Source organism: Aquarana catesbeiana, linkage group LG03, assembly GCF_042186555.1.
Source record: "Aquarana catesbeiana isolate 2022-GZ linkage group LG03, ASM4218655v1, whole genome shotgun sequence".
Lineage (NCBI taxonomy): Eukaryota > Metazoa > Chordata > Amphibia > Anura > Ranidae > Aquarana > Aquarana catesbeiana.
Genome location: NC_133326.1, coordinates 395877854 through 395949942, shown reverse-complemented (window position 1 = coordinate 395949942; position 72089 = coordinate 395877854).

Below are 72089 nucleotides of genomic sequence, written 5' to 3'. Positions count from 1 at the left end.
TTCCCAATTTCCCACAATCCATTCCTGAATAGCTTGTCAGTGCCATTTTGAGAGCAGAGGGAGCACTATATTTTTCAGGAGTTATGTTTATTTTGTTTTACAAGAACCTTATTGGGAATTGGGATGGCGAACGGTTCAGCCCGAGCATAAGTTTGGGCCGAACTTTGGTTTGGATGTTCTGCGAACACATAAGAATATGCGGTGTTCGGGGAAAATTCGAAACACCGTTAAAGTCTATAGAACACTAACATGAATAATCAAAAGTGCTCATTTTAAAGGCTTATATGCAAGTTATTGTCATAAAAAGTGCTTGGGGACCTGGGTCCTGCCCCAGGGAACATGTATCAATGCAAAAAATGTTTTTAAAATGGTCATTTTTTCAAGAGCAGTGATTTTTTTAATACTTAAAGTGAAACAATAAAAATGAAATATTCCTTTAAATATCGTGCCTGGGGGGTGTCTATTGTATGTCTGTAAAGTGGCGCATTTTTCCAGTGTTTAGAACAGTACCACAGCAAAATGACATTTCTAAAGGAAAAATTGTCATTTAAAACTCTTCGTGGTTGTAATGAATTGTCGGGTCTCGGCAATATAGATAAAACTCATTGAAAAAAAGAGCATGGGATCTCCCCAGTCCATTACTAGGCCCTTTGGGTCTGGTATGAATATTAAGGGGAACCCCGAACCAAAATTAAAAAAAAATTGCGTGTAGGTCCCCCTAAAATCCATACCAGGCCTTTTGGGTCTAATATGGAAATTGAGGGGAACCCTGCACCAATTTTTTTTTTAAATGGCATAGGGGTCCCCCAAAATCAATACCAGACCCTTCAGGCAAAAAAAAAATTGCGTGGCGGTCCCCCTAAAATCCATAACAGGCCTTTTGGGTCTGATATGGAAATTAAGGGGAATCCTGTATTATTTTTTTTTAAATGGCGTAGGGGTCCCCCCCAAAATCCATACCAGACCCTTCAGGTCTGGTATGGATTTTAAGGGGAACCCTGTGCCATTTAAAAAAAAAATGTATGTTTACATAACCGGGTGGCCTCGCCCCCCTCTGACGCCCCAGGAAAGCCATGGGGAAGTCCCCGTGCATCAGAGAGGGCGGGGTCACCAAGGTACATCACCGTGTGGCCCTGCCCTCAGTTATATAAGAACTGTCACCTGCGAGGACACGTCAGACAGCGGGAGCCTCCCATGGAGGCGGATCGGTGGCGTTTTTTTTTAATTTTTCGTTCCATCAGCGGAGTGATAGAAGAAGATGAATGGACTTTGTGGGACATTTTTATTTTTTAATAAAGGACTTGTCTCAAGCTGTGTCTTTTTTTTAACATTTTGACACTTTTTTTGTGAAATGGTATGGGTACAATGTACCCATTACCATTTCACATGGGGGACAGGATCTAGGGGTCCCCTTGTTAAAGGGGCTTCCAGATTCCGATAAGCCCCCCACCTGCAAACCCCCACAACCACCAGGCAAGAGTTGTGGGGATGAGGCCCTTGTCCCCATCAACATTTTGGTGCAGGGTTCCCCTTAAAATCCATACCAGACCTGAAGGGTCTGATATGGATTTTGGGGGGACCCATAGACCATTTTTTAAAAAAAATTTGGTGCGGGGTTCCCCTTAATTTCCATATCAGACCCGAAGGGTCTGGTATGGATTTTAGGAGGACTCCCACGCAATTTTTTTTTACATTTTGGTTCAGGGTTCCCCTTAATATTCATACCAGACCCAAATGGCCTGGTAATGGACTGGGGGGATCCCATGCTCTTTTTTTTAATGAGTTTTATCTATATTGCCAAGACCCAACAATTCTTTACAACCGCAAGCAGTTTTAAATGACAATTTTCTCAAGTCATCTTTCAGGACGGCACACCTAAGAGATGAGAGGCTCCTCCCCACAGGAAACATAATCAATCAACAGCTGTTTTAAGTCCACACCCTTCCCCCTGATCCTCAGTTTTTGATTGTGTTTCTCCCTACACGGCGAAACTGTTTGTTTTTTTCCAAATGACCGAAGCCTGGGGCTGGTGGCCTCCCCCTGGGAGCCGGACCAAAAGTCTGGGAAGCCTCTGGGTCTGGTGGGATATATTTATCCTTCCCGGGGGGTTCCCCTATCCTTTCCTCAGGGGGGGGCAGCAGAAACTGGGTAAGCCCCCCTGAGAGCTGAAGGCCCCTGGGTACAGTGGTGTCCCCAGAACTTCAGGGGCCTTTATCCTGTCTCCCCCCCCTTACCTCTCCGGATGTCCATTCAGACGAGGGTGCTGGCCGTCAGTTCTTTCCAGGGGGATCGTATCCCCTGACTCCTGGGTCCCTGGTAGCTCGCGTGGGCTGCTGGGGAGGGCACCGCCTGAACGACCCGCGTTCTTACCCAGAAGGGAAGGCTGAGAGTCAGCAGGAGCAGGCGCCCACATCCTCCTTTCGAGGAGGCACCAGTTTACTATGGTGAATGTCTGCCTAAACCACCTCAGATGGGAATGAGGAACATACGGCATTGCCCCCCCCCCATGTGTATATACTGACTGGACAGTGCAGGACACAGCCTAACCTTGCAGCTCCCTAAAGGGACAGCAGTTGTGGGGGGGGGGCACTTTGACGGCTATCCTCCTTGCATGTGGACCATAAGGATGGAAAAGCAAGCCTGGTGGCTGTGGCAAAAGGGGAAGACGACAACGGTGAGTCAAAAATCCCCAATCCCAGCCAGATGGTTTCTGGGCATTTGAGATAATCTCCCCTGGGGTCTGGATTCAAATAGCCCAGAAGCTTTTGCTAAAGACACCAGCCACAGCTCCCTCCTACATCAGAGATGCTGTATGGTGGACAAGTGGTGCAGAGGAGCGAGTGTGCCTAAACCACCTCAGATGGGAAAGAGGTAGGTAAGGCATTTTTTCCCCTTCCATCTGTATTTACTGAGTGGTGCAGTGCAGGACCTGGGGTCTCCATAACAAAATAGCCCAGAAGCTACTGCTAAAAACCACCAGCCACAGCTTCCTCTTATAGCAGAGACACTGTGGTTATCACAACAGTAGGTTGCCAGCCTCTCCCTACATACCCGGTTGTGGTACATTAGTAGGGGTGAATACAGCAAAGATGGTGACCTGGTAGAACAAAGAGTTCCTTACTGGCCAGGTATACCACTGAACAAGTTATTAATGGTGCAATGGTTGAAGGATTCAGGAGTAAGCTCCCTTGCTCAGCAGGTGCACTAGGTATCTGGCCCTATTAGCCCAGCTGCTAGGAATCTGCTTAAAGTTGCTCCAAGATGCTTAAAAGCTGACCTAACTTTCAACAATGTGGCAGGGACCAAGCTTCTGTGTGGCACAGTAGGGGTTCCCTTGTGACAGATCCTCCTTTTGGGGGTTGCTTGCTATGGGTAACTTTTCATAAGCTCCAACCTCCCACTCCACTCTTACATTGTGGTTATATTTTAATGCAGGGGGTAAGAAAAACCTTTTTGTTGGTTTGGGCAACAGTCCACTCAGTGACAGATCTAAAAGCGATTTACCATAAATCGTTTTTCCTATATCCTTTGATTAAGGATTTTCTGTGCAAACATATGCAAGCGCTATATGATTGCTTCTTTAAGGGCTGCAGGTGGCTATTTACCTCCAGGCTAAATTGGTAACCACCTTTTTAGAGGTCATATATTGTCTCTAGGGCTGGGCTCATTGAGACTTTAGTTACTGATCAGCCCCACCCGTGTATGAGCTGGCTAGTGTTTACTCAATCTACGGAGGTAAGGTAGGGCAACAGCTACTATAGTAAGGTGTCCAACCATTTTAGGATTGGTTCCTTCATTGGTGGTGAAGGATTAGTATCTACAGCCCAGGCTATGCCTATGAAATAATTTGCCCCTGTTTGGTTATTTCATAAAAGGATACACCATGACTCCTTTTTGGCTGCTCACCAGTAGACCTCAGTAGTGAAGGTTTGTCCTTGCTGGGGTGTTTGGCACAACTAAAGTACACATTGAGATTTGTGTCCTCTCTGCTGAAGCTTGTTGGGTGTCCTTTATATCCTAAAGGTACTGCTTTGTTTGGCTACAGATCAGAAAATACAACAGGTAAGGTGGTCTGTACTTTCTGGTTTTGTGCTGCACGCCAGAAAAGCACATCATTGAGTCTGGTTATGACATTTCTGCTCATAATTGTTATATTGCTGCACATCAGACCTACACAAGATTGGGGTCTGTCTGTGGGGTTTTTGTGTCCTGTATTACTGCCTTATTGGTTGCTTATCAGAACGGCAGCAGGAAAGATTGATGGCGGGGTAGTACATATACTGCCTTTGGTAATCGGTACAGCACCACAAGGTGGCGTCGTGCTGATTCAGACAGGGCTATTAACGGCAATGGCTGCCGATTTTAGGCATGCGATTTTTGACATGTTGAGTCGCATGCCAAATCACTTCAATATGGATGTGCTATCTCTATTCAGAACTGTGATATTATTGCACATCAGATATATATAAGATTGAGGTCTGTCTGTGGGTCCTGTATTACTGCCTTATTGGTTGTTTATCGGAAAGGCAGCAGTGATGATGGATGGTCCTGATTTTGTTGGAAAATACAAAATTGAACCTGTGCCAGGGGTAGTACACATACTGCCATTGGTAATCAGTGCAGCACCACAAAGTGGCCAGTGCTGATTCAGACAGTGCTATTAACGGCAATGGCTGCCAATTTTAGGCATGCGATTTGACATGTTGAGTCACATGCCAAATCGCTTGAATATGGATGTGCTATCTCTATTCAAGATTGTTGTTGCACATCAGACACATACAAGATTGAAGGTTGTCTGTCCTTTATGTCTTTCATTTACTGCCTTATTGGCTGCATATCAGAAAGGACACAACAGTGAAGGGTGTTTGTCTTTTTCTGATTTGTTTTTGCTGCTCAGCAGGGAGACACATTGAGGGTGATGACATCTCTGCTCAGTATTGGTATATGCTACACATCAGACATACACAAAGATTGAACATTGTTTGTGTCCTGTATGTCCTATATTTACTGCCTTATCGTCCGTATATCAGAAAGGCACAGCAGTAAGTGGTGTTTCTCATTGCTCTTCCTTGCTGTTTCTTAGGTATACACAGTAGGGGGTTGTTGGCTGCACTCTTCCAGGGAGCCACAGCATGGGGACCCCTTGTTTGTTTGACCTGAAAACTGCTTTTCCTGTGACCTGTGTAATCTTGAGGTCTGTGATTCCGTAAGCAGGGACTGCTGGAGACGCTGCGACCTGGAGTCGCACAGTCATGAATGGTACCCTTTGGAAGCCATAGTATATGACTTCTCATGCATCTTGCAGTCCCAAGTGGCAGGTTGGGTCGCACGGGTGTGGGAACCCTAAGCTTATCTGTCCCTTCTGGTTCAGGTTTTGCAATGCAGCAGGAATACTCATTGTGGAGTTATTGCCTTATTTTGCAGTAGACCAGAAAGATCGCAGCTGTAAAGGCTGTCTGTTGTTTCTTTGTTTTTATATTGCTGCACAGCAGAAGTACTCAACATTGAAGCTTGTTGGTGCTTTCTGTTTCATATTGCCTTACCTTATGGGACTTCAGAAAAACACAATGCTGTAGGTTGCTTGTGTTCTTTCTCTGTTGGTTCTATGTAGCTGCACTACAGAACTGCATAACAGGAAGGATTGTCTTATAACTGTACTTGGTGGTTCGTCATAAATACGCAACATAGAAGTTTGGGTCTTTCTGTCTTCTCTTTATAGCCTTGTTTTGCTGTACATCAGTAAAACACCACTGTAAAAGGGGGTTCCCGTCCTTTCTGTATTTACCAGTTATGACCTAGCTAGCTGCACTTCAGAAATGCGCAGCATTTAAGGTGTGTTTGTGTCTTAATGCTTACATATTGGCCGCACATCAGAAAACCAGACTGTGAGGTTCAGATTTGGGTCTCTTCCCATATTTGATATTTTGGTTTAGCTAGTCACACTCAGATACACAACATTGTTGTCTATGCTTATGTCCTTTCTGTCTAAATCTATTGTGCTATGTCCACAATCTATGATTTTTTTATTTTTTTTATTTGTGATATTAATAATACATGTATCACCTTTTTGTATTTCAGCCTTCTCTTCTGTGGAAGGGCCAGGAGTTCTGGTTGCAGATGTCGCATGTCAGAAAGCCTCGACCCCTTACATTCAGGGATGCCAGAGCCATTTCCTAGGGTTAAAGCCCAGTAGAGTTATGGGTCACTGGAGGAAGGCGATAATGAATCGCCCTGTTTAATAAGAACTTAGGAAGTTCGGTTCAGAGGAGTTTATGGCCTGAAGATGAAGTATAAACATGTATACCCGACCAAATAGCTTACAGCTCGGTGCATGGCCTTCATTTTGCCCTTCTAGCAAAACTAGATGTAGTGTTCTTCTCCTGCTATAGATGTTAATCTCCTGAGTAGGCTCTCAGGCGTAAGTAAAACTATATATTGGGCATGCCTTAAACCCAGGGATTAAGTTTTTGTTAATCTATTTCCCTTAAGTAGGTTTCCCTTCAGTCTTTGCTGACGTAAAGATAAAAATGAACAAAAAGGGGTTGTCTGTCAGGGGCCCCCCTTTTTTGGCAGTTTTATTTCCCTGGACAGGGTTGTGTTAAGACAGGCCCCCTTATGAATCAATGTAGTGTCCTTGTCTTACAACACAGGTCTCCGATTAATCTTTTTAGTGGTTCTAAACAACACCTATGGGCAGACTAGGCCATTGTTGGTAGATGTGTGACAGGCAACATTGATAACCTACAAGTTTAACATGTTTTCTGATTCCATCTTTAAGAGCCCACTCCACCTAGATCCTGCATCTGAAACAGAGAAGGCAGGGACACCGGTGGAGTAGACCAGCAGATCAGCCGCATGATCCAGCTAAGATACCTTCATCAAGCATATGGAGTAAAGGTAAAGCTTACTGCAGAACCGAGGTTCGCCAAGAGGGTCTTGCAGTGGTCCCACCCTAAGGTAGGCCTGAGGTACTTGATTATCCTCTCAGGTGTGCCTTCCTGGAAGATGACTTGAGAAAAGTACTAGTTACTTACCGGTAACTGTCTTTCTGGGAAATCTTCCAGGACGGCAGGCCTACTTCCCACCCGTTGGAGGAGGGAAAATTTTAGAACACTAGAAGGTGAGTACCTATGAGGAATGATTTCCCTTGTGAACCAGGTTCAGGAGTTACTTCTCTACAAACTGAGGATCAGGGGGAAGGGTGTGGACTTAAAACAGCTGTTGATTGATTGTGTTTCCTGTGGGGAGGAGCCTCTCATCTCTCAGGTGTGCCGTCCTGGAAGATTTCCCAGAAACACAGTTACCGGTAAGTAACTAGTACTTTTTCCTTTCCTTTTCCTATGTCATTTTACTGTGGTACTGTTCTAAACATGGGAAAAATGTGCCACTTTACAGGCATACTATAGACACCCCCCAGGCATGATATTTAAAGGAATATTTCATATTTATTGTTTCACTTTAAGCATTAAAAAAATAACTGCTCCCGAAAAAATGGCCATTTAAAAAAAAATGTTTGCATTGATACATGTCCCCTGGGGCAGGACCCGGGTCCCCAAACACTTTTTATGACAATAACTTGCATATAAGCCTTTAAAATGAGCACTTTTGATTATTCATGTTCATGTCACATAGACTTTAACGGTGTTTGTGTGTTCTGCCAAATTTTTTGCCTGTTCGGCATGTTCTGGTGTGAACCGAACAGGGGGGTGTTCGGACCATCCCTAATTCGGAATATAAAGTAACATACAATAACTTGCAATTACAATGACATAATAGAATGTTCTAGGGAGACAAGCCCCTAGGTAAAGGAATATGAGGAAAACATACAAGGTATAGAAACATGAGAGCACATCATCTAAGGTAGTAAACATGAATGATCACCAATCATCCTTGATTAATATAAAATAAAGGTGAGAGTTGGGTTACAGATTCAATAACCAGTTAACCACTTGCCGACCGCCTAACGCAGATATACTGTGGCAGAATGGCACAGGCAGGCAAAATCACGTACCTGGTACGTGATTGCTTGCCGCGGGCGGGGGGTCAGATCGGACCCCCCCCGGTACCCCGAGGCAGTCGGCTTCTGACTGGGAGCGTTCAGAGATGAGGGGGAGGCCATCCATTCATGGCCTCCCCCTCACGATCGCTCCCAGCCAATGAGATTCTTCCCCTGCCTCTGTATAGTACACAGAGGCAGAGGAAGTGATGTCATCTCTCCTCGGCTCTGTATTTTCCATTCCGGAGCCGAGGAGAGAAGACATCTGAGTTATGGTAAAACACACACACAGTAGAACATGCCAGGCATACTTTTACACCCCCCTTTACCCCCGACCCCCCCCCCCCGATCAACCCCTAATCACCCCTCCCCCCTGTCACACTGACACCAAGCAGTTTTTTTTTTTCTGATTACTGCATTGGTGTCAGTTTGTGACAGTTAGTGTGGTAGGGCAGTTAGTGTTAGGCCCCCTTTAGGTCTAGGGTACCCCCCTAACCCCCCCTAATAAAGTTTTAACCCCTTGATCACCCCCCGTTGCCAATGTCGCTAAGCAATCATTTTTCTGATCTCTGTATTAGTGTCACTGGTGACGCTAGTTAGGGAGGTAAATATTTAGGTTTGCCGTCAGCGTTTCATAGTGACAGGGACCCCATATACTACCGAAAAAATGTTTTAACCCCTTGATTGCCCCTTAGTTAACCCTTTCACCAGTGATCACCATATAACTGTTACGGGTGACGCTGGTTAGTTCGTTTATTTTTTATAGTGTCAGGGCACCCACCATTTATTACCTAATAAAGGTTTAGCCCCCTGATCGCATGGCGGTGATATGCGTTGCCCCAGGCAGCGTCAGATTAGTGCCAGTACCGCTAACACCCATGCACACACCATACGCCTCCCTTAGTGGTATAGTATCTGAACGGATCAATATCTGATCCGATCAGATCTACACTAGCATCCCCAGCAGTTTTGGGTTCCCAAAAACGCAGTGTTAGCGGGATCAGCCCAGATACCTGCTAGCACCTGCGTTTTGCCCCTCGGCCCAGCCCAGCCCACCCAAGTGCAGTATCGATCGATCACTGTCACTTACAAAACACTAAACGCATAACTGCAGCGTTCGCAGAGTCAGGCCTGATCCCTGCGATCGCTAACAGTTTTTTCGGTAGCATTTTGGTGAACTGGCAAGCACCAGCCCAGGCAGCGTCAGGTTAGTGCCAGTAGCGCTAACACCAACGCACGCACCGTACACCTCCCTTAGTGGTATAGTATCTGAACGGATCAATATCTGATCAGATCTGTACTAGCGTCCCCAGCAGTTTAGGGTTCCCAAAAACGCAGTGTTAGCAGGATCAGCCCAGATACCTGCTAGCACCTGTGTTTTGCCCCTCCGCCCGGCCCAGCCCAGCCCAGTCCACCCAAGTGTAGTATCGATCGATCACGGACACTTACAAAACACTAAACGCATAACTGCAGCATTCGCAGAGTCAGGCTTGATCCCTGCGATCGCTAAAAGTTTTTTTTGGTAGCGTTTTGGTGAACTGCCAAGCGCCAGCGGCCTAGTACACCCCGGTCGTAGTCAAACCAGCACTGCAGTAACACTTGGTGACATGGTGAGTCCCATAAGTGCAGTTCAAGCTGGTGAGGTGGCAAGCACAAGTAGTGTCTCGCTGCCACCAAGAAGAAGACAAACACAGGACCGTCGTGCCCATAATGCCCTTCCTGCTGCATTCGCCAATCCTAATTGGGAACCCACCACTTCTGCAGCACCCGTACTTCCCCCCATTCACATCCCCAACCAAATGCAGTCAGCTGCATGAGAGGCATTTTCTTTATGACCTCCCGAGTACCCCTACCCAACGAACCCCCCCAAAAAAGATGTGTCTACAGCAAGCGCTGATATAGGCATGACACCCGCTATTATTGTCCCTCCTATCCTGACAATCCTGGTCTTTGCATTGGTGAATGTTTTGAATGCTACCATTCACTAGTTGAGTATTAGCGTAGGGTACAGCATTGCACAGACTAGGCACACTTTCACAGAGTCTCCCAAGATGCCATCGCATTTTGAGAGACCCGAACCTGGAACCGGTTACAGTTATAAAAGTTACAGTTACAAAAAAAGTGTAAATAAATAAATAAAATAATAGTTGTTTTATTGTTCTCTCTCTCTCTAGTCTCTCTCTATTGTTCTGGTCTTTTTTACTGTATTCTATTCTGCAATGTTTTATTGTTATTATATTTTATCATGTTTGCTTTTCAGGTATGCAAATTTTTATACTTTACTGTTTACTGTGCTTTATTGTTGACCATTTTTTTGTCTTCAGGTACGCAATTCACGACTTTGAGTGGTTATACCAGAATGATGCCTGCAGGTTTAGGTATCATCTTGGTATCATTCTTTTCAGCCAGCGGTCGGCTTTCATGTAAAAGCAATCCTAGCAGCTTTTTCTCTGGCTCTCCTGTCTCAACAGGGAACCTGAGAATGCAGCCGGTGACCATAGAGCTGATCAGAGACCAGAGTGGCTCCAAACATCTCTATAGCCTAAGAAACCGGAAGCTACGAGCATTTTATGACTTAGATTTCGCCGGATGTAAACAGCGCAATTGGGAAAGCATTTTATCACACCAATCTTGGTGTGGTCAGATGCTTTGAGGGCAGAGGAGAGATCTAGGGTCTAATAGACCCCAATTTTTTCAAAAAAGAGTACCTGTCACTACCTATTGCTATCATAGGGGATATTTACATTCCCTGAGATAACAATAAAAATGATTTAAAAAAAAAAAAAAAATGAAAGGAATAGTTTAAAAATAAGATTAAAAAAAGCAAAAAATAATAAAGAAAAAAAAAAGCACCCCTGTCCCCCCCTGCTCTCGCGCTAAGGCGAACACAAGCGTCGGTCTGGAGTCAAATGTAAACAGCAATTGTACCATGCATGTGAGGTATCACCACGAAGGTCAGATCGAGGGCAGTAATTTTAGCAGTAGACCTCCTCTGTAAATCTAAAGTGGTAACCTGTAAAGGCTTTTAAAGGCTTTTAAAAATGTATTTATTTTGCACGTTTGTGCGCAATTTTAAAGCATGTCATGTTTGGTATCCATGTACTCGGCCTAAAATCATCTTTTTTATTTCATCAAACATTTGGGCAGTATAGTGTGTTTTTAGTGCATTAAAATTTGAAAAAATGTGTGTGTTTTTTTTTTTTTTTTCCCCCAAAAATGCGTTTGAAAAATCGCTGCGCAAATACTGTGTGAAAAAAAAAATGAAACACCCATTTTAATCTGTAGGGCATTTGCTTTAAAAAAAATATAATGTTTGGGGGTTCAAACTAATTTTCTTGCAAAAAAAATGTTTTCATGTAAACAAAGTGTCAGAAAGGGCTTTGTCTTCAAGTGATTAGAAGAGTGGGTAAAGTGTGACATAAGCTTCTAAATGTTGTGCATAAAATGCCAGGACAGTTCAAACCCCCCCCCCAAATGACCCCATTTTGGAAAGTAGACACCCCAAGCTATTTGCTGAGAGGCATGTCGAGTCCATGGAATATTTTATATTGTGACACAAGTTGCAGGAAAGAGACAATTTTTTTTTTTTTTTTGCACAAAGTTGTTACTAAATGATATATTGCTCAAACGTGCCATGGGAATATGTGAAATTACACCCCAAAATACATCCTGTTGCTTCTCCTGAGTACGGGGATACCACATGTGTGAGACTTTTTGGGAGCCTAGCCTCGTACGGGACCCAGAAAACCAAGCACCGCCTTCAAGCTTTCTAAGGGCGTAAATTTTTGATTTCACTCTTCACTGCCTATCACAGTTTCGGAGGCCATGGAATGCCCAGGTGGCACAAAACCCCCCCCAAATGACCCCATTTTGGAAAGTAGACACCCCAAGCTATTTGCTGAGGGGTATAGTGAGTATTTTGCAGACCTCACTTTTTGTCACAAAGTTTTGAAAAAAGAAAAAAAATGTTTTCTTGTCTGTCTTCATTTTCAAAAACAAATGAGAGCTGCAAAATACTCACCATGCCTCTCAGCAAATAGCTTGGGATGTCTACTTTCTAAAATGGGGTCATTTGGGGGGTTTGTGCCACCTGGGCATTCCATGGCCTCCGAAACTGTGATAAGCAGTGAAGAGTGAAATCAAAAATTTATGCACTTAGAAAGCCTGAAGGCGGTGCTTGGTTTTCGGGGCCCCGTACGCGGCTAGGCTCCCAAAAAGACCCACACATGTGGTATCCCCATACTCAGAAGCAGCTAAATGTATTTTGGGGTGCAATTCCACATATGCCCGTGGCCTGTGTGAGCAATATATCATTTAGTGACAACTTTGTGCAAAAAAAAAAATTGTCACTTTCCCGCAACTTGTGCCAAAATATAAAATATTCCATGGACTCAACATGCCTCAAAGCAAATAGCTTGGGGTGTCTACTTTCCAAAATGGGGTCAAATGGGGGGGGGGGTTGTGCGAGGAGTAAAATAAAAAATGTACGCCCTTAGAAATCCTGAAGGCGGTGATTGGTTTTTGGGGGCCCCGTACGCGGCTAGGCTCCCAAAAAGTCCCACACATGTGGTATCCCCGTACTCAGGAGAAGCAGCTGAATATATTTTGGGGTGCAATTCCACACAAGCCCATGGCCTGTGTGAGCAATATATCATTTAGTGACAACTTTTTGTAATTTTTTTTTTTTTTTTTGTCATTATTCAATCACTTGGGACAAAAAAATTAATATTCAAAGGGCTCAACATGCCTCTCAGCAATTTCCTTGGGGTGTCTACTTTCCAAAATGGTGTCATTTGGGGGGGTTTGTACCGCCCTGCCATTTTAGCACCTCAAGAAATGACATGGGCAGTCATAAACTAAAAGCCGAATACATTTTGGCCTAAATGTATGACAAAAATTGAGTTTATTGGATTTTTTTTTATAACAAAAAGTAGAAAATATCATTTTTTTTCAAAATTTTCGGTCTTTTTCTGTTTATAGCGCAAAAAATAAAAACCGCAGAGGTGATCAAATACCATCAAAAGAAAGCTCTATTTGTGGGAAGAAAAGTATGCAAATTTTGTTTGGGTACAGCATTGCATGACCGCGCAATTAGCAGTTAAAGCGACGCAGTGCCAAATTGTAAAAAGTGCTCTGGTCAGGAAGGGGGTAAATCCTTCCGGGGCTGAAGTGGTTAAACATACCACATGGGGTTGATATGAGACACATTCAAACATTTTTAATGTGAAAATGGCTTAACGTAGCTTAACGTGTAATAAAGTGCCTAAACCTCAATCAATTGCCCTGAAACTTTGCACAGCTTAATTATATGGAGTGAAGAGGGAGAAGGGGGATTGTTGCAGTTGTTACAGATAATAATGGAAACCATTTATTTAAAAAGTGTAATTTTAATGAGAACTGAGAACTAGAAAAGCTACAATTTCTGGGGAAAATTGTGTGAAGTGTTCTTGCCTCCACCAGTAGTCTACAACTGGAGTGGGCGGAGTAACTGGGAGGAGTGGCTTGAGTAACTGTGGAAAGGTTGGACTGGGCAGAGTAACTTTATTGAGTGGGCAGAGTAACTGTGCAGAGTGTTTGGAGTGAGTAAAGATAGTAAACATTACACTAACCAATTGATTGATCAAGTTTAAAAAGTGCACATGACAAGCTTGATAGAGTGAGAAATGCATTGCAACTTTTATATATTTATATAGCACATTTAATTGTAACGTTGTTGCCCAAAGTGCTTCACAGTTACATTAAAACCTACATTTATAAAAACATTAGCAGCGTTATCAAGCCTAGCAGATAAAGGTATGACCACATGCATTTGGGGGGGTTTCAGCATCTTGACGTAGAATGTAGGTGAAGGTGTGCTATCTGATGATAATCAGTGTTTACAACCACTGTTTCCTGGCAACGCTCATGCCCTGTTTATGCTTCACAACCACTGCTCAAAACACAATACACAGGATCATGATAGCTGTAATAACTGTGCAGTACTTCAAATGGTCGTATTTTAAAAACTGTACATTCTACAGTGAAGAGCTTTATATTGTGAGAGTCACAAGACCCAGACCTAGATTTTAATGCATAGTATGTCTCTGAAATATTAAAAATGAAGGCACGGTCACAGTTTAAATATTGCCCTTCAAATTTTAAGTGGCTAGAGTGGAGTTTCAATGAATGTCAATGGACGGCGTGAGTTGCAAACAAATGGTCATATTGTGAAAACTATCAGGACTATTGCTTAGCTGTGGACATGTTTAGTGGCAGTAGGAATAGCTGAACATTTTGATATAAGATTTGTGTAGGTGGGCTTGAAAATGAGGGAGTGGTGGCAGTTGAGAAATCATGTCCTGATTTTTTTCAGCTTTTGTCACCTCCCACTCTAGTTTATTTCGCCATTCATTCCTATGGGACCTATTTCGCCAGAAAAAACTATGATATTTCGTGAACCATTCGGCGAAACGTTCCACGAAGTAATAGCACACCAATCGGGAACAATCCGCACTTTTCGGTATATTACTGTCTATGTAGTGTAAAAGCTGTGGGAGGAGTTAGGGTGGTAAATTTGGCTATAATATATATGTGAGATAACAGTAATGGGTCGTACACACGGTCGGACTTTTCGGCTACAAAAGTCCGACAGCCCGTCCGACAAACTTTCGACGGACTTTTGGCGGACTTGCGGCGGACTTTCTAACGAACGGACTTGCCCACATATGATCACACAAGTCCGACGGATTCGTACGTGATGATGTACACCGGACTAAAATAAGGAAGTTGATAGCCAATAGCTGCCCTAGCGTGGGTTTTTGTCCGTCGGACTAGCATACAGACGAGCGGATTTCTGGGTCCGGCGGAGTTACGACATAAAGATTTGAAGCATGTTCCAAATCTAAAGTCCGTCAGATTTGCGACTGGAAAAGTCCTCTGAAAGTCCGGGGAAGCCCACACACGATCGGATTGTCCACCGGATTTGGTCCGTCGGCGTTGCTATGCAAGAACACTTAATAAAATTAAAACAAAACAGGGCCACTTTGTTCACAAATAATCAACATTTCATAGTGAGGGTGGTCATTTGGTGAGTATCCAGCTCTAACAGAGGTTTCATTTTCGTATATTTTTCGTATATTGGGTTAGTATACAAAAATGAAACCTCTGTTAGAGCTAAATACTCGCCAAATGACCACCCTCACTATGAAATGTTGATTATTTGTGAACAAAGTGGCCCTGTTTTGTTTTAACTTTATTCTCATTAAAATTATTTTCTTTTTAAAATAAATGGTTTCCATTATTATCTGTAAGCACCGCAACAATCCCCCTCCTCCCTCTTTGCTCCATATAATTACCTATTTGGGATGAGGTGCCAATTACTTGGGTGTTCTACCTTTAGCCGGACATACTTAACATTTGCACAGCTTAAGTTTTTAACTTTCCAAACCTATCCTAGAAGCTTTATGTATTTCGGTGTTCCACAAGGCAAACTAGGGACATTAAGCTTATTTTTTGGGGAGCTTAATGTGGCTTAACATACAAAAAAGACCTTAAATGTTAACCAATTTCCCCTAAACTTCACACAATAGACTCCTTCCATGCCAACATATTCTGAAAAAGTCAGCTCATTTGGTAAATCACACCAAGTTATTCACATTAAGCTATATTTTACAATGCTAAAACATTTAATGTGAACAGCTTAATGTAAAAAGAGCTTAATATACCATAATGTGCCTAAACCTCAATCAATTGTCTTGAAACTTTGCACAGCTTAAGATCTCAACTTAAAATCTGTAAGGTGAACTTACACTGGACCCCCTCTCCATCCCCCCCCGGTCCCGCTAACCTGGAGTCCCGCGATCACACGCTGTAACACATCAGGTCGCTGCTTTACCAGTCCAGGGATTTGAAATACCCACAGCTTTCTCTCCTCTTCTCCAGTGGTGACAAGATGGGCTAGGCAGGTCCTGATTGGTCGGCGCCATCCATGTGATGGTGCCAACCAATTAGAATGCCTCCTATACGTACATTTACGAAGTATGTTTAGGAGATCAAGCCACAGGGATTTAAAAAATCCCTGTGGCTAAATCTCGTAAACGTACCTCATACGTGACCAGTGAAGAGGCGACCCGATGTGTCAAAGCGGGTGACTGCGGGTCTCCAGGTCAGCTGGATCCGAGGGGGTTGGGGAGGGGGTCCAGTGTAAGTTCACCTTACAGATTTTCTGTAAAGGTGAACTTACCCTTTAAGCTATTCCAATTAAATGTTTCAGGACTACAATAAAATAGTTACAAGTGAATAGGGATGAGCTTCGTGTTCAAGTCGAATCCATGTTCGACTCGAACATCATCTTTTCGATCGTTCGCCGAATTGCGAATGATATGGGCTGTTTGCGCCAAATTCGTGTGGCGCGTCACAGTCCATAATTCACTGTGGCATCGCAGTGCATTGCTGGCTGATGATTGGCCAAGCATGCACTATAACCCGCATGCTTGGCCAATCACAGCGCCGTCTGTAGAGAGCTGTAATTGGCCAAAGCCAGGGTGGCTTTGGCCAATTATGGCTCGGGGTTTAGTACACACCCCACACTATATAAGGCCGCCTGCACGGCGGCCCTGTGTAGTGTGTTCCGGTGTTAAGAGAGAGAGAGACAGTGTCATTTGATTTAAGTTAGGCAGGACAGTCAGTCATTTAGCTGCACTTACAGTGTATATATGTGTGTGTGTGTGTGTGTGTGTGTGTGTGTGTGTGTGTGTGTGTGTGTGTGTGTGTATATATATAATATACACTGTATTCAATTTAGCTAGATCCGTTCCTGTTATCTTCCTACTGACAGGCAGGCTTGTGTTGTTACAGTATTTACAGCTACCTGAAGAACATTGCTGGTGTTCGTCTGATCCTATTAGTACCACAGTCGGGCAGCTAGACTATTTACAGTTAGTGTAGTGCGTCCCCCTCACAGTGTTCAGCTAAAGCTACAAGTTAGTTTAGTCTGACCTCTGCACAGTGTTCAGCTAAAGCTACAAGTTACTGTAGTGCGACCTCTGCACAGTGTTCAGTTAAAGCTACAAGTTTAGTGCGTCCTCCTCAGTGTTCAGCTAAAGCTACAAGTTAGTGTAGTGTGACCTCTGCACAGTGTTCAGCTAAAGCTACAAGTTAGTGTAGTGCATCCTCCTCACAGTGTTCAGCTAAAGCTACAAGTTAGTGTAGTGCGTCCTCTGCACAGTGTTTAGCTAAAGCTACCTGTAGAAGATTGGTGGTGTTCTCATACTACAGGCAGGCAGTTGATTTCTCTAGCTAGAAAAAAAATATATATATATATATATATATATATATGTCTCTGTCTCTGTCTCTGTCTCGTTAGGAAGGTTAGCCTCTGTTCCAGCTTGGCTGACGTTGTGTGTGCTTCCGTGCTGACCGGTGGGTGTCGCTGTTACCACTAGTCAGTGTTGGAAAGGCAACGTGTAAAAGTGTATAGATGCTCCTCTGTCTCTGAGGCAAGCTCGGTGGAGGTGGTCCTCCGAGTTGCATTCTGGGAAGAGGGTATTTATGGGACAGACACCATGTTCTAGGGCTTTTTCTTACAGCCACCTGCTGGCCCTCCTGGCCAACAGGTATGCGGTAAGGAGCTACCTCGTGGTCCTCGATCAGGAGGCCCACGATGCTACGGTGCAGGGGTGGGTCCAGAGGCTTGTCTGGGGCCTACCACCACGGCCGAGGAATGGTCCTGAGCTGTCGGTCCTGTGTGACGAAGCTGGGCAGCCAAGGATATCCCAGGGGAGGACCCATCTTGGAGAGATCACGCAGCGTGCTGGTCTATAGAGGGCCCTGGTGACTCGGCTGGAGGACGTATCCAAAAGAAGTAACTATACAGCATAGTGTTGCCGGTTCGGCTTAAAGGTTCAAGCACTGTGACTGACTTTCACTGCAGAAAATCTGATACATCCTGTGGCAGAGGATAGTACGGATTTACCACCCCCTCAAATGAGTCTGTGGCAGAGACTTTGATTCGTGCTGCGTGCTGGCTGGTAGACCAGTGAGAGAGGCCTATCCCCACGAGCAAAGAGTGTGTCCCTCAAGGGGAGCACATTCCACCTAATTATCTGAATTCTACCAGGACATTTGTCGCTAAGATTCTATAAGAAGATATTTGAGTTTCTCCTGAAAGTTTCCTTTTCTGCCTCTTTCCTGCTACTTCCTAAAGTTTGTTTGTTCAATAAAGCATTGAAAACGTACTCCAGTGTTGGTGCGTGTGTCGTCCAGTAGTAAACTCAACGGAACCCCTAGACCCGGTGCCGGTAAAACAAGGGAAACAAGGTGAAGGTAACAGACCCGCTTAAACTAGCACCTCCACCGAGAGTTAGTGCTACATGTGGGGGCATCGTCCGGGATTTGTTGACCGGCAATTGTTGCAACCCAGTGGAGTGTTTTACCGGGAGTTTACAGAGAGAGCTGGACTTTGAGAAAAAAAATCTTTTCAGGAAGAGGAAAGGTTAAACTGCGGGACTTTGCTTTTTAGCGCGTAGATGCTGGGTGCCAGAAGAGGCCCAGGAGCTACGTGACTGAAAGAACAAGTGGGAGGAGTTACCCTACTTGCTACCACGTTGGACGCGTGTAGTGTGCTTGGTGCCAGAGGAGAAGAGAGGCCTCGTGACCGTGCTGAAGGATCAGAGTGTGGCCATGTCTTTTCCGGCGTTGCAATCGCTTGTGGGACCCAGAGTGTTCCCTGCAAGCACCGTGATGAATACCGTGCAATCGGGAACTCTGCTCATGGATACTGGAGTTTGAATGAAACCACAGGGGAGGTTTGTCCTGTATACATCTGGAGATGTTGAGGGACTGGGCATGACCTGCCATCAATGTGGAGGATTGGCCGTACATCTTCATCCATTCGAACAATGTCCGCAGTGTGGAGAGTACTTGTTTGTGGTGGAGCCATCTACTATGCCACCCCGTGCCTTTCGGATGGATTGGGTGACGGGTATCACTACAGTGGAAGCTGCTACCACTGCAGAGAGAGAGCGACGGGCTGCTACTTTGCCTGTTGCTACTGAAAATGTTTCAGAGAGAGACACTGTTGCTGCCGTCTCATCAGGAGACATTACTTTGATTTCTGAGTCCACTACGCCTGTTCCTGTGGTGCCTAATCAGAAGAAGGTGGGCTATGTGAAGGCTTCTCGCGGCCATGGTCGAGGCTTACCCCAGAGCTTACCTGAGCCGGAGCTACCAGAGTCTATGCCTGGGACGGGTAAGCCACTGTTGGGGACTGTAAATAAATATTTGCCAGTGGAAGAATTAAGGGGCTCGGAAATAGAATCCATGTCGGATCTTTCCGGGGATGATGACTTGTTGGAGACCATGTCGCAAGAGCTATTGTGGTCACAAGGCGAGGATGTTGCCTCCACAATGACTCTTCCTGAATTGACTGCCATGAGTTCTGGGAAGACGTCACCCTGTGGGGAGACGCACAGTGCCGTTGCTGGGACTTTGTCAAAACTTACTGATTCGCTACAGACACCGGCTGGGTCTATGGTGAAAAAGTCATTAGATTCCTGTGTACTGCCTGGTGTGGGGAGAGACAGACCTTTGCCAAAACTTGCTCGCTTGCAAAGGATGTTAAACAAGCGTGTGGCCGCAGAGTATGGTTTGGAGTTCCCCTATGTGCCCCAGGATGTCATGCGGGAGATTGAAGCTAATCGGGGGCTTTGGTATAGTGACGCTATTTGGGACTACTTGTCTGTGCCTAAGCCCTTTAGAAAGACTGGATGTTCTGTCCGGATGGATGAACGTTTCAATGGATGCTTTGTTCATTGGAACTATGGTCAGCATATCTATGCTGATAAAGTGGTAATCTGCAGACCGGGAAAGGACAATGCTGTGTACTTTATTACCACTGTAGATAAAGAAGGAAAATATGTGACTTTACTAGATCATCGGTTTTACTGGTAATTATGGACACTATCACGTTGAAGTTACCTAGTTAGATAGCGACAGGGTAAAGAGATCTGCGTGGTCAAGATCTACAGATCCTGTTCTGTGTTTAAATCCAAGGACTTCTGTTTGCTAGCCGGATAGGGAAAAAAAAGGGTTCTTACCCAGGGATGGACTCCTAAAGTATATTTTTAAATAATAGGAAGAGAGTCTCATTTTAAATGAGGCTTTGCTCCTGGTGTTGCGCTGTGTGTGTGTGTGTGTGTGTGTGTGTGTGTATATGTATATGTGTGTTTAAATATGTTTCTTTTTTAGGGATCATCAGATCATATGTATCAATTTTATATTGTGGTTTTGTTCGCGGCTGTGAACATAATGTTTTATAAGATATAAATCTCATAATGCCTTTATACTGTCCTTTTTTCTCTCTCTCTTTGCCTATCCAAAGTTATGAGAAACTCAAATGCTACTCTCAGGCTTGAGAGTTACTGTTACTGTGTTGAGACAGACATTGGGGACAACGTCTATTATAGTGGGGGGAGTATGTAGCGCTGGTAGATTTACAATCTACCGCAGGTTAAGTAAATTTAGTAAATTGTGCGTTAGGAAGTTTGGCTGACGTTGTGTGCGCTTCCGTGCTGACCGGTGAGTGTGGCTGTTACCATTAGTTAGTGTTGGAAAGGCAACGTGTAAAAGTGTATAGATGCTCCTCTGTCTCTGAGGCAAGCTCAGTGGAGGTGGTCCTCCGAGTTGCACTCTGGGAAAAGGGTATTTATGGGACAGATGCTATGTTCTAGGGTTTTTTCTTACAGCCATCTGCTGGCCCTCCTGGCCGACAGGTATGCGTTAAGGAGCTACCTCGTCGTCCTCCGATCGGGAGGCCCACAATGCTACGGCACAGGGGTGGGTCCAGAGGCTTGGCTGGGGCCTACCACTGCGTCCGAGCAATGGTCCTGAGCTGTCGGTACTGTGTGATGAAGCTGGGCAGCCGAGGAGATCCCAGGGGAGGACCCGTCTTGGAGAGATCACGCAGCGTGCTGGTCTATAGAGGGGCCTGGTGACCCGGCTGGAGGACGTATCCAAAAGAAGTAACTATACAGCATAGTGTTGCCGGTTCAGCTTAAAGGTTCAAGCACTGTGACTGACTTTCACTGCAGAAAATCTGTGATACATCCTGTGGCAGAGGATAGTACGGATTTACCCCCCCTCAAATGAGTCTGTGGCAGAGACTTTGATTCGTGCTGCGTGCTGGCTGCTAGACCGGTGAGAGAGGCCTATCCAAACGAGCAAAGAGAGTGTCCCACAAGGGGAGCGCATTCCACCTAATTATCTGAATTCTACCAGGACATTTGTCGCTAAGATTCTATAAGAAGATATTTGAGTTTCTCCTGAAAGTTTCCTTTTCTGCCTCTTTCCTGTTACTTCCTAAAGTTTGTTTGTTCAATTAAGCATTGAAAATGTACTCCAGTGTTGGTGCGTGTGTCGTCCAGAATTAAACTCAACGGAACCCCTAGACCCGGTGGCGGTAAAACAAGGGAGGCAAGGTGAAGGTAACAGACCCGCTTAAATTAGCAGCTCCACCGAGAGTTAGTGATAGATAGAGATAGATAGATAGATAGATAGATATTCTATATCCCAGCTTAGTGCAGCTACATCTCACTGCAGGCCATTAGTATGTCTGGAAGGCCAACAAGGAGAGGCAGACAGTCATAAGCCAATAAAAGAGGGCAAGCAGGCTCTGTGTCTAGAGGCAACCGTGCTGGTCATGGGGACGGTGCATCCTCATCAGCACGTGGCCATGGGACACGCTTGGCCTTTTTTTCGGCAGCTGGCCATGTTGAGCCGCAACATGCGGAAGACTTGGTCGAGTGGATGACCAAGCCGTCCTCATCCTCCTCATCCTCTCTCACCCATGCTCAGGGTAATTTGTCTGGCAAAGCAGCTGCCAACACGGCCTCTTCCCTCGGCTCAATGGCATCAGTGACTCCTTCCCTAGCCCCACCATGTCCTCCTGAGGAGTCCCTCGAACTGTTTGACCACAGTGTTGGGTACATGCTCCAGGAGGATGCCCAGCATTTAGAAGGCTCTGATGATGATACTGAGCTAGATGAAGGCAGTAACGTGAGCACGGACAGAGGGGGTGCCCAAGAAGGACAGCAATCTGACAGTCATGCTCCCCCTGCTGCAGCATACTGCCAAGTTTGCTCCAGTGATGAGGAGGGAGGGGATAATGAGGTCACTGACTCAACGTGGGTGCCTGATAGGAGAGAGGAGGAGGAGAAGGCACATCACCAACGAGGCAGGATGCCCTCCAGGGGCCAGCCTAAGGGCAGCACACTGACTGCATCACACCACAAAGCTCTGCATGTGCAGGGCGCTGCTGTCTCTGTGCGTTATTCCAAAAGTTCTTTGGTGTGGGCCTTTTTTGAGACGAGTGCATCAGATCGCACCGCTGCTATTTGCAACATATGTCTCAAGCGTATCTCACGTGGCCAAAACATCTCCCGCTTGGGCACCACATGCTTGACCAGACATATGTTGACCTGCCATGCAGTTCATTGGCAAGCTTATCTAAAAGACCCACACCAAAGAACAAAGAGGACCTCTCCTTGCTCCTCATCAGCTGAGATCTCCAACCCCACTATACCTTCAGTCCTCTCTGATACCTGCACTGAGAGGAATGAAAGTGTAGAATTAGGTGTGTCACAGCCAAGTACTTGTGGGCAATCTGCTTTCGGTACATGGACATCAGATTGTAACAAAGCAAATTTCCCTGCCCCAGCTGCTGCACCGTCAAAAGAAGTTCGCTCCCAGCCATCCACATGCCCAGCGGTTGAATGCTAGCTTGGCAAAATTGCTAGCACTTTAACTGCTACCTCTTCAGTTGGTAGACTCTGCCCCCTTCCGTGAGTTTGTGGAATGTGCGGTTCCTCAGTGGCAGGTACCCAAACGCCACTTTTTCTCACGGAAGGCGATTCCGGCTCTCTACCGGCATGTGGAAGGCAATGTCCATGCCTCGCTGGACAGGGCGGTCAGCGGTAAGGTGCATATTACTGCTGACTCATGGTCCAGCAGGCATGGACAGGGACGTTACCTAAGTTTCACAGCGCATTGGGTGACTCTGCTGGCAGCTGCGAAGGATGCAGGACAAGGTGTAGTAGTGTTGGAGGTTGTTCCGCCACCACGCCTCCAATATGCCACTACTAATGATTCTGACACACCTCTCTCCTCCACCCCCTCCTCTTCTTCCTTCCTGTGCTTTGTCCTCGGAACCAGTGGTGCTCCGTAGGTGTTCAAGGGGCTACTCAAGTATGCAGGCCAAAAGATGCCATGCGGTGCTTGAGCTGGTGTGCTTGGGGGACAGGAGCCACGCTGGGGCAGAGGTTCTGTCAGCTCTGCAGGGGCAGGTTCAGAGGCGGTTGACGCCACACTAACTTAAGGCAGGAATGGTGGTTTGTGACAATGGCACCAACCTCCTCTCTGCCCTCCGAAGGGACAAATGACCCATGTGCCCTGTTTGGCTCACATCCTTAACTTGGTGGTTCAGTGGTTCTTGGGCAGGTACCCGGGCTTACAGGATGTCCTGAGGCAGGCAAGGAAAGTGTGTGCATTTCCACCGGTCATATAATGCCAGTGCTCGGCTGGCAGACCTCCAAAAGGAATTTAACCTGCCCAAGAACCGCCTTATCTGTGACATGCCCACCAGGTGGAACTCAACGTTGGCCATGCTGCAGTGGCTGCACATGCAGCAGAGGGCCATCACTATGCAACTATGGCACCAGGACAGGGTCAGGGGAGCTTGTTTTTATTTCCCCACACCAGTGGGCTATGATCAGGGATGCATGCACTGTCCTGTCACCATTTGAGGAGGCCACGAGGATGGTGAGCAGTGACAGTGCCATCAGTGACACTGTCCCCCTTGTCCACCTGTTGGAGCACACGCTGTGTGGAATAATGGACAGGGCACTTGAGGCAGGAAGAGGAGGATTTCCTTAGCTCTCAAGGCCCCCTTTATCCAGACAGCGTTCCTGCATGCCCGCCGATCACACAGGAAGAGGAGGAGGAGGATTGTGTCAGTATGGAGGTGGAGCCTGGCACTCAGCATCAGCAGCAGTCTTTAAGAGATCATTTACAGTCCCAAGAAAGACATGGACTTGTACGTGGCTGGGAGGAGGTGGCTGTGGATCATGTCATCCTTAGTGACCCAGAGGACTCTGGACTGAATGCCTCAGCAAACCTACGCTGCATGGCCTTCCTGATCCTGAAAAGCCTGCGGAAGGATCCTCGTATTGTGGTATCAAGGAGAAGGAACAATACTGGCTGGCAACCCTCCTTGATCCACGTTACAAGGGTAAGGTTGCGGACCTTATCTTGCCGTCGCAGAGGGAGCAGAGGATGAAACATCTTCGGGAGGCCTTGCAGAAAGGTCTGTGCAACGCGTTCCCAGAGACTGGGAGGTTACAAACTCCTGTTTCTGGACAACGTGTTGCTGAGGCTTCAGTCAGTCAAAGAAGAAGCGGTGGAGAAGGTGGCCGTCTGACCGATGCGTTCAGACAATTTTTTAGTCCGCAGCCCCAAGGTACGATTGGTTCCAGCAACCATCGCCAGCGTCTGTTTTACATAGTGCAGGAATACCTAGGGACAAGATCTGACTTGGACACCTTTCCCACTGAAAATCCTCTAGGTTACTGGGTCTTGAGGATGAATCACTGGCCAGAGCTCTCACAGTATGCAATTGAGCTACTGGCCTGTCCTGCATCCAGCGTTCTTTTGGAACGCACATTCAGTGCTGCTGGAGGCTTTGTAACTAATCACAGGGTGCATCTGTCCACCGACTCAGTCGATCAACTGACCTTCATAAAAATGAATCAGTTTTGGATCACCACCAGCTACCAAGCACCTGATGCTGATGTAACCGAATAATTTTTTTTGAAATGTCAGATCCCTTCAAAGACTGCCTATGCTGATGCTGAGTGACTATCCTGTTATACTGAGTAATTATCTTCTTCCTCAATGATCATGATGATAGCTTGTAAGAACATTTTTGGTTCTGGGTGCCGCCAGTCCCGCCACCAGTGCCTAAGGCCCAATTTTTCAGCCCCTGTTTAACAGGGGAATGTAATTACAATTTTTCATGCAATTCTTTGCAGCAGGGCTAGTTCCTGCGCTCCAACTAGAGTATCTGTGAGGGGTTCCATTGTTGTGGCACCAGTGCCTAAGGCCCAATTTTTCTGCCCCTGTTCAACAGGGTCATGTAATTAGAATTCTTGATCTAATATTTCACAGCAGGGCCCGTTTCTGCGCCCACCAAGAGTATCTGTGAGGACTTAGTGTTGTGGCACCAGCACCACCACCACCACCAAAGGCCCAATTTTTCTGCCCCTGTTCAACAGGGGCATGTAATTACAATTCTTGATCTAATATTTCATAGCAGGACCCTGTGAGGGCTTACAGTGTTGTGGCCACAACAACACCTAAGGCCCAAATTTCTGCTGAGTATATAGGGCAGGCCCCTACTTTCAAACATCCAACTTACAAACGACTCCTACTTGCAAACGGAAGGAGCCAACAGGAAGTGAGATGAAATCTACCCCTAGGAAGGGAAATTCTCTCCTGTAAGCGTTAATATGGGAAAAACTTTTCTCCTTTCCACTGATGCTTTATCACCAATCCTTGTTTCACAAAAAAACCCACATTTTCAAAAAACATTTGTCATTGGGACAAAAAGTGAGGTGAAATCTTCTGAAGAGGAGCACAGACAGCAAAACAAATGTCACAGGGGTGATAACCCTTCCCTAGGTTTTCCAAAAAGCTTAAAATAGATTTTTTGGCTGGAGCTAAACATGTTAAAAATGTACCAGTTCAAAATTACTAACAGATTCTATAGTCCCTGTCTTGTTTGCACCGCCTGTATACTGCTGTTCAGAGTATATAGGGCCTGGGGGCCGCACACCTTTTCTTTTTTTTTAATTTGGGTGTGGGGTTCCCCTTAATATCCATACAAGACCCAAAGGGCCTGGTAATGACTTGGGGGTACCCATGCCGTTTGTCTCACTGATTTTCATCCATATTACCAGGACTCGACATTACGTTAAAGCTGCAAGCAGTTTTAAATGACTTTTTTCCTTTAAAAATGACATTTTGTGCAGGGACTGTCCTAAGCACGGGAAACACACGCCACTTTACTGGCATACTATAGACACCCCCCAGGTACGATATTTAAAGGAATATTTCACTTTTTTTTTTTTTTTACTTTACGCATCATTAAAATCACTGCTCCCAAAAAAGTCAGTTTTTAAAAGTTTTTTTTTGCATTGATACATGTCCCCAAACCCTTTTTAGGACAATACCATGCAAATTAGCCTTTAAAATGAGCACTTTTGATTTTGCATGTTCGAGTCCCATAAACGTCAATGGGGTTCTAAAGTTCGTGCAAATTTTCGGTCCGTTCGCAGGTTCTGGTGCGAACCAAACCAGGTGGTGTTAGGCTCATCCCTACAAGTGAATAACCTTTGGTCTGTTTTACCAAACAACCTGAGATTTTTAGAATATGCTGACATAGATACAGTCTTCTATTGTGTGAATTGTAAGGAAATTGGATAACATCCAAGTTCCTTTTTGTACATTAAGCCACATTAAACTCCCAAAAAACCAAATACAGCACCCCCCTGACCCCCAGAGGCATAGCATGGACACCCAAAGGCAGAGAAGGCTGACATTTTGATCTTGGGCAGATCCTAGGCCAGTGAAGGGCCAGTCATTTTAAGTACATTTTTTAATGCTTTATTGGAGAAATCAATAGCTGACAGAGAAGGTATAGAGCTGAGAACATTCATGGCAAAACTAGATTAGAACAGAACTCCAGACTCAACAGTCCCTTTTTTAGTATTCCACAGTGCAGAATCAATAGAACAGGCTGGCACTGGGTATTAGAGCAACAGCTGAATAGGGATAGATGTAAGATCTTCAGTAAGAGAGACACCAGACTTGCTCCTTAGGTCCTTTCCAGTAACAGTACCTTATAGCCATCCAGCATCTCTGGTTCTCCTCAATCAGCATGTAAGGCCTATTCTAGGCTTAGTCAAACCTTTCCCGCACTTGAGCATTCCCATCTCAAGGACAAGCCTAGGATGTAGGCTGTACGAAGACTGAGCACATGGCAATTCTCCCAAATATATATGCACTTCCCCAGCATGCACCACTGGCCAAGAAACCCCTAGTGATTGGCTGGTGAGATACACACACGCATAATATTCCCCCATTGGCTGTCCCACACTACGGCCACTACACAAAACGTGGTATTGGCTAACAAGCTTAACCCTTGCATGTCTAAGCCTATTTCTGACATTTGGTGTTTACAAGTTAAAATCCATATTTTTTGCTAGAAATTTACTTAGAACCCCCAAACATTATATATTATATATATTATATATAATATTTTTAGCAGAGAATCTAAAGAATAAAATGGTGATTGCTGCAATATTTTATGTCAAACGGTATCTGTGCAGTGGTGTTTTAAATGCAACTTTTTAGTAAAAGGGACACTTTCATGAATTTTAAAAAAACGAGACAGTAAAGTTAGCCCAATTTTTTTGTATAATGTGAAAGATGATGTTATGCCGAGTAAATAGATACCAAACATGTCATGCTTTATAATTGCACGCACTCGTGGAATGGCGACAAACTACGGTACCTAAAAATCTCCATAGGCGACACTTTAAATTTTTTTATGGTTACCAGGTTAGAGTTACAGTTGAGGTCTAGAGCTAGAATTATTGCTCTCGCTCTGACGATCATGGCGATACCTCACATGTGTGATTTGAACACTGGGGGGGATGGGGGCGCTTGAAATTTTTTTTTCTTATTTTTTATTTATTTTTATAATATTAAATTGTGTGTTTTTTTTTTTTTTTTAATTGATCACTTTTATTGCTGTCACAAGGAATGTAAGCATCCCTTCTGACCGTAATAGGTGGTGACAGGTACTCTTTATGGAGGGATCGGGGGTCTAAAAGACCTCCAATCCCTCCTTTGCACTTCAAAGTATTCAGATTACTAAAAACTGTGATTCTGAATACTGTAAATTTTTCTAAATCCGGCGCCATTGGCAGCCGAGTAAACAGGGAGTGACGTTGTGACATCACTTCCGTGTTTACATTCAGGAGACTGGAACAAAGCCGTTATCACACTAAGCTATATTTTACAATACCAAAACATGTAGCTTAGTGTAAACAGAGCCTAATGTACCATAATGTGCCTAAATTTTAATAAATTGTCTTGAAACTTTGCAAAACCCAAGTTTTAAACTTCCCAAACCTATCCTAGAAGAGTCATAGATTTTGGTCTACCACAAAAAAAATTAGGGTGTTTTCAGATAAAAGTGGTCTCTGTGGTAGATTCGCCACAAGATCACTTTTATTGGCTGCGGGAGAAGGGCCCCCCTCAGTACAACAGAAAAATGACATTTCTAAAGGAAAAAAAGTCCTTTAAAACTGCTTGCGGCTGTAATGTATTGTCGGGTCCCGGCAATATAGATAAAACTCATTGAAAAAAATGGCAGGAATATTTCATTTTTATTGTTTCACTATAAGCATTATTAAAATCATTGCTCCTGAAAAAATGGCGGTTTTTAAAACGTTTTTTTTTTGCATTGATTCATGTCGCCAAGGGCAGGACCCAGGTTATGGCAAAAACTTGCATATAAGCCTTTAAAATGAGCACTTTTGATATTTCATGTTCGTGTCCCATAGACTTTAACGGGGTTCGCGCGTTCGTCCAAATTTTTTGCCTGTTCACAAGTTCTGGTGCAAACCTAAACGGAGGGCGTTCGACTCATCCCTACTGTTCACATTTAAATGTTTTAGCATTGGGGGCGGAGCCGGCGAGCGAGGAGTATGACTGCGTAAGACCATAGCTCCCTGCCACACAGATCTTCCGGAGCTTCTCACAGTATAGAGGGCATTTAAACTGCGGTTTCACATGCCTGAAGGTCAAGGACACTCAAAGAACATGCCGAGGAAGAGGAAAGAGAGAAACAAACTCGGTTAGATGATGTACTTCTTCACACTAGCCAGCCGCCAGCGCCAAGATGGCGCTGGTGTTATCCCAGGATCTCTCTCTGCTCACACCCAGAAAGCTAAGCATGGCTGGGGGACAGAACACAATCTCCACACACAGCACAACCAGGTATAGGCAAGCTTACAATCATCCTCTAGTTCTAACAGCCCTTTCAAAGCTAAGCATAGGATGACACAGCACACCCCAGCTGCTAATGAGGAGAAAGACACGTGCAATGCATTAGATGACACATTAGAATTCCATGATGCCATAGCTGCCTTTCCAACAAATAATCAGCCTGTCATGGACTCTATGCTAAAAGATATGCTGGTGTCCCTCAGGAGTGCTATTCACACAGATATCCTGCAGCTTAGGAAACAATGAAAGTCAGAAGTCTCTGAAGTTAGTGAAAAAGTAACCCACATAGAAAGCAAAATGGGGGAATTCACTGAAACTTTTAATACCATGGTCCTTTGCATAATAAGCACAAGTATGACATCATGTGGCTAAAAGCAAAAGTCACCGACCTCGAGGACCATTCCAAAAGGAACAACATTGAAATAGGAATCCCAGAGATGGTCAAACCGTCAGAACTAACAGCTTTCTTAACCAACATAATGAAAGAAGCTCTCCCTGAATTACCCTTGGAAGATCTGGTCATAGATTGCATACATAGACCTCCTAAAGCACAACATATCCCTGCAAAGCTACCTAGGGATAAAATTGCTAGAATTCACTATTACAGGGTAAAATAAAAACTAATGTACATCACAAGAAGGGCTGAACACCTCCCCAAATGCATGCAGGGTTTATTCTTCTTCTTCGCTGATCTATCCGTCCACACAATGCAAAGGAGACACAACTTCATGACCATAACTAGACCACTCAGAAACCACAACATACCATATCGCTGGAATTACCCAGCCAACCTGATAATAGCCAAAGGGGAGCGAGACTTCCTAGTAACTACGTTAGAGGAAGGAATACGGCTACTGGAGAAGTGAAAAATCTTAACTCAGGAGGAAGATGAGAAGCAAACCTTACATGAGTCCGCTCCTACACCTCCAACACGATTACAAGTCAAGATTAAGCACATAATGCCCTATTATAACTGCTTTGACCAGCACACTCTGGAAGATCTAACCGGCGTTTAAATATTGTTATGTGCGAACCCAAAAATCAGCAGGTTAGATCCTGGCTCAGATTTCAAAAAGGAATCGCAAGTTTTTAGAGTGCGCTTAGTTCCACACACACTTCTGTATATTCTCTCCACCTGATAATGATTTTTGAAATGTAAAATTTACCATCTTTCATTTTATTTTTATTATTGAAACTGAATTTGTAATGATGTTTTAATGTTATCCATGATTGGCAATTGTCATGAACATGTGCGACCAGAACTGTGTGGACTGCAACAGAGGGAACCAAACACATATAAAGTGAATAATGTAGTTTATTAAAGATAAGTGAATACAGATTAAACACACCTCCAATTCCAAACAGTGTACAGCAATCAACCAACCAAACAGTGACCCACAAATAACAGTCTAAACTAAATATATTTACAGCAGATAAGGAATACCCAAATCGTTTACGTAGCCAGGCCAGGGTCATACACTGGAGATCCAACAGATGGGGCATGGAGCAAGACAGGACAAGGAGAAGGTGGACAGGATCAGGCTGCAGGGCAGGGGTACAGGAACAGGTTCAGGTTCAGGTTCAAAAGATCACAGTTACAGGTCAAGGCTCAAGGACAATACCAAGGCAAGTGTGTGAGTGCTTGCCGGGTATAAGTACACATCTCTTGCAATTAGCCTCAGGTGACGTCTGATCACAGGAGATGATGTCGGCACCACACTGCAAGGAAACACCCGCTGGTGGACACCAGTACTGTGGCCCAAAGATCTAACAGTGCCAGCAGCAGATGAAACCTTTGACAGCTCCAGACTGCTAGGAGACACCCACTGGCGGACACCGGTACTGTGATCCAAAGAACCAACAGCGCCACCAGCAGAGGAAACCTTTCCTGACAGTAATATTATGTATTCTCTTCACAGTATTAAACTTCACGCAGCATTAAAAATCTCCTGAAGAAGCTCTTGCAGAGCGAAACATGTTGAGTAAAAGTGGCTGTAATAGTGTATGAATCTATAATTAAATACTGAATGCAATTTAAAAAAAAAAATTATATTGTTAAATTAATGAAATTATTTGTAATTAAAAACGTATTCTTTTTTTTTTTTCTATTGGCACCTTAAAAGTCTCATTTTCTATATCTTATAAACTTCTGTATTTTCTTGTTTTACTTTGTTCCTAAGACTGTCGTTTTTTTCTTTTAGTTCCAACAAGTTATTGCAAGCTCTATGTTAAGAAATCTTCTAAACGCTACACAGCGGACGCAAGGATCCGCGCACCAGCTAACTAAAGATTCTCAACGCCTGCACATTCATCGATGGGGTAAGACGAACTCAGACTGACTGACATCAGATACACTAATCCCAAACAAAGGTGCAACTCCTTACTTTGAAAATATACAAGAAAAAGAGAGCAAAAGTTTTCTGAGAGACGTTATCTCAACTTTGTCCCATCTCGTTTTTCAGATCATCGTGGTTCATTCAAAATTATCTTTATTCTTCAAAATATTTAATTTATTTTAATTACAAAAAGAAGACTTAAATATATAAAACTACCCCTGTTGCTCTATCCATTCCTTGTCTCTCTTTCTGTTATCCCCTTCTTCCCACCCTCTCCCTCTCTTCTATCTGGTTTGTTTTCCCTCAAGTCCCTTAACATTCTGACTCAATACCTACTCCTTCCTTCATCTTGTCTAAATATATGTCCAAGGTTTTAAATCTTTTCCAACCCTCCCAGAGGCTGATACTTATTATAATATCCTTTCTTCCTACTTCTCAACAGATCCATTTTACAATAGTAATTTATTTTTTCATACCACTCTCTTATATCTGGTTTTTCACTTTTTAACCATTTTTTTGGGATCAGACCCTTTGCGGCATTCAGGAGTTTTGGGACTATTGATCTCATATATTGTTTCTTTTATGATCATGGAACATGGAACAAGCAGGTCCATATGTTTTGTTCCATTCTCTCACCAGTTATCTCCCTTATATTCTTTACTACTTCTTGCCAGTAGTCCTTTATTGTTGGACACTCCCACCATATATGTGTCATCGTTGCTCTTTGATTGCAGTTTCTCTAACACAAAAAATGTTTTCTCTTGTTGATATCTATGGGTTCTCACTGGTGTCAAGTACCACCTTGCTAAGAATTTATAATTAATTTCAGTGGTATTCATATCCCAGGCATTATTATATGCCATTTCTATCATCTTTTCCACTTTTTGATCTTCAAGTTTTAAATTCAATTCTCTTTCCCATTGTTCGATGTAATTGGGTCTTTCTTGTCCATCTAAGTCTGTCAATGTTCCGTAGAATTTTGATATTACATTTTTCAGTGGCGTTCGGGTGAAACAGAGTTTTTCCAAGGGGCTTAATTTCTCTTCTTCTCTTAGTGGATGTGGTAATGTATTTACTAAATGTCTTAGTTGATAAAAATTCCATTCACTTGTCTTCCACCTGTTGATTTCTTCTAGTTCTAATTGTGTTTTTATCCTACCTTTTGTTATAATATCTTTCAATTGTGGATTTCTTATTTCTTGTACGGCGAATATCTCCTTCCCTGGTGTAAAGAAATTTGTTCCCGTGAGTGCCAGTAACGGTGAGTTGTATGTCCAATCATTCTTCGCGTGTACTGTTTCCCAAGTTTTAAAAACATTTTTAGTTATTTTGTGGGTTTCCGGCTCCATTAATTTAAACTTTCGTGGTATCCATATATTTGTGTGCAATGTGGTCTTACTTATTGTGTTTTCCATCTCCACCCACTATTTTTCACTATTTCCATTTGTCCACTTAATCATTCATGATAGAACTATTGCTTTATAAAATCAATTTATGTCTGGAGTTGCTAATCCTCTGTGCTCCCTTTTTCCTTGTGATTTGTGCAAATTTAATTCTTGTTTTTTTTATTATGCCAGATGTATTTTTATCAATATTGTTTTTATTATCTTGCAAAAACTCTGTGGAATCCTTACTGGCAACATCTGAACTTTGTATATTATTTTTGGTAGTATCATCATTTTAAACGTATTTATTCTTCCAATCCACGATATTGGTTGTGTACGGCGGACTTAATCTAAAATATACAAGAAAAGGAGCGCACGGCTGCCCTAGTGTAATACCATTTTAATGCTACAAATACAGATTCAAATAACAGAGGATTGCACTCACAAACATGGAACTTGGATCACATGTACAGTAGGGTGTATGTCTCCCTTCCTGGCCTGTATAGCTGGTTTGGCTCCCAAAAACGAGTGGTAATGATGTGGGATGTCACTGCAGCCTTTTCTTCCTCATCTCGTCAGGCTGTGTCTGCTGTGGGGCAGAAAAGTTTTAAACAAATGTATATACATTGATTTACTTTAATAAAATCTGATCAAAAAATAGAAATAGTGTTTACCAATACTATTTAAAATATAAAATGTGATATGTAGTAGGAGTATGGGAAACTAATGAATTGGACTTTGGGGGCACACGAGTAGTTAGACTATATAAGATAAAAATAATTTTATTTATATTAAATTTAAAATACAAGAATGAAAGATAAATATTATAGCTATTACAATGTGCATATGAAAGTATTGTATATTCGATAGGTCCTACCCTATATGCAATTTCAACCCTACTAGTTGTACATATCGTTCAACATTCAGGTAAGCCACTTAGATAGCCAATTATAGATCGCACTCCTCTATATGCTCAAATTAGTCTAGGCATGTTAATATGCAAAATGCTACATTATATATTATTTTTTTTTTTATTCTTTATACTAGAAATATTGGCTTATCAAAGCCACTGCTGTCTATAAAGCTATCTACTGGCACATACTCTCATTTTGGGAATTGAGGTCATTCTGGTACTTCTGCAACGCTCTGCATATATTACTAATCTTTTAATATAATCCAGCTATTATTCACTCTATCGATACAATATTATACCTGCATTTCTCCTATTTTGTCTGACTATATGGGGTAAGCTATATTTATATACACATACAAATCTTTGTATATATCTATATATTTATATTCCTTTTTTCTTGGCTATCACTGATCTCCTTTGAAATGCTGTTATTTATAAAAAAAGACTTGTTATGCCTCCTTTTAGAATACACTATATACCCACTCTAATAAGTGTAGCTTTACTAGTCTCTTTAGAGTAGTTGGTTATCCCTAAATACTCTTTGTAGGGAATCGGGAGGTATTATTTATCTATCTTAATATACAGCAGGCTGCCCGAACTGACTTTTTTAAAATTTTTATGCTGCATTTTTTCAATTTTATATATATTCTATACCAACTGGATAATAGCCTCCCCAGTTACTAGGCTGTACCGTTGGCCCCCAGTTGACCATTTTCCTTCATGGGTCCTGCTCCATGTGATCACTATAATCGGTTGGAATTTATTCCACTTTTTATTTCTTATTTAAGGTATAGCTCATATTATAAATATTTTTTTGCCTACACTGTATATGTACTTATTGTGATTTTTTTTTACATGTATTTAGCAGAATTATCTCTAGCTCCTGAAGAAGCATTTTAAATGCACAACATGTCGAGCGAATAAGAGAAAACCTACCTGGATCTTGCAATTCAGCCCACAACTCTCTCTTCTACAGTCATAAATTACAATTTGTAATTGGGAAGTTGTTTCCTATATTTTTTATTTGAATGTTGAACGATATGTATAACTAGTAGGGTTGAAATTGCATATAGGGTAGGACCTATCGAATATACAATACTTTCATATGCACATTGTAATAGCTAATATTTATCTTTCATTCTTGTATTTTAAATTTAATATAAATAAAATTATTTTTATCATATATAGTCTAACTACTCGTGTGCCCCCCAAAGTCCAATTCATTAGTTTCCCATACTCCTACTACATAATATAGGGACGTTGGCACACCATTTCTAGCAGTACCTACAGTGTCACCCTGTTCTTAGGTACATACCCATTTGGGAATATATGTGTATATATGTGTGTGTGTATATGTATGTGTGTGTATATATATATATATATATATATATATATATATATATATATATATATATATATATATATATATATAATATGTGTGTGTGTATATATATATATATATATATATATATATATATATATATATATATATATATATATATATATATATATATATATATATATATATATGTATATGTAAATATATATATATATATATATATATATATATGTATGTGTGTGTATATATATATATATGTGTGTGTGTATGTATGTATATATGTATGTGTGTATATATATATATATATATATAGAGAGAGAGAGAGAGAGATTAATTAGTCATCTTCAATAATTTTTTATTTTTAATCTTGAATTTTCGAACCTTTTAAAAAAAAAAAAAATAAAAAATAAAGGGAGGGGGATATATAGATAAATAAAGATGTATAATAGAATATATATAAATAAAAATGAATATGAATAAAATGTGGTCGGTCAATAAATATGCAGTTAATGAAATAATATCTATAAAAGGGACTAAAAGTGTTTCAGCCATAAATGTAGAGAACAATTTACTACTTAGCAATATAATAATAATAATTCTTCATATCAGAGTACCAATCTCAAGTTCCACGTTTAACCCCTCAGGTGTCATGCTATTTAGGGTTAATATCCAAAAAGATTCTCGTTTACATAAACGGGCAAATCTTTCTCCTTCTGGGACTGACATGGGTATGGACTCAATGCCAAATAGTTCCAAGCCTTCAGTGCGTGGGACACTGTGCTTCTCAATTCTCTTCTATATAAGCCTACGGTGTTCACAAAACGTGTCCACATGACACGCACCATCCTGCCTACATAAAAGAACCCACATGGGCACCTCAGTCTATATATGACAAACTGGGTGCTGCAACAAATGAACTGTTTGACGTAGAAAGTGTGCCCATCTTTACTACGAAAAGATATTTGACCATGTAAGATAAATCTACAGGCTTTACACTTGTAACATTCTGTGATGTTAAAAATTGTTGTGAACTCCATGCTCCTTGTCTGTTGAACAGCATTGGCTGTTTCAGGGGGGGCTGGAGGGTTCATATAAAGACAGGCTAGAGGTGGTAAGGGCATGACCTGAAGAAGGAGGCTGTGCCTCCGAAACATGTAGTCTTGGCAACCGTTTTGTTAGTGTAAGAGGAGACATTTCACTCACCTTGTCTTTCCTCTCCGGCTCTGAGTGACGTCACGCAGCGCCGGCTGGACCGTGCACGTGCCCCACAGCAGACACAGCCTGATGAGATGGGGAAGCAGAGTCTGCAGTGACATCCCACATCATTACCACTCGTTTTTGGGAGCCAACCCAGCTATACAGCCTAGGAAGGGAGACATACATCCTGCTGTACATTTGATCCAAGTTCCATGTTTGTGAGTGCAATCCTCTATTATTTGAATCTGTATTTGTATAATTAAACTGGTATTACACTAGGGCAGCCGTGCGCTTTTTTTCTTGTATATTTTAAATTAAGTCCGCCACCCAGTGGATTCCTGAGAGAGCTGCAGCTAGAGCAATGGAACTTTTTCTATATAGACTGAGAACATTTGAGAGTTGTTTGTGGGGTCAGGGCTGAGTTTGTTTTTTTTGTGTTTGGACTCTTTTACCTTTGGGCATCAGACAGCAGCGACCCATAATCCAACCCATAATCCAGCCTATTTTTTGTCTTATATTCATCCAAATCTTTTTTTCTGTGTGTGGATTGTACAACCCATATTCAGTCAATATGGCAGACTCCTCTATTTTTCATCATGAGGAGGTTGAAATTAGGGATAAAAAATCAACTGAGATTTTTAAGGCACTATTTTCTAATACACACTTAAAGGCTGTAGTTGAAGATGTGGAAAACTCCCTCCCTACAGCCTCAGGTGCCACTAATAGTAACATCAGCCCTCCGGATGTTGCTCTTGAAAAATAATTTTGGGGTTTTTGTAAAAAAGCCGAGGATATGTTTAATTACCATATTACACAATGGTGGGATATAAAATTCCTGAAACAATATCTTAGTGAGGGTCTGGCTCTAAGAGGGCTGTGTAATAAAAAGATGTGGCTTCCTGGAGCCAGACCTACAAAGTACTTGAGATAAAGTCTCTACATTGTTTACTGCGCAATGGATGGAGATTATTTGTATGCAGAGAGACAGAATGCTGCTTGTTAGCCAAAATAAATTGAGTATATTATTGAAATCATTTGAGAAATATCAAGTCCCCAGCTATCAGAGGTGTAGGGGTCTTTTTAATGCTAAGAGAGCTAGCTTTGATGAAAACCTCATTATTAACCAAAGAAATAAGTTTGCTAGGGACATAGCGGATTATGAAAAGGGTTCAGTCTTTTAGTGGGGGAAGGGTCGGTTTAAGGAACATTAGCATTTGTGGATCCTTGTGGACCCCCAACATATACAGGTACCACCACCATTCAATAACCATAACCGTCCATGACAGCAACCCAATAAAAGAGGGGGCCCCCATAAGGAATCTAATAAAGCCCATGTGAAGCAACAGACTCTGGCTCATTCCGCACAGAGGCCAGGACATAATGCTACTGAAACTAACTCCTGAGGAAGGGGACTTAAGAAGTTGAATTACAACACGCCAAATCCAGCTAGAAGGTATCCCTCCAGGGACCAACTACCTGTACCTGGTAAAATTGGTATTTCTTCAGGTCCTAAACCTTGGATTCCACAACATGGGCCTGAGAACATTGAATCTTGGGTCCAATATAAAGACAAGAGGAGTAAACAAACACCAAAAAGTAAATATGGTAATAAGAACAATGATAATAGTAAAGCAAGTAGGACTAACCCTTTGGTTACCCGAGAGACAAAAGATAAAAATGGGAAACCCCGAGAGGGTGAGATGGAGGCTCATACATCTCTTTCTGAGCCACATGTCCCCCTTGTTCCCCCACATCAAGGGACACCGGAGGATACGTATACCATTAACATCCCCACTTTTAACCAATTTGAGGTTTTGAGGTCAACTAATCAGAAGGGTGCCACTGTGGGTATTATTATACCTATGGATAACAGCACTAACATCAGTCACTCTACTCCATCAACATCTAGGGGTGTAGGTAGTTCCATAGAGCCGATTGAAGACACTAATAATTTTTTAGTGCTTCCCCCTCCCCTCCCCGAAAAAGAAAAATAGAAGAAAAAGGGGAACTAGAGGAGGGGTTGGAGGAAGAAGAAACAAGGATATCAAAAGAGGGGAAAAATAGAAATTTGAGGTCCACTGTGAAGATTTTCAATCTATCATCACACTTATTGATGGAAAGTGAGGTTAGTCTTCTACAGAAAGGTTTAAACTTTGCCCCATGCAGTAATGCTAACCTATTTGAATTGTTTAGGGATCTACATAAGTTTATTTGTGACATCACAGTAAAGCGCTAATACAGCTTAAAAACTGGTGAGAATACAAATACTGTATCATCAAGTAGCACCAAAACAGCACCTATACCCCTAGTAGATGAAACCAATGATCTAAGCATGAATGATATGGATAAAGAGACAGTTAACATCTTAGAAGAACTATTCTGGGAGGGAGGGTCGGAAGTAGAAATCCCCATATCTATTCCATTCTTTAAGGGGATGATATACTCCACATTCCGTCCGAAGTCCACGTTTTATCCACATCATATTAAAAATGAATTTTTTAAAACTTTTTATGCTATGGTGTATGACTTTTGAAAACTATGGGAGAAATCACGAGGGGAAGATAAACATGCATAATCTTTCGATGCAGGAAAAAGAGGCCTTACTTGCTTTTAAAGAGAATCATGATCTAGTTATCTGCATAGTGGACAAAGGAGGAGGTATAGTTGTTCAGGATAAGGTGGAGTATTTGAAAGAAGCATACAGAATTCTATCAGATGAAGCTATGTACGAAATACTCCAACATGATCCTTTCCCTGGGTACAAATTGAAACCAATAGAATTGATGAATCAAGCTTTTATCCAAGGTATAATACAAAAATCAGAGAAACAATTTTTCCTGACCAACTAATAAGGCACCTTATTTCTACCACATCCCAAAGGTCCACAAGGACCCATTATGTCCACCAGATAGACCCATAATGGCGAGTATAGATGGAATTACCAGTTGGGTGTCTCAGTATGTGGATGCTTTGCTCCAACCAGTTGTCACTTTATTCCCTGCTTATATTAAGGATTCTGCACATGTCCTGGATACCCTACAACATTGTAAGTGGGAGTCAGGATATCTGTGGTTATCCTTTGATGTGAGTTCACTTTATACATCAATTCCCCGTGACAGTGGACTATGGGCAGTTGAATACTTTCTATCAGGATCAGACCATATTAACCACATTCAATCCGAGCTCATTTGTCAATGTACTCAATTCGCCCTGGAGGGGAATTATATTTCTTTCCAGGGTCAGTTCTATAGACAGGTATCTGGCACTGCCATGGGTGCACATTTTGCACCCTGCTATGCCAACCTGTTTATGGGGCATTGGGAGAGATTACATATTTGGTCCCAGAATCCCTTCGCTAAACATCTGGTATACTATGGGAGGTATAAGGGAGTGTAACAAGACTCGTGGCCACTCATTAAAATTAGAGGAAAAGAGGCTTAACCTTAAACTACATAGAGGGTTCTTTACTTTAAGAGTGGAAAGGATGTGGAATTCCCTTCCACAGGTGATGGTCTCGGCGGGGGGGCATCGATAGTTTCAAGAAACTGTTAGTTAGGCATCTGAACTACCGCAACATACAGGGATATACAATGTAATACTGACATATAATCACACACATATGTTGGACTAGATAGACTTTTGTCTTTTTTCAACCTCACCTACTATATAACTGTGTAACTATGTAATATGAGATAATTGGATACTCTCTAGTAGCTGGTCACTGGTCCACTCTTTCAATGTCTGGCTGCAATATTCACCATCTTCTGACGCCAGCAGAGAATAATAAATAATCTCATCAAGATGCATTTTAGCAAAACCAACAGAACCGAGATGGTTCCTCTGTGCAGCCACTTCTGGTCAGGGATGGCCTTGGTATTCTGTCATGAACAGGTGCGACCAGAACTGTGTGGACAGCAACAGAGGGAACCAAGCGCATGTAAAGTGAATAATGTAGTTTATTAAAGATTAGGGATGAGCCCGATGTTCGAGTCGAACGTAAGTTCAACTCGAACATCGGGCGTTCGCCTGTTCACCGAATAGTGAACAATTTGTGGTGTTCACAGCAAATTCGAAAGCTGCAGAATACCCTTTAAAAGTCTATGTGAGAAATCAAAAGTGAGAATTTTAAAGGCTTATATGCATGGTATTGTCATAAAAAGTGTTTGGGGACCTGGGTCCTGCCTCAGGGGACATGTATCAAGCCAAAAATAAGTTTTAAAAACCCCCATTTTTTTGGAGCAGTGATTTAATAATGCTTAAAGTGAAACAATAAAAGTGAAATATTCCTTTTAAATTTCGTAACCTGGGGGGTGCTTATAGTATGCCTGTAAAGTGGCGCATGTTTCCCGTGTTTAAAACAGTCCCTGCACAAAATTATATTTCTAAAGGGAAAAAAAGTCATTTAAAAATACTCGTGGCTAATATGAATTGGCAATACAGATAAAAGAATTAATTGAAAAAAACGGCATGGGATCCCCCCAGTCCATTACCAGTCCCTTTTGGGTCTGGTATGAATATTAAGGGGAACCCTGAACCAAAGTTAAAAAAAAAAATTGCGTGGGGGTCCCCCCAAATTCCATACCAGGCCCTTCAGGTCTGGTATGGATATTAAGGGGAACCCCGCACCAAAATAAAAAAAAAATGGTGTGGGGGTCCCCTTCAAAAAGTGTGATAGGATATAAAGGCACCATAGAGACACCTGGGGGTAGAGTGGTTGTAATCTGTTAAAGATATTGTGGGAGTTTGTGCATATAGGTTTTCCAGGGTTCCCATACTATGTTGTGCTTTTCTGTAGCGGACTGGAGGATACTGACCGTTCTTTCTTGTACCATCACCCAAGATATTTTCCTTTTAACCGCAGCTAGGGACACTGTAACCCGTTTCCAAGCTCGGGCTATCGTGATTTTAGTACCCAGTAAAATGAAATGAATGAGTGTCCGAAGAGGCTTGGAACAACCCACAAGACTTCCGTTCAGTAGAGCAATCTCCAGGGGTTTTTGGGACAGGGATACCAGTCACTTTACGTAATAAGGAAAAGACCTTGTTCCATAGGCCCCGAATACGGGGACACTCCCACCATATGTGGTATAGGGATCCAGTCAGCCCACAACCTCTAAAGCATAGTGGGGAAGAGCCTGGGAAAATCTTAGCCAATCGTAGGGGCACGTTATACCAATGCGTAATTATTTTAGCATTTGCCTCTATAAGGGTGACATTGGATATGCCCTTAAAGGCTTTCTGGAATTTGGAGAACCATGTGTTTTCGTTCCAAGAGACCTGAAGATCTTGTTTCCATCCTAGTGCATATGATGGTTTTTAGGTATTCTCCGTAAGTGAGGCGTAAATCTTAGAGATTCCTCCCCTCTGATCCATGACCCCAGAGCACCATTGTTCGTATGTTATATGTAGAGGTTCGAGTTTCGTGGTCCATAATGATAAGATATAGTGTCGGATTTGATGTAAATGAAACCTTCAGAGGGTGGCATATCCAGGTTTCTACTGCAATGGCCTGCCGTAAGGGTGCCCATGTGGGAGAGGAAGTGACCAATACGGAATAATCCCCTGTTTGTCCATCACTGAAATGCCCTGATGTCTTGACCTGGGGAAAGTTGGGGTTATTAAATATGTGCACTAGGGGGTGAATTTCAGATATAAGATTGGGATATTTGTATAAGAAGTCACATAGGGCCATGGAATGTGATAAAGTAGGGGCCATTATAGGGGGTCTGTGTTTATAGGGGGTCCAAACTAGGTAGTCAACAAAGTGTAATGGGATAGCTTGCTTCTCCATGTCTACCCAATCAGGCCTACTACCCTGGGAATATATGATGGAAAATTGTGATAATTGGGCCGCTTGGTAGTATCTCCATAGGTCCGGCAGATCAAGTTCCTCTTGCGTGCGTCTTCTAAGGAGCACACTTTTAGGGCAGCGATAACCTTTATTGCCCCAAATGAATTGTATAATCTGGGATTGAAATTTTTTCAAAGGGGGTCTCAGGATCGGGATGTGTAGTGATCTGAATAAGTAAAGGATCCTGGGAAAGAGTATCATTTTTACAGCATTTATTTTGGCTAACCAGGACAGATTACCCCTTCCCCAACACTCTAGATCATCCTTCAGCTTTTTTGTACATGGGGGGGTAATTAGCATTGTATAGTAGGTCCACACTAGCTGTTAATTTGATGCCTAAATATGGGATCGAGGAAGGTTCCCAGACAAATTCAAAGTGGTTTTAGAGACGCTCTACCATAAGTGTCAGGGTGGTCACATTCAGAGCTACTGATTTGGCCATGTTAACTCTCAACCCTGAGACCTTGCTAAATTCCTGGACAAGTTTGAAAAGATTGTGGATGGATATGAGTGGGGAGGTAATAAAGAGTAGCAGATCATCAACAAACAGGGCACATTTGTGTACATGGGGCCCGCATTTAACCCCATGTATATCTGGGTGGTTTCTTATAGCGGTGGCTAGGGTTTCAATAGCTATGGCAAAGATGATGGGAGAGAGGGGGCATCCCTGTCTTGTGCCTCTGTGTATCGAGAAAGGGTTTGAATAGTGGAGCCCTGGAGTTTGACTTGGGTGCTCGGGTTGGAATATAAATTCCTTAGTAATTGAATGAAGTGAGGGCCAAACCCCCATCTGCGTAGCACTTCAAATAGATAAGGCCATTCTATAGTATCTTGACAGTTCTTTTATAACTGAAAGCCATAGGAAACTCCCTGTGTGTCAGAGGGGGGCGGGGTCACCTGGGAACGTCACAGTGTGGCCCCACCCTCAGTTATAAAAGAATTGTCAAAGTGAAGATGCGTCATGCGGCGGGATACGGCGGGAGCCTCCGATGGAGGCGGGTCAGTCGCGGCTTTTTGTTTTTTTCCGGTCCGTCAGCGGAGCGAGAGAAGAAGAATGGACTACCACATTGACACTTTTTTAAAGAAATGGTAGGGGTACATTTGTACCCAGTTACCATTTCACACAGGGGGGTGGGGTTCTGGGGGCTTCCAGATTCTGATAAGCCCCCTGCCCGCAGACCCCCACAACCACAGGGCAAGGGTTAAGCCCTTGTCTCCATCAACATGGGGACAAGGTGCTTCGGGGGGTTACTCCAAAGCACCCTCCCCATGTTGAGAGCATGTGGCCTGGTACAGTTCAGGACCGGGGGGTGTGCTCTCTCATCCCCCTCTTTTTTCCTGCGGCCTGCCAGGTTGCATGCTTAGATAAAGGTCTGGTATGGATTTTAGGGGGGACCCACGCCCTTTTTTAAAAAAAATTGGCGCGGGACCAGACCTGAAGTGACTAGTAATGGACTGGGGGATCCCATGCTGTTCTTTTCAATGAATTCTTTTATCTGTATTCCCGGGACCGACAATTCATTATAGCCGCGAGTACTTTTAAACAACTTTTTTTCCTTTAGAAATGTCATTTTGTGCAGGGACTGTTCTAAACACGGGAAATATGCACCACTTTTCAGGCATACTAGGTATGCCCCCAGGTACGAAATTTATAGTAATATTTCACTTTTATTGTTTCACTTTGAGCATTATTAAAATCGCTGTTCCTGAAAAAATGGCCATTTTTAAAACTTTTTTTGCATTAATACATGTCCCCTGGGGCAGGACTCAGGCCCCCAAACACTTTATTGACAATAACTTGCATATAAGCCTTTAAAATGAGCACTTTTGATTATTCATGTTCGTGTCTCATAGACTTTAACGGTGTTTGCGTGTTCAAACAAATTTTTTGCCTGTTCGCATGTTCTGCTGCAAACTGAACCGGGGGTGTTCGGCTCATCCCTATGAAAGATAAGTGAATGCAGATTAAACGCACCTCCAGTACCAAACAGTGTACAGCAATCAACCAACCAAATAGTGAACCACAAATAATAACAGTCTAAACTAAATATATTTACAGCAGATAAGGAATACCCAACTCATAAACAGAGCCAGGCCAGGGTCATACATGGGAGATCCAACAGATGGGGGGCCTTACAGCAAGACAGGACAGGGAGAAGGTGGACGGGATCAGGCTGCAGGGCAGGGGTACAGGATCACAGGAGGGACAGGGACGGGAGCAGGTTCAGGTTCAGAGGATCACAGGTACAGGTCAGGGCTCAAGGACAATACCAAGGCAAGTGTGTGAGTGCTTGCCGGGTATAAGCACACATCTCTTGCAATTAGCCTCAGGTGACGTCTGATCGCAGGAGATGATGTCGGCACCACACTGCAAGGAAACACCCGCTGGTGGACACCAGTACTGTGGCCCAAAGATCTAACAGTGCCAGCAGCAGGTGAAACCTTTGACAGCTCCAGACTGCTAGGAGGCACCCGCTGGCGAACACTGGTACTGCGATCTAAAGAACCAACAGTGCCACCAGCAGGTGAAACCTTTCCTGACAGTAATATTATATATTCTCTTCACAGTATTAAACTTCATGCAGCACTAAACATGTTGAGTAAAAGTGGCTGTACCAGTGTATTAATTTATAATTAAATACTCAAAAAATAAAAGTCCAGTATAAACACAATGCAGGCAAAATCCAGTGATTCTTCCAGTGATAATAGTGACATAAGGTAAAATGTTGCAGGGTGACTGTGGTGACAAACGTAGACCTCCACCTTCAGTGATACTAGCCGCTCACCTCAATGGATGGACCCCTGAGTTAATCAGTCAGGTCAAACACAGCAGTTCCCTCACCAGGGAATTAATCAGGAGGAGATGAGTGCACCGTAAAGCATCAACAGCAGCAGCTTTCAGTAACCAACAGACAGGCAGTGATCACATGTAAAAGATAAGGAAGGAATCTAGTGCTCTCTGAATGATAAACAAATCAATTTAATAAAAAAGCAAAGGAACTCACAATAAAATGCACTGTACCCCAGTGCGGAGGATAAAAGCATGGAAGGAATGGATGTCCCATAGAGGATGGACGAGCGGAGCACGGGTGACGTCACGATCAGGGCACGTTCTCCTTGCCGTACGCGTTACGTCCCTCAAAGTGGGCGGGACTTCCTCAGCGGCGACGGCTGAGCGCGATGACACCCATTTAAATACTAGTTCGCTCCTCCCAAACAACCAATGAACTGAGTTGTATACTAATCACCATGGTGACCATAAACGAGACTTCAAACCAGGAAGTGACTGTCTCCATAAGATAGCCATATAGGTGGTGAATAGTGAGGCTATTAATAAATGGCCTCCGTTAGAAATACCAAACGTCATGTCTCCAAAACTATAGAAAATATATAGAATAATGAGACCACTGTAAGGATAAATAAAAAATGAAAAAATCAAACAAAGCAATGGCGGCAAAATCCCCACGTATCCACTCATCCTCCTGGGTCATCCAATACCATATTATAAATACATGTAAAATTAACATATTGGAAAAAAGTAAAAAATTAAAAAAATATAAAAGGGGCACTAACGATCAGAAATAAAACAGTTAACGTCAAACTCGACGTTCAGGCCTCTTGGTACAAGAACCTTGGTCTCGTGAATCCAATGGGATTCTCTACGACTGAGTTGGCGCAGGAAATTGCCCTAAGCGCTCAGCCGTCGCCGCTGAGGAAGTCCCGCCCACTTTGAGGGATGTAACGCGTACGGCAAGGAGAACGTGCCCTGATCGTGACGTCACCCGCGCTCCGCTTGTCCATCCTATGGGACATCCATTCCTTCCATGCTTTTATCCTCCGCACTGGGGTACAGTGCATTTTATTGTGAGTTCCTTTGCTTTTTTTATTAAATTGATTTGTTTATCATTCAAAGAGCACTAGATTCCTTCCTTATCTTTTACATGTGATCACTGCCTGTCTGTTGGTTACTGAAAGCTGCTGCTGTTGATGCTTTACGGTGCACTCATCTCCTCCTGATTAATTCCCTGGTGAGGGAACTGCTGTGTTTGACCTGACTGATTAACTCAGGGGTCCATCCATTGAGGTGAGCGGCTAGTATCACTGAAGGTGGAGGTCTACGTTTGTCACCACAGTCACCCTGCAACATTTTACCTTATGTCACTATTATCACTGGAAGAATCACTGGATTTTGCCTGCATTGTGTTTATACTGGACTTTTATTTTTTGTCTATATATTTAGTTTAATTTATGCGCTGTACTGCTTTTTTTCTTTGATGCACTTTTTGGGATTTGATAAATTTTACCCTCAGTATCACAGCTGCTTAATTAGGGATTTTGGTTTGCGCTGGTTGATTTTGTTTTTTATAATTAAATACTAAATGCAATTTTTAAAAAATTATATTGTTAAATTAATAAAATTATTTGTAATTAAAAACGTATTGTTTTTTTCTATTGGCACCTTATATCTTATAAACTTCTGTATTTTCTGATTTTACTTTGTTCCTAAGACTGTTCTTTTTTGTTTTAGTTCCAACAAGTTATTGCAAGCTCTATGTTAAGAGATATAAGAAACTCTGTTATCAGATTACAGATCTTCTAAACACTACACAGCGGACGCAAGGATCCACGAACCAACTAACAAAAGACTCTCAAGGCCTGGCCATTCATCAACAGGGTAAGACGAACTCAGTCTGACTAATTGACATAAAATACACTAATCCCAAACAAAGGTACAACTCCTTACTTTGCAATGTCATTTAAAATAACATCCCTGAATGTCAATGGACTGAATAGCCCACAAAAAAGACATGTTGTGGAGTGAGGCACGTACCCAAAACTGCAATTTATTTTGTATCCAAGAGACTCACTTTAAAGCACGGAACCACCCAAACTTATCTCATAGCCAATACCCACATACCTACTTCGCTAATGCTATGTCTAAAAAACGAGGAGTGGCTGTCCTAATTAAATAAACAGTGGCATTCAAGCATATCTCAAGCCAGTGTGACAGACGGCAGGTTCATCATATTAACACGTGAGATCAACAATGTAGCCTACACCATAATTAACATATATACACCAAATACCAGATAAGCTTTCTGAATAAGCTATGGAAAAAAGCAAAACATCAATGTTCAGGTCACATCATCTTGTGCGGCGACTTAAACTCTATATCTAACCATCAAATGGACATTTCTAACACTACAAATAAACATGGGTTTAGAACAACCTTGATCAACTTTGCACAATCAGCTAACTTATATGCTGTTTGGAGATGCTATCACTCCACAGAGAAGGACTTTACATTCTTTTCTCAGATCCATCTATCCTATTCAAGAATAGACATGTTCTTACTGGACACATTTCTATTACAGCAAATTTCAAAATCAGAAATAGGATGCATTACATGGACCGATCATGCTCCTGTATCTATAACCGCGAGGAACCATGGTTTTTCTACTCGAGCAAACAGAGGGAAAAATGATGTACACCTTTTCACAGACCCAGTGATTATAACAGACATTAAAAACTCTCTGATAGAATACTTAAGCACGAATGATACTGAGGATACAAATCCATTGGTCTTGTGGAACGCCCACAAGGCATTTATTATGGGTCTACTGATTAAAAAAGTGCTTTAATGAAGAGGAAAAGGAGGCAGCATATGGACGCTATTTTAAATGGCATTTCCAGCCTAGAATCTCAGAAAATTTTAGCATTGTAAAATATAGCTTAATGTGAATAACTTTTGGTGTGATCTATCAAATGAGCTGAAATTTTCAGAATATGTTGGCATAGATAGAGTCTATTGTGTGACGTTTAGGGGAAATTGGTTAACATTTAAGGTCTTTTTTGTACATTAAGCCACATTAAGCTCCCCAAAAAACAAGCTTAATGTTCCTAGTTTGCCTTGTGGAACTGTGGAACACCGAAATGCATGAAACTTCTAGGATAGACTTGGGAAGTTAGGTGGTGCAAAGTTTCAAGACAATTGATTGAAGTTTAGGCACATTATGGTACAATAAGCTCTTTTTATATTAAGCTGTTCACGTTAAATGTTTTAGCATTGTATAATGTAGCCTAATGTGAATAACTTTTGGTGTGATTTACCAAATGAGCTGAAATGTTCAGAATGAGTTGGCATAGATAGAGTCTTCTATTGCGTGAAGCTTGGGGGAAATTGGTTAACCACTTCCCGCCCGGCCTATAACAGAATGATGGCCGGGAAGTGGTTCAGTTATCCTGACTGGGCGTCATATGATGTCCAGCAGGATAACGTGGCGGCGCGCATGTGCGGGGGTGCACATTGCTGCGATCGCGAGTTTGACGTGTCAGTTTGACACGCCGCATCTCCGATCGTGGTAAGAAGACTCTGACAGAGGCTTCTTACCATGTGATCAGCTGTGACCAATCACAGCTGATCATCGCTTGAACCAGGAAGTGCCGGTAAATGGCATTCCTCAATTCGCGCTGACAGGGAGAGCTGATCGGCGACTCTCCCTGTCAGAGGGGGGATCAGCACATCGATCAGCATAGCCCCATCAGATTTGCTACCACAGCTGTTAGTCAGTGCCCATAAGCTGCCAGTCAGTGACCCATAAAAAAACAGATGACAGTGCCCAGATCAGTGCCAATCAGTGCCAGTCAGTGCCCATCACAGTGCCAAGCAGTAAAACCTGTTAGTGCCCATCACAGCCATCAGTTAGTGCCCATCACAGCCGTCTGTCAGTGCCCATTAGTGCTGCATATCAGTGCCGCCTCATCAGTGCCCGTCAGTGAAGGAGAAAACAAAATTTTATAACCGAAACAAAGAAAAACTTTTTTTTTTTTTCAAAAATTTTGGTCTTTTTTAGTTTGTTTAGCAAACAATAAAAACCGCAGAGGTGATCAAACACCCCCAAAAGAAAGCTCTATTTGTGAGAACAAAATATAAAAATTTTGTTTGGGTACAGTGTAGCATGACTGCGCAATTTTCATTCAAAGTGCGACAGAGCTGAAAGCTGAAAATTGTCCTGGGAGGGAAGGGGCGAAAGTGCTTGGTATTGAAGTGGTTAACATTTAAGGTCTTTTTTTGTACGTTAAGCCACTTTAAGCTCCCCAAAAAACAAGCTTAATGTCCCTAGTTTGCCTTGTGGAACACCAAAATGCATGAAACTTATAGCATAGGTTTGGGAAGTTGACAAATTTGTCTTGAAACTTTGCACAGCCTATTGATTGAGGTTTAGGCACATTATGGTACATTAGGCTCTTTTTATGCTAAGCCACATGCTTTGGGATTGTAAAATAAAGCTTAATGTGAAAAAACGTTTGGTGTGATTTACCAAATGTTCTGAAATTTTCAGAATATGTTTACATAGACAGAGTCTTCTATTGTGCGAAGTTTGGGTGAAATTGGTTGACATCTCAGCTTTTTTTTGTACGGCACGAGTGTAATCCACACAAAACAAGCTTAATGTCCCTAATCTGCCTTGTGGAACAACAAAATGCATGATACTTCTAGGATAGATTTGGGAAGTTGAGCACTTAGGCTGTGCAACATTTCAAGACAATTGATTGAGGTTCAAGCACATTATGGTACATTAAGCTCTTTTTACATTAAGCTGTTCACATGAAATGTATATGTTGGCATAGAGTCTTCTATTGTATGAAGTTTGAAGGAAATTGGTTAACATCTAAGCTCTTTTTTGATTGTTAAGCCACATTAAGCTCCCCCAAAAAAACAAGCTTAATGTCCCTAGTTTGCCTTGTGGGACACTGAAATGCATGAAACTTATAGGATACATTTGGGAAGTTGAGAACTTAGGCTGTGCAAACTTTCAAGGTAATTGAGGTTTAGGCATTTTATTACATGTTAAGCTACATTAAGCCATTTTCACATTAAATGTTTTAGTATGTCCCGGTTGATACGTTGCCTAATAAGTGGTGCAACTGGCATATATATTCATTTAAACATGGCCAGAGATGAAGAAAAAACATACTGAAATGTATATTCATAGGGCAGTACACGTAAATCCGTAGTACTAATGAAAATTGTTGAAATAGTACCCCAAACAGGTTAGCTTATATCTATTAAATAATAGGTCCTAGGCAATTTAGTTAAGGGAGTATAGGGCCAAGGAAGTAAAATAATAAGGATTATAGATGTGGAGTAAGGGGAAGGGGAGAAAAGAAGAAGCAGACTGTGTGATCATGGTGGGTGCAACAGCAGACATGTGTATTCCGCAGACTCCACAACATGGTGCCAGTAGGCCCAAAGTGGTCATCAATTTTGAAGATGTCTCTCATGCTTGCTTGATAAGTTCATCCAACTCTGCAACTTTTCACACTCAACAGAGCCAATTTGTATATTTCTTCAGGTGCTATCTTTTATTATGGCTGCTGTATGGCTCTCGTAATCCAGAAAATTTATGGGGCTATGCTGCTGATTGAGTTTTGGAGGATGAAGAGACAGAATCAGCTGGAGGAGAGAAGCAGCCATTGTTGCTTCTAGACCCATCAGTTGATATTGCAGCATCTACTGTATCTTCTGGATATTTTGCAAACATGTACATGGAGCCTTGTAATTATCCAGATAAATTATTTAACTTTACGCACATGTCCCTTACTTCCTTTGACCTTCTGAAGCTCAGACCATGACTTAAATGTTAAGACACCTAGATGAGGATGAGCATGTCACCTGAGAAACCTCTCCTTGTGACACTTAAGTATGTTAAGATAAGATAACATTTTGTTAATTCTTTTTTTGAAAAAATGTGTATACATCTATGTTTATATTTTTAATTTTTTTTTTTTTTTTTTTTTTTTGCTTTTTTACTTTCAATTTTTATTGAAAATTTTAAATAAAACAGAGATAAAATGCACATCTAGTCATTTCGACAACCGGAGTCCTGGTGCAAGCTTTCACAGACAGCAAAGAAGTAAACATTCTTCAAATTTAAAAGCCATATAGAGGAAGACTAAGTAATCTCAGACTGTATCCCTCCAAAATAAGAGTGGGGAAAAGAACCATATAGAATGTTTGCGTGACCATCTGAGAAGGTAATTAGTCATGACAAGTTATTACATCATTGGAAATGATACATAAATATGCCAGGAACTTTAATTTTGGCAGAACTGAAAGGAACAACCCTTACTACCAAGGGCCATAGAGAAGATAATGGCAAACAAAAGAGAAAAAGAGAGAGATGAAAAAGGATAGTGGAGTGTAGAGAGAAAGAGACCGAAACCTGGAGAGAGGGGTACAGCATGAAGTGCATAGGACGTGAGCCCAAGCTAGCCACCTCCCCTAGAGTTTAACATATACATAGTCAGCCCGAAGGCTCCAGAAAGCTTCAAAACACTTAGTAGTGTCATTGACCACACTAGTAATTTGTTCATCTAGCATAATCCAGGATACCTTTCTTCTGTATAATGGCATACATATGCAAGTCTTCTTCCATGAGCGAGCTATAGTGAGTTTTGCAGCTAACATAAAAAAAAACGAGTTGTTTACATAGAAGTAGGTTATCAACAGGTTCATTTAACAGAGCTATTTGAGGTTGTTGGGGGACTGGAATGCCTGAAGTTTTCTGTATCAGAAGCAAAAACTTTGTTCCAGAAACCCCTTAACCTTGGGCATTCCCACCATATATGATACATGGTACCAAGTGAATTACATTCTCGAAAGCATAGGGATGAGGAAGATGGGCATAGCCTCGACAAACATAGGGGAACCATATACCACCTAGTCAAAACCTTGACATTTGCCTCTACCAGAGTAACATTCAATATACCTTTATAAGTTAAGTGAAGAGAGGAGTGCCATTTTTCCACTTCCCTGTCAGAGGCAAGATCCAAATCCCACGTCCACATGTAAGGCAATTTGTCGGGAGAGTCTAGCAGCAGCCTCTATATAATAGAAATACCTCCCCTAAGCCCTGCCTCTTGGGTATACCAAGTCTCATAGGGAGTAATCTTAGAATCTGCGGTCACAGAGAGACCTAAGGAATGCAGAAAGTGAGAGATTTGATGGAAACAAAACATTTCAGAAGAGACCATTTTCAGTTTGGAGCAACAGTGTGCCAAAGTGTAAGGGCCTCGCAGGGTCAGTAAATGTCCTATTCTATACAAGCCTTTGTTTAGGCACTGATGAAAGGCTTCAGGATCTTGACCAGGAGGGAAGGCATGGTTATGATGATTGAGGTTTTTTTTTTTTTTTTTTGCTTTTTTCTTACATGGCAATTTTCTAATTCTTTTCGGCATTATTTTGTATATTATTCACCTAGATTTTTTTTATTATTTTAATGTTTGTTTGTCCAAATTTTTTTGCATTTTTTTTTTTTTTTTACTTTGTTCATATGGATGTTTTTTTCTGTCACATTTATTTGGTTTTGGTGGTGAGTTTTTTGGTGGTATACAGCTGGATGTAGAGAATGCAATCAAATTTGTACTGGCCTGCTGTGTCCTCCATGATTTTCTTCAGGAAAAGGAGAGAGGCACTGAAGAACCAGAGCTACCAAATCCAGCTCATAGTATCCAGTTTATAGATTTATGATCCACTGCATGGGTCATGACAATTCGCAATCAGTTTGCGGAATTCTTTGTTTCACTTGAGGGTGAAGTGCTGTGCCAGTATCAATATGTGTAATGTCAACAATTAGCTTTGCATTTATTCTGCTTACTGTTGTCCTCATATTGAATAAAAAATATTTTTTTTTCTTACAAATCTTTTAAAAGTTATCTTTTTTATAATTTTGTTATTTTTCTTCTCTTAACATATAGTATATATTTTTTTAAATGTGTGCAGAAAAGTGGCCATTATCCATGTATGCATTCTGTGGGAGGTAAAGCATGCAGTCTGCTTTGGTGTCTTTTATACTTTCCCCCACACAGAAAAAAAAATGTGTCCTTTTCTTCTGTTTAGGGCAAATATATACAGTCGGCATTGGTGTCTGCAGTAGCGGCTGGTGTTTGTTTTTTTTTGGGGGGCAGCAAACAACCACCCCCTCCCCCGGGTTGTTCGGCTGGTCGGCGGTACCCCCCTTATCCTGGCACTTACCCCATTGGTTGCAGGCAGGCTCCTATGGGCAGTGGACAGCGGCCGAGTTGCGGGCTCCTATGGTCGGCAAGTTGTGGGCTCCTATGGGTGGCAGGCAGTGGCTCCTGTGTCCTCTCTGCATCACGATGGATCCTCCCTCCTCCTCCTAGGCATCCAATAGGATCGGCTGCCTTTCAGCCAATCGGGTGAGTGGTGTCAAAACCCCCTTCCTGATTGGCTAGGTGGAGGATCAGTGTTACAACAGCGAATATTAATTTGCTGTTGTATCACACCTGCGTAGGCCTCGGAGCACACTCTCTGCAACCTGAGCTCATCCTATATTGAAGCCTATTAGAACCTCTGGCTCTAATCAGTGCTTTAAAAAAACAGCCCCTCCACGTTGGAATCCATGTGCCGGTGTCCTGAAAGGGCCTGGACACATGGATAGGGGAGGTGACGATGGACGGGGGGGCACCCCATCCCCCCTCTCCCCCTTCATTACCTCTTATTAGTGTCCACCTGTGTTATAGGAGGAGTCCTTATAGATCTCCCATAAAGAAGAGTTTGTCTCCCATGGTTGAGATGCAGCACCTTCCATTCTATGAATAGTGTAGTACTCACTGATAATCCCACACCCACCTAACAACCCCAACAAATCATTCCCCGCATCTATTACCTTTTTGTACCACCACCCCCTCCCTTTTAGAATGTAAGCTCTACGAGCAGGGCCCTCCTGTCCCTTCTGTAATGTACTATAATTGTGCTGTCCCCCCTCTACATTGTAAAGCGCTGCGTAAACTGTTGGCGCTATATAAATCGTTAATAATAATAATATTGGGGTACTTTGAAGTAGTAGTGGGCTTAGCACTATATGGCCATATGGTGTAACCAAATCCCCATATTTTTGAATACTGGTATGTTCAGGTGTTTTAAATAAGAAACACAAAAGGCAATGCTCCATGGGTACAGTCAGAAAGTACATGTAGACCAATAGCTAAATAAAAGCTAGTTTATTGTACAAAAACGGTAAATAACCACTGCCAAAGTCTGTAAAAAAACTGTAGAATATTGAGAAGGATGCAGCAATCAGTCATAAGAGCATAAATACATATAGCAATCGAAATTGTTAAAATGTTATGATATTTAAAGCAAAAACGGTACCACACATCCGGTAAGGGGGGGGGTTAACATCACCCGGGTGGCTTGCTAGTAGGACATGGAGAATGGATGACCTGAACTACATAAAAAAACTAACAATCCGATGGTAAAAGATTGATAGGCAGCTCCCTGCCATCAAGCTGGAGATCAGGCTCCGTTGGTGTCCAGGATGGAAACCGCAACGGCGGGAGGACACTCTGCTGGCTACTGCGGAGTGCTGGGGCTGGTCGCAGGGATTTTTGCCTGAATTCGGACCTGAGATGGAGTCAAAGACTTACAGGATCCTTCTGCAGTGTGCTCCACGGCTGCCCCAGAGGTCTGTGAACAGGCTCCATTGAGAGCAAGTCATAGTCTCCTGTCATGCGAAGTGGATGTGGGGAAACCTCATCCAATTTGCTTAAGTATGAACCCAGCCTTAATTAGCTTTGTCTTCTACATCTCATGCCCATGGTGATTTCACTCTCCCCTTTAACCACTTCAGCCCTGGTAGATTTGGCTGCTCAATGACCAGGCCTAAATAAAACAGTTCATGGTAGCAACAAGCAAGTGTCGCCTTGTTTTGTGTTCAGAGAGGTTGGAATATCTGATATCTGTATACAGACTGGGAGGAAGTGGTATATGATGGAAGCACTCAAGCGGAGTGTGGGACGTTCCGTGACAGGCTGATTCCTAAGCTAGGGGTACTGTCAGGACCCGGTTCACCTGATGGTGGCACTGTGCTTCCCAGAGCAGGAGGTTGCAGTTCCAGTTTCCACCAGTAGGTGTCTCCCAGCAGCCAACAGTCTCCATTTATCAGTCTCCACCTGATGCTGGTTGCTGAGAGGAAGTGGCAGAACTACCAGGGTCGCGGCAGTCACACTTGCAACCTGGTATTCCGCCACTGTGGGGGCATTGATCGGGACGTCTCGGACATAGTCGTACATTGTGGGGGGGTCGCCACCTGCTGCAGCTCGCAGATTCTAGTTACAAGCAATGATCATGAGTTGGGGCAATGTACACTGTGTACTGTGCCTGAGTGAGCACTCACTGTTACTGGTACAGCACTCTGCCCATTCCTCCAAGCAGATCCATGTCAGGAGGAGGAAACTGGAGTGGAGGAGAAGATCAGCTGATGGGCCAGTTGAGTGAAGGGGGAGGAGCTCTCCTCTTTGTGAGGAAATGTGAAGACAGAGTCCCCTTGTCGGGAGAGCAGTTACTGGAGGCACTGTAAGTCCAGACTGAGAGAGCACTGAGCGAGGAGGGGGAATCAACTGACACTGAGAGCAAGTGAGTGCTAGTGTCACTATCCCATCCCCCACCACCATCCATCTGCCCATGATCCTGTCCCCCCACCATCATCCCTGTGCCCCTGGTCCCATCCCCCACCACCATCCCTCTGTTCCTAGTCTCTGCCCCGATCCCATCCCCCACCACCATCCCTCTGTCCATGATCCCATCCACACACCACCATCCCTCTGCCCCTGATCCCATCCCCCGCCACCATCCTTCTGCCCCCGATCCCATCCTCCACCATCATCCCTGTGCCACTGATCCCAACTCCCACCACCACCACTGAATCTACCCCACCACCACCACCACTGATCCCACCACCACTGATCCCACCACTGCCGCTGATCCCATCCCCACACCACCACCACTGACCCATCCCCCCCACCACGGCCACTGATCCTATCCTCCCCCACCACCACCACTGATCCCACCACTGCCACTTATACCATCCACCTCCCACCACCACCACCACTGCTACTGCCACTGATCCCATCCCTCCACCACCGCCACTGATCCCATCCCCTCTCCCACTACCACCACCACCACTACTGCCACTGATCCCACCTCCCCACCACCACTACTGTCACTGATCCCAAGGGGGCACTCTAGAGGCATTAAGGGGGCACTCTGGAGGCAATAAGGCGGCACTCTGGGGGTACTGTTTTAGTATCTCCAGAGCGTCCCCTTATATCTTTCAGAGTGATAGTTTACATCCTCCAAAATGCCCCCTAGTAATAGTAAGGTCAGTGGCAGAACTACTAAGGTCTCAAAAGTCGCACTTGCGACTAGGCTCTGGCGTTCCACCACCACATGGGGACCTCAAGACAGCAGGAGGTGGCCTGCTGCAAAACATGAGAAAGGGCCCCAGGATGAGGTCATGGGAGCCCTTCATGGTTTTTTGCACCGGGGCCCTGAAAGTTGTAGTTACATCCCTGCTGAGAGGGTATAAACTGTTAGTCTTCCTCTGCTATTACACTGTGCTTCAGTGTTTTGTTGCTGCCAGACCTTTTGCCTATAATCCTGATCTTGGTCCTGCTCTGTAACTTGTACCCTGTATCCTACTGCCTTGTACCTGCTCTGCTTTGTTCCTGACCCCAATTTTGGTTCCCCCTTCCCATCTGCTTCCTGTACCTCCAGTTGTCCTTGCTTTTCTCTGTTTCCCATGTTCTTTATATTGTATATATTTAGGTGTTAGGTTTCCTGTTTGTTATGTTTATTAGTCAAGTATTCTGTCACTTGGGTTTTTGTTCAAGTTACTTTTATGTTTGGTGTGTGTGTTGATGTTTGGATGGGTTTTGTTTCACTGTAACTAAATCTCACTTAAGCATATATAGTCTGGCCACAGTTTCCTTGTGTAGCCACTTAAATCTGGTCATCTCTGTTGCTGCATCCTGACAGTCTGCTTTTGTGTCTGCATACATTTACCCCACACAGGTGATAACTGTGTCCTTTTCCTCTGTGTAACAAATGATAGGAAGATTGCTCTGACATGTATGGCCACATCCCAAAATATTGTAGAAAGAAATAGGGTTCCCTCATTCAACATGGGACTTTAAAGGCTCAAATACAAAAAGTAATAAGACTTGGTACAATATAAAACATAAAACATAGACATTGACTTATTTTTTTTATATTGTACCAAGTCTTATCACTTTTTGTATTTCAGGAATAAAATTATAACTTTTTAATGCAACTAAATGTCTACACTTTCAGCATTTAAAGTCCCACATTGAATGAGGGAACCCTATTTCTTTTCCTCTGTGTGGGCAAAAATATACAGTCCACTTTCGTGTTTGTGTATGTTCATCCCACACAGAGGAAAACTGTATACTTTTCCCCTGTGGGAGGCAAAAACATGAAGTCTACTTTGGTGTCTGTATATGTTTACCCGACTGTGTCCTTTTCCTCTGTGTGGGGCAAAAATATACAGTCCGCTTTTGTGTCTGTGTACCTTGTAGTTTTTTTGTCTGACTAAGGGTAGACACCAAATTGAACGCACCTCATCCCGGAATTTTATAATTGGAAAGGAAGAGGAAAAATGGGACTATAGCGTTGCTTAATCATATACCATAGCAATGGAAAACTCAAACTCAATAAGTAAAAAGTTACAAAAAGTTTATTTAGAAATTCCAGGTAGTGGTTGCATTAAAATTTGGGTTGAGTATTCATACGTTATCCCAACATGTTTAGCCTCTAGGCTTCATCGGGATGTATGCATCAACCATAAGCAGAAAAGGCAGCTATACAAAACATAAATGAAAAATAAATACACATCAATCAAATACATGAATAATTATGACAGGAATTTCAATGTTGACAAATCCATCAAAAAGCAAGGGGACTTACCACCAGAAGCCCTATTTCCCCTGAATAGATGGAAAAAAGAGGGGCTAGGGAATGGGGGAGACAACAACCACAGTGGAAATGCCACAGATCACAGGCACTTATATGACCATAGTGAGCGCTCAAATGACCTGACTGTCAAAAGAAAATGAAAAAATGAAATAATTTGTACAGCAGACCACTAAAGGAATTGAAAATATCAATTTAGATACCCATAAGGAGACTAACCTCACAAAAGCACAAAAACAAACTATCAAATCCCTTCAGAATAATACTGACATTATCATAAAACCTGCTGATAAAGGGGGCAACCTCGTAATTATGAATGTTGCCCAATATAAAAGTATGTGTAAAGACATTCTATCCAACACTACTTGGTATCGTTCCATTTCTCAGTGATTGAAAACTTCTGTAAGGAATACTGCTCTATTATTCTCAAGGCATATCAGAAAGGGATAAATGATCAGAATACACAGAATTTTTTAAATGTCAAAGACCCTAAAGTGCCCACTTTTTATGTACTTCCCAAGGTCCACAAATCCTTTACCCAACCTCCTGGCCACCCAATAATTTCAGGTTGTGCCAGCCTGACTGAGAACGCTAGCTCCTTGATTGACAGTTACTTACATCCCCATGTCATTTTATTATCCTCTTACGTTAAAGACACTATAGACCTTTTGAAAATTATTGAAGGCATTACACTACCTGAGAACACTTGGCTTGTAGCCCTAGATATAGAGGCACTATACAATGCTATACCTTACACCAAAGGGATCAGTGTTGTGAAGACCCATCTATGTGAAAGAGGACCCAATTCAAATACTTACAATTGCTTCATTATTGACTTGCTCAGGTTCATCCTTACCCACAACGTGTTTGTTTGGCTCTTCCCACTACCTCCAGGTGCAGGGGGTTGTGATGGGGACTAAGTGTGCCCCATCATATTCCAACCTGTACCTGGGGGGGTGGGAAAAGGATCTTTTTGCTCGTGAAGACCTTTCAAAATGTAAGAATAATATTATATCTTGGTATAGGTATATTGATGATGTGCTTTTCTTCTGGTCGGGCATTGAGGATGAACTTGGGCAATTCGTGAAGGCAATTTCATCAAATGAATTTAATTTAAAAATTACTATGAATTGTAGTCAGACTGAGATAAGTTTACTTGATTTACTAATACATTTGGATGCTAATGGTACAATCAACTCTTCCCTCTACAGAAAACCCTCAACAGGGAATACGATTCTACACCCATCGAGTTCCCATCCTGTGCTGCTTCTGAAAAGCATACCTTATAGCCAGTACTTGCGCATTAAACTAAACTGTAGTCGCAATACTGACTTTCAGAAGGCTGCCGATGACTTATACTGCAGACTTATGCCGTGTACACACCGCCGGACTTTTTGACCAAACTTGTCCGACGGAACGAATCCGTCGGACAATTTGACCATGTGTGGGCTTCATCAGACCTGCAGCGGACCTTTTCTGTCAAAAATGTGACGGACTTTAGATTTAGAACATGTTTCAAATCTTTCCGATGGACTCGAGTCCGGTTGAAAAATCTGTTCGTCTGTATGCTAGTCCGGAAGAAAACCGAGGGCAGCTATTGGCTACTGGCTATGAACTTCCATATTCTAGTCCAGTCGTACGTCATCTCGGTTGAATTTGTTGGACTTTGGTGTGATTGTGTGTAGACAAGTCCGATTCAACGGAAGTCCGTCAAAGTCCGACATGATTCAGCCCGTCGAAAGTCCGGTCATGTGTACACAGCATTAGAAGTAGAGGATACAGTCACTACAGTCTAAAAAGGGCCTACAATAGAGTGTTTGAGAAAGATAGGAACGCCCTTATTTTTTCTCATAAACAAAGAAATCAGACAATGTGAGAATAATCACACAATATTCAGCTGAACATGTCAAAATCAGAAAAATTGTTGATAAATTCTGGTCTTTGTTGTCAGCGGATCCCATTATCAATAAATATGTCGGGGAGCACCCAGAAATCACATACAGACAGGCTCCCTCTCTCAAGGACCGTCTTGTCCATAGCCATTTTGAAATTCCTGATTCTGTTAAATGTTTGAACCCGGGAACATTTTCCTGTGGCCATTGTGACGTTTGTCCTTTCCTAATGAACAGCACCACCTGTGTTCTTTCTGATGGTCGGATCCACCACTCGAAACACAGAATTACCTGGCAAACCCCTGGTATTGTTTATTTAGCAATTTGCCAGTGTGGTGGCCCACATATTGGAAAGACCAAGCGTCCTTTTTTAAACGTATCCGTGATCATGTCAAACCAGTTTCTAAAGGCAAAAATAAAAACTAAGGGAGAGAGCCTCGGCTACCTCCTAAAAATTAGGATTTTTGTGTGGACCAAATCATCTGTATAATAAGGTAAGCACAAACTTGGGAATTTGATAAAATTACATTTTATTGAATACAAAAACACACATAAGCAAGTGTAATAAAATCATGAACTACAAACAGTCCATTAGAGATACTTAGTACTAATTATTATTAGTCCGTGAATTGCCGGTAAAGGTGCTTGGATATGCGATGTGTCAACATGTTTTGCAGATTTCCTGCTTCAAGGGCGTCGCTTACATCTGTTGGTATCTCTAGATTATATAGATTCATATTAGGTATTGTTTTATAGTTACATTGTTCAAGTACATTTTATTAAGCTAATAGAGGTGCTTACCCAATAGAAGTTATCAATGCCTAAAATGGGGCATGCAAAGCCCGACTCACATCATAAGGCTCAGCCCACTAACAGCCGATCACGATCAATACCCCAGGGCAGTCAGAGCGTACAGGGACCCCTTGATTAGTTAATATGTTACTAGGTCCAAGGTGCCAACAAACGGTCCAATCAGAAGTTATCACTTAGTGTTGTTAGTTATAAAAATGGCTTAAATGATAAGGTGGTATTGAGGCCTGGTGGGTAGGTGGCTCTTTGACTGAAGATCCATCTAGCCTTAAGTTGTAGGATCCTTTTGTCAGTCGCCTCCTCTATCGGATTCGGGAATCACCTCTAATGCAAAGAATGAGATAAACTTGGGATCATAGCTGTGGTGCAGGCCCACATGCTTGCAAATTGGGGTATATAGTAACCCTGCATCAAGGTAGTAAAATGACAAAGAGGATATGGTTCCATGGGTTCAATATAGCTATTAAGGATCTATGGACAGTAATAGTGAGAACTAATAAATCAGTAATATGAACTGCAATAACCAATATCTCTCCCCCTGCAAAAGACAGAAATAGAATTTGGCAGACAAAACTAGTTGGTAAATTGTTTCTTTACACAGGATATACCTATTTAATAGGCTGGTCAGTACGTGATCCGACATCCCACTCTCCAACCCCGTACGCTCTGACTGCCCTGGGGTATTGATCATGATCGGCTGTTAGCGGGCTGAGCCTTATGATGTGAGTCGGGCTTTGCATGCCCCATTTTAGGCATTGATAACTTCTATTGGGTAAGCACCTCTATTAGCTTAATAAAATGTACTTGAACAATGTAACTATAAAACAGTACCTAATATGAATCTATATAATCTAGAGATACCAACAGATGTAAGCGACGCCCTTGAAGCAGGAAATCTGCGAAACATGTTGGCACATCGCATATCCAAGCACCTTTACAGGCAATTCATGGACTAATAATAATTAGTACTAAGTATCTCTAATGGACTGTTTGTAGTTCATGATTTTATTACACTTGCTTATGTGTGTTTTTGTATTCAATAAAATGTAATTTTATCAAATTCCCAAGTTTGTGCTTACCTTATTATACAGATGATTTGGTCCACACAAAAATCCTAATTTTTAGGAAGTAGCCGAGGCTCTCTCCCTTAGTTTTTATTTTTGAATTAATTAGTAGGGATTGTGGACCTATATTTGTATCTGGAAATAGTCCAACACTATCATTATTTAACAGTTTCTAAAGGCAAAATTGAAACAGCTATTAGCCGTCGCATGGGCCTTATCCATAATTTTAATCATGATATGTTCAGATTTATGGCTCTGGAACATATTCCATCTCACATAAGAGGGGGTAGCGCTGATAAGACTCTGCTACAACTTGAGGAATGCTGGATTTACAATCTAAAGGCGACTCATTTTCCAGGTTTTAATGAAACACTAAGTTTCAAACCCTTCTTATAGTGTAACTGTTTTTTGGTTTTGTCCCTACCAATTTACTCCCTTTACATTTGGTTGCTCTTTTTTTTTTTTTTTTTCCCCTTCTGCTCTTTGTTTTCCTCCCTTGTATACCTTTTTTGATGATTTTTTTTCTTTCATTTATTTACTTTTTGAATATTGCTTTGTTATGATTGTTTAGATTTATTAATTAATATGCTGTTCATTACTTTTCATTATAAGTGTGTATTGCATTTACATTTATTTTTTCTTCTTATATTTGTTATTTGGTATCAGTTATTAAAGTAATTCATCTTATTTTATTGAATAGTTTTTGGAATTTCTCTGTTGCTTTTCCCTCATATTTGCAGGACTCATCTTGACTGGTTAGCTGTCTCCGCATCTATGCTGCTTGGGGTCTTTCCACCTTGAGCCCTAGGTGCCTCTCCCGGGGGGGGGGTCTTCTGCTGTGGGATTTGTTTCTGGTCAATGGATGCGCATTTGTGGCCATACAGATGCCCCAGGCACCTTTGGAAAATCTTATCCCAATAGATGCCCGCTCCATTCCTTCGCTGCTCCCTGATTCTCCTTTGTCCCCCCTGCATGAATCATGCTCTCGGGGTGTCCATCCAGAACCCTTATAGGTTCACCTAGGTCTGCCCTTACTCCCAGTGATTTTGTTTCATCCTCAGTGGTTGCTTAGGGTTAAATACTAGTTTAGGAGCTAATCACGGCTGCCCTCTTTCCATCCTACTGTGTTTTTGGCCAAGCCCTCCGAGCTCCCATGTCACTTGGCCCTCTGGTCTTTGGAGTTCATGGCTATGGTCTGTTGATCTCGGCACCAGCACAATGGCACCCTCATGTCTGCATTTGGCTGGTGACGCCATACACCGGCCGAATGGTAAGTGCTTTTAAGCCAGCTGCTTCAGATCTCAGATCTGCTCGAGCTTGGGGGTGACTTGACGCTCTGTTTGCCTTTCTTCTAAGGTATAGATCCTAATCTTTTTACTTGCTTCCCTGTTATGGTATTTGATTCAGTGTCTAGCATGCAACTTCTGATATTTGTCCACTCTAATGCCCTTATGTGATCTTTGAAGTTACAGTAATTATGAGCAAACCTATCTGTTTAGACCTTGCTAAGTAGGTCTCATTTTTTCATTAACTAATCTTCACATTTCCTTTTTCTCCCCTCTCTCTTATATATATATATATATATATATATATATATATATATATATATATATATATATATATATATATATATATATATATATATTTTTTTTTTTGGCCTCTTGATATTTAACCCAGCTTCATTGATTAGTACTGAGCCATACCTATATAAATACTAAGAGATATAAATATATATATAATGTGTGTGTTTTATACATTTAATTATTTATATTCTACCATATTTGGTCTACATATTTAGAATTTGACCAATATCTATATATATTTTATAGTTTTTTTACACTCACATTGTCTTTGTATATTCTCTATATATAGATGTGTGTATATCTAGCTATCTAGATAGATAGATATAATATGATAATATGTTTATATTTTCATTTTCCATCATTACTTTATAACTACTTAGATTTTTTTATCTTTTCATTCCTTTTTTTATTTATTTTTCTATCTTTTTACTTTATTTATCTATTTTTCAATCGATGTATTCATTTGTTGTATGTTTTTGATTTCAGAAAAAATTCATTTCAATTTTTTCTTGGACCTATTTGGCATTTCAACATACAGGCGCCCCCACCTTTTGTTCTATTTGAATCTTGATTTTAAGTAAGTACCTTGATTGAGATTTTGTAAAATATATATATATGTATGTATGTACATATATATTCATTGTAGTGCAACCCATTTTTTGGTTACCATTTTTTGCTCTTTATTGGTACACTTTGGTCTTATGATTCCTGTTTTAACATTTTTTCATTTTTTTTTTGATAGTTCAGTCATTTGAGCGCTCACTATGGTCACATAAGTTACTGTGATCTGTGGCATTTCCACTGTGGTTGTTCTGTCCCCCGTTCCCTAGCCCCTCTATTTTTTCCATCTATTCAGGGGAAATAGGGCTTTTGGTGGTAAGTACCCTTGCTTTTTGATGGATTTGTCACTATTGAATTTGCCGTCATAATTATTCATGTATTTGATTGATGTTTATTTTTCATTTGTTTTGTATAGCTGCCTTTTCTGCTTATGGTTGACGCTTACCCATATAAATAAAAACATATATACATATATATTTACATTTTATACATTTTGCCTAGAGGCAAAACATGTTGGGATAACGTATAAATACTCAACCCACAGCAAACTTTTAATGCAGCCACTACCTGGAATTTCTATATCTTGAATGATCTTTAGCGTTTAATTAATCTCTCTTTTAATCAATTCTGGATAATTATTAATAAACTTTTTGTAACTATTTATTGAGTTTGAGTTTTCCATTGCTATGGTGTTATATGATTAAGCACCGCTTAACTTGTGTCTGTATACATTTACCCTACACAGATGAAAAATTATCCAAACTTATGCTGTAGTGCAGCAGAACCATTTTTTTTACTACATTTTAAGAAAACAGGTCAACAGTATGCATTTTTAAAAAAATGTATTTGTGAAAATTTAGTCTGAAACTTGTAAGGAAATTGCCCCATGAAAAACAGGTAAAACAAAGGAAAAAAATTTAATAAGGGCAGAAAGAATGGAACTTAAGTTGGTGGTACACAGTGAGAGATGATGAACTACCCCTTTGGGATCCCTGTGGGAATTGGGGATGATGGAAGGAGGGATCTACATGAGGGCAGATGTGAAGGAGGAAATGGGTAGGTGGGGGCAGATGTAGAGGGGGAAAATCACAAGGGGAGGATTGAGGGCCATGGAAGGAGGGAGCAGAATAATCTGTAGGAAGGTATATGCAGGTGTGGAGGGATGGGGATTGGGGGTGTTAGAAAGAGGGAGCAGAAGGTTCTGCATATGAATAAGTAGGTGGGGGCAGGCATTGAGGTGGGGGACAATGGTATGAGGGAGAGTATGTTGCTGCTAAGGTCCCAGGATACCGCCACATGTCATAATCCTATCCTTGGTTTCTAAAATCATTCCGGCCACCTTCTGACGCTGCCTACGTTCTTGGCTTCTGATGGACGTGTATGTATCACTTTTCAGCTCTCAACATCTTGTAGAGAAAGCTAAACAATTACCAAAAATGCAGTGACAGTTGAGCACTAGTGCTCGCCGAGGCAATGGATATTGCCACCCTCATGTTTCTTCTCCTCTGCCTCCGTCTTTTCTGTGCCCAAGTTGGATGTTGTCCTGAAAAGAGAAAAAGATATTAAAATATAATTTCATTAAAAAAAAAGATAATGAAAAAACACAACAAAGACAAAATTTAGAAAAGTTCCTAACAAAACATATTATATATATATTTTTTATAATTCTTAACCATGAGAAAATATTATATTCAAAATTTTTTATATACTGTTGTAGCGCTTACTCCAGAAGGAGCGGCTGGTTAAATTTTACATCCGGAAATCACGTTTACCACCTGACCCATCGCAGCCCATAAAATCAGAAACAGTCCATATTGCATTTTCTCTTGCTTTATTTAAGTAACATAAACTGTGATAGGAGAAGGGTTCTCTGAGATGCTCTTTATTTGCTTTGTAACTGTTTTCTTTGCCGTTCATGCAAAGAACTAGAATCATTGCGGATAATAGGAAATCACTCCATATGATTTCTTCATCAGGGAAGATGGAAGTAGATTTGATAGAGAATAATTGATAAAGAGTCACTCTGAATAACTTCTTCATCTGCAGAACTTTTTGAGAACAGTCTGTATCTTTATATGTTTACTTGCAGCTTTACCGCTACCTTTTTACCACTACTTCCCATCTGCATGGTACTTCCAAGTTGAGCTAAAGAAAAGTCACTCTGAATAACTCCTCCCGCTTGACTGATTGGAATCCTGGGGCATTGTTGAGCCCAAAGTCACAGGCCATCACCACCCGTCTCACTGACTTGCGTACCAACATCCCTCATCCTCTGGCAGTACCCTTCCCTTGGGCTTTCACTCACGTAATTAATAGTCCATGTACCACTCATAAACGATCAATCACCCAGTTTCCTTCCGCTTAGTTGCTACTTCTTCTGCAATGATTTTTTCATCCCTTTCCTCTTTTCTGGCACTCTCCCTTCCCCGCAGGGGCGGCCAACGACACCCGCGACTACATGCTGCACGGTATCATCTCCTCCTCCACAGGTGTCGGTTCCCCACCCGCCTCGCAGGGGGGGCTCTGTTGGCTCCCCGGAGGAGGAACCTCTCCCCTTCGGGAACCAGGCTGGGCTCCTCTCCAAACTCGAACTCCTCACTCACCATGTGACCCGGCTTTTTATATGAGAGTCCCGCCTCCTGCCAAACAAATTAATGATTGGTCAGAACTCACACATAAATTACCTGTCACTCAGATCCCAAATAATCAAACAGGCTTGCTATAATGGTACAAGCCTGCCTAAATTTACCTAAACTCTAAACTAGCAAAAAAGGTCACATACTCAAAAGTAGGTGCCTGCTACATACACCCCACTTAAATCACAACTGTCCCCAGTTGTGGGGAATGAATTTAGAGTACCTGCTTAAGTTTAAGGAGAAAAGAGCATCTCATTACATCAAATGGAATGGGGAAAAGGAAATAAACTTGAAACAGAAATAACATTGACATTACTGTACACAATAACAGCACAATATAGTGTTCACTTATACAATTTACATGGCCTGACTGTAGGTCCCTACAGTTAACATTCCATACAAGCGGAACCAAAGCATTGCTCCCACAGGAGGAATACTCTGCTTACCACAGGCCTTCATCTGTGAGATAGACAGCCGTCACATCTTCAATATTCCTAAAAGAAGACACAACATTTCTAACACTAACTAATGCACACATTACCAAACAGAGGGGGTTATCATCCTCTACTGGGTAATAAATCAAATATACAATTCTTTATGGCATGTACGTTTCTGTTAGGATCATCGCTCCCTCAAAAGGAGTCCAGCAGTCCTCCTGCAGAGCGCACCCTAAACAGACATGCTCAGCAGTTTAATCTGTCTGCCCGTTGGCAAATAAACTTTCTGTTTGGCTCTTAAACAAAAGTCCTTGTAGAAGTACTTGTATAGCAAAGGGACTTAGCAGAAACAGCACACTCTAGTGTCCATAACTTTGTCCTTGTTAGGCACCATGAATGTGAGTCTCTTGCTGGGCAAAGTATCTGGGGAAAACCCACCCTAACCCATCTGCCATCATGCAGTCAATATGGGTATTGAAATACATTTGTGAATGCACTTTCAACAATCCTGCTCACAAATAGTACCTTGGGTCAGGCAACCTTTTCCAACTGTCCCCTGGTCCTCTCACTGAGATAGAGTAGCTACAGGTATTTTGTCCTGCCTTTACCACCAACACTCTATCCTTGCGAGTTGCTCTTCCAAGTCTCCATTCACGGTGGATATCTTTAAATCGGACCCAGACCTCACTGTCAGGTGTCCTTTTTGGTTTAGGAACATGAAGGTAGTCCCAAACAAGATCGTCCTCCCATGCTTCCTGAGAACTCTCAACAGTTTCCATAATGCGTTCATGAACATAGGGATAATCTAGGCCCCACTCCTGAGCCACTTTCCTTTGAACCTCTCTGAAATCTCGAAAGTCTGGGCAAATCTTTAGCCTTTCCTCTGCCAGGCAAAACACATGAGTCAGAAGCTCTACTGATCCACTGTTGATAGGTAGATGCCCTGGTAGGAAGGATAGTATTTGAAACATTGAAAGGGGGTACTGGAGTTTTAGATGTACCAGATAACTTTTCTGACACTCCTGTGGAAGCCTCCGCTGAAGTAGAACTTTCTAGGAAACATTCTTCCTCATCACTTGACTCAAATTCTTCAGGAGATGACCATTCAAACAGATTGTCCATCGATCCATATTTTTGCAAAATCTGCGGTGATCCCTAATCTACAGCCCAGCCTTTGTCTGTCCTGTCCGGCTCACCCGAGAGATCCCCCTCCTGTAACTTAGGCTCCTTCCGGACAGGCATAACAAAGGGCTTATCATCAACCGGCTCCTCAGGGGTTTCTTCCAAAGACTGGGCAATACCTTCAACAGTCCCTGGGTCCCCAGCCAGGCTACAGGCCCCTACCTGATCTTCTGGTGGCTCCGATTCAGCCGAATCAGATGGGAGCTCCTCTACTGCTGCAGCAGGCGATACACGACCCTCTCCGGCCTTCTGAATCACCTGTTCTTGTGGCAGACAAAGTCCCGTTGCAAGACTGACAGAGTAATACTTGACTTCCTGTTGAACGGATCCCAGCCGTGTCAATTGAACACCGAAATGTCCACACTGAGCCCAAGCGGTGACTCCAACCGTAGGCCTCTGACATCCGGGACACAACATACAAAGTCTCTCCGCTCCGGCAATCACTCCTTGCGCTAGTCCTCCGGTGAGCTCTAATCGAACACCGGTATCGATCAGAACCCGGTCCTGCAAGTCATATAACCGCTGCATGACGAGTGTATTCCCAACACTTTCCGCCGTCTTCCTCCGCCTGTTTCGGTCTGGCGCGTGGCACGCTGAACACTGAGAAACTTTTCCTCTGGGGCGTGGCACCACCCCTCACTTGTTGGTTCAGCGCGCGAGGAACTGTAGCTGCACATTTTTAAAGTCCTCCCCAGCGACCTCTGGTGGCTGGTACTGTTATACTGCAGGCTATCTTGGCAACAGTTACTGAAATGCGGACTCTGTTGCTATGGGAGGTGGCTAGTGGCAAACGTGAAACAAATATCCTGGAGGATGCCCCCACATGTAGCGCTTACAACCCCGAAGGAGCGGCTGATTAAATTTTACATCCGGAAATCACGTTTACCACCTGACCCATCGCAGCCCATAAAATCAGAAACAGTCCATATTGCATTTTTCTCTTGCTTTATTTAAGTAACATGAACTGGGATAGGAGAAGGGTTCTCTGAGATGCTTTTTAGTTCCTTTGTAACTGAATTCTTTGCCTCTTATGCAAAGAACTAGAATCATTGCGGCTAATAGGAAATCACTCCATATGATTTCTTCATCAGGGAAGATGGAAGTAGATTTGATAGAGAATAATTAATAAAGAGTCACTCTGAATAACTTCTCCATCTGCAGAACTTTTTAAGAACAGTCTGTATCTCTATATGTGTACTTGCAGCTTTACCGCTACCTTTTTACCACTACTTCCCATCTGCATTGTACTTCTAAGCTGAGCTAAAGAAAAGTCACTCTGAATAACTCCTCCCGCTTGACTGATTGGAATCCTGGGGCATTGTTAAACCCAAAGTCACAGGCCATCACCACCCGTCTCACTGACTTGCATACCAACATCCCTCAGCCTCAGGCAGTACCCTTCCCTTGAGCTTTCACTCACCTGATCAATAGTCCATGTATCTCTCATAAACAATCGATCGCCCAGTTTCCTTCCGCTTAGTTGCTACTTCTTCCTAAATGATTCTTTCATCCCTTTCCTCTTTTCTGGCACGCTCCCTTCCCCGCAGGGGCGGCCAATGACACCCGCGACTACATGCTGCACGGTATCATCTCCTCCTCCACAGGTGCCGATTCCCCACCCTTGCAGGGGGGGCTCCATTGGCTCCCCAGAGGGGGAACCTCTGCCCTCCGGGAACCAGGCTGGGCTTCTCTCCAAACTCGAACTCCTCACTCACCATGTGACCCGGCTTTTTATATGAGAGTCCCGCCTCCTGCCAAACAAATTAATGATTGGTCAGAACTCACACATAAACTACCTGTCACTCAGATCCCAAATAATCAAACAGGCCTGCTATAATGGTACAAGCCTGCCTAAATTTACTTGAAACTCTAAACTAGCAAAAAAGGTCACCTACTCAAAAGTAGGTGCCCGCTACACTGTCTACTGTTGGACATCATTGTCTGTCGAAGACAGGCAAGTTGAGAACTGTATATGTGCTACTTTCTTTTGGTAGCTGGGGCTCCGCTTCATGGTTCCTTCTCCTCTTCAGTGAGATCACATCTGATCCGGTCCCTCCAGGTCTTCCATCGTGTTCGGAGAGTTTTTACTAGAAAAAAATATTTAAAAAAGGGGAAAAAATGGTTTATATGTCATAATCAGTAACAAGGTAACATACATATTTTACAAATGCACAAACTACTGAACTGAAAGGACTGAAAGGGTACTAATGGGATAAAAAAGTATCAAACTATTTATTGTACAAGATTAAAATGTTGAGGACATGAAAATGTACACATGTACCACAAACATAACTGAAAAAAGCAAAAGGACGCTCTTCTTATGCCCCGTACACTTGGTCGGATTTTCCAATGGAAAATGTGTGATAGGACCTTGTTGTCGGAAATTCCGACTGTGTGTAGGCTCCATCACACATTTTTCCATCGGATTTTGCGACACACAAAGTTTGAGAGCAGGCTATAAAATTTTCCGACAACAAAATCCATTGTCGGAATTTCCGATCGTGTGTACACAAATCCGATGCAAAGTGCCACGCATGCTCAGAATAAATAAAGACATGAAAGCTATTGGCTACTGCCCCATTTATAGTCCCGACGTACGTGTTTTACGTCAACGCGTTCAGAATGATCAGATTTTCCGACAACTTTGTGTGACCGTGTGTATGCAAAACAAGTTTGAGCCAACATCCGTCGGAAAAAATCCTAGGATTTTGTTGTCGGAGTGTCCGATCAATGTCTGACCTTGTGTACGGGGTATAAGTGTTGATTCTCACCAACCGTACTGCAGTAGGGGGTGAGAGACTTGCTGTAGCTTTGACGCAGATTGCATTTCATGCGACATAGCCCTCTTCTTCAGGAAAATGTATCGCAGTCAAACACTAAAATAAACAATATTATAGACATCAATTCCAATCACATTCTATCAATCGGTATAATGGCTCAATAATTTGTTGCCGCATACCTCAGAGTTTATACAAAAACATAGATGGAGTCAAAATATATGGTCTTTATACAGTCAGCCGCTGCCGCTTGCTGGTCATATGGGATAGCCCACACACAGCTCTTTAAGGAGACCAAGCTCCTATTTATCATTTCATGTTAATATCTGAAAAGATATATCATATGGATATCCTGATAGCAAGTGTGACAGAACCCATCAACATAACACTGTGTAAGTAATATAATAGGGGAAAAGGATATTTTGGTATGGGGTCCCTTTTGATTACAAACTACACCCCTACACCTCTATATATTTTACAAATGCATAAACATATCCACTTACTCCTCTCCTTCTTCTGAGAATTTGTCATGTGGGATGTTATGTCGGTCCACAATTTGGATTTTCTGATCTTGTCATTGTACTGGGAGTTATGCCGCGTACACACAAGCGGACTTTACGGCAGACTTTGCTCGGCTGACTTTTCGCCGGACTTTGTCGGCTCCTTGCGCCGGACTTAAAAAGGGACGGACTTGGCCACACACGATCACTGCAAAAGGCCACTGGTTTGGAACGTGGTGACGTATAGCACGTACGACGGGACTATAAAAAGGAAGTTCAAGCCCCACTACGGCACCCTTTGGGCTCCTTCTGCTAATCTCGTGTTTATCACGTGTTAGTAGAAGTTTGGTTAGAGACGATTCGCGCTTTTCACACTTCAGCTTATTTCGATCATTTTCTGCGGTTCAGTTTGTGCTTGTGAGGTTTGTATCTGCTTTTCAGTGCGTGTTGGTCAGTTCGTAACCTGCCTTGCAGGCCGTTCTGGTCCGCTCGTTCCTGATTTTCAGGTCGTTCTTCATAGGCCCTGCTGTTCTTCAGTGCGTTTGTTATAAGTTTGTTTGTTTGACCAGCCAACCGTTTTTTTTTTTTTTTTTTTAAATCAGTTTTTATTGAATTTTCCAAACAAAAGTTAACATTTACATAGAGAAGTTGAAGGAGTCACATGTAAATACAAGAATGTGGGCACAGCCGCTGTTTTATTGTGAAAATTAGAAGAATAAAGAAATCTGC